Source organism: Drosophila ananassae (genome assembly GCF_017639315.1).
Source record: "Drosophila ananassae strain 14024-0371.13 chromosome 4 unlocalized genomic scaffold, ASM1763931v2 tig00000073, whole genome shotgun sequence".
In the NCBI taxonomy this organism is placed as follows: domain Eukaryota; kingdom Metazoa; phylum Arthropoda; class Insecta; order Diptera; family Drosophilidae; genus Drosophila; species Drosophila ananassae.
In genome coordinates, this window is record NW_025319042.1 from 190,476 (window position 1) to 262,564 (window position 72,089).

The 72,089-nt window shown below is 40.4% G+C and overlaps 1 protein-coding gene and 1 long non-coding RNA gene across 2 annotated transcripts in view; both read left to right on the forward strand.

The window, feature by feature from the left end:
- LOC123257862 overlaps positions 1-259 on the forward strand; it is a 1,010-nt gene extending 751 nt beyond the window's left edge. The window contains exon 2 of the long non-coding RNA XR_006507923.1: positions 1-259. This exon is cut by the window's left edge and continues 258 nt beyond it. This is a non-coding gene — a long non-coding RNA (uncharacterized LOC123257862).
- A 43,234-nt stretch (positions 260-43,493) lies between these two features.
- LOC123257901 lies at positions 43,494-45,026 on the forward strand. Its single transcript, XM_044717867.1, has one exon. The coding sequence runs from the start codon at positions 43,494-43,496 to the stop codon at positions 45,024-45,026; it is 1,533 nt and encodes a 510-aa protein (XP_044573802.1).
- Positions 45,027-72,089: the final 27,063 nt, after the last annotated feature.

A 72,089-nucleotide genomic window follows, 5' to 3' on the forward strand; every position in this document is an offset into this window, starting at 1 on the left:
AGGAAAGGAAAATGTGGTAGCTGATGCTTAAGCAAGATAAAGTCAATTCAATAACTGGGACACAACATAGTGTTCAAAGTTCTTCACATAATCAGTATTCCAAGTACCCAATAAACGCATTTAAAAATCAAATTATTATTCACAAAGAACCCCCACATGTCTATAAATTTACTATTCCATTCCCTACATTTCATGAAACACTATATCACAGTCAGAATTTTTAGACAATGATTTAATGTATATGTTGCAGCACCGTTATTTTCCGACATCGTATTAGCACAACGATTTTCGGTTTTGCACACACGACGACCAAATTGCAAGTGTCCCTGCCTGCGTCTTCCCTTCTTATTTCTTTCATTACCACCGAACCACACTCGGCGACAGCGACACTACACTGTCGCCCTGCTAAAACGACATTTCTTAAAGCGACAACACACACACACAAAACCAATCACAGTGCAATTAATGACTGTTCAATATTCCTATAAGGATGACAGCATACCCATACACTCATACCAACTTCCACACATTTCTTAGTGTGCGCCGAAATATATATTACAAAATTATCTAAACCACTCGGTTATAAATGGCATTTACATAACGGAAGATTTAATGGGTAAAATCCTAAAGATCCTTTAAGAAGCGGACCAAGACGAAATAATTCTGACTGCTCATAATAAAGCGCATAGAAAGGCACAGGAGAATAAAAATCAAATAGCAGAAAAATATTCCGAAAATAGGCATACCACTATTACAAAGTGCGACAAAAAAATGTTAAAGTTGATTTTTTATTATTTTTCACTTCTACTTATCAAAATAAGTATATAAGTTTAAGGATTTCCCAACAACGCGAGATTTTGCATATTTCGCATATTGGGAAAATATTTTTTTACCATTATAAGCGGTTATGCAAGTTCAATATCTATTAAATAGAATGTATTAAAGCAATATTAAAAATGAGTAGTTTAGAGTCAATAGCTGTCCAAAAAACACTGTCTGTGACAATACAAAAAATATTCTTAATTTCCTCTTAACTCCTCTTATAGAAATAACCCCAATAGAGGCAGAACGGATGCAAATACTGTCTTTGAAATCACTAGAAGCAGTTGACATACAAAATATAGGCACTTAAATGAAATTGAAGAATATATGTACATTCATAAATCGCATAGTCATATACTGAGTAATCAGTCGCATTCTTGAGAACGAATAAACAATACTTCTAAAAACCGTTTATTAATTTGCATGCTCGCTCAACTTCTTAGATTATCGACCATCATATTCCGAATTTTCTGCCATTCTACAGATGACGCCACCTCCAATAACAATTCTTTCAATGACAAACAAACAAAATTTTCTTTTGTTATTAGCTATTATTTGAACCCTTGAGAACAGCGTTGGGAGTAGACAATATATTTAATTAATACCTTAAGCCCGTGCTTAACAATAAACAACATTATTATTTTGTGACGAGGAAAGAACAAAATAATAAAAAATATATATTTCTGGCAGATGTTGTAGATGATTTAAAAAATAAACTATAATAAGTGTAATTATTTGTTCTTAAAATAGTTTAAATTCTTTACTAGTTAGACCGGCAATCAAGATATCTAAAAAACTACCGTCTTTAAATTTATAACCGGAAATAACGAATTTAAAAAGCTCCTAGAGTAGTTTTGTACAGAAAAACAAGAAAGGAAAGCTAACTTCGGGCGGAGCCAAAGTTGATATACCCTTGCAGTTGTGCCATTTCCGATCGTTCTGTTATATTGAAGCTATAGGATATAGTCGGCCGATCCTTATGAAATTTGGCAAATCAGATTATTTTGTCCAAAATAGAATCTGTACCAAGTCCCATCCCATCTTACTTAAAAAACACCAAAGTTATGCCAATTTCGATCGTTGTATGACAGCTATAGGATATAGTCGGCCGATCCTTATGAAATTTTGTACATAATATATTTTGGTCAAATATAACATAATAAGTGTTTTTATACCCTTGCAGAGGGTATTATAATTTTGGTCAAAAGTTTGCATCGCAGTGAAGGAGACATCTCCGACCCTATAAAGTATATGTATTCTTGATCAGGATCACCTCCTGAGTTGATATAAGCATGTCCGTCTGTCTGCCTGTCCGTCTGTCTGTCGGTTTCTACGCAAACTACTCTCTGAGTTTTAGAGCTATCGAGTTGAAACTTGGCACACAACCTTTTTTTCTTGCAGGTAGTACATAAGACGGAACGGCCGGGATCGGTCGACTGTATCCTATAGCTGCCATATAACTGATTGATCGGAAATGCCATAACTTTGGTGTTTATTAAGTTAGAAAGATGGGACTTGGTACAGATTCTATTTTGGGAAAAATAATTCCAAATTTCATAGGGATTGGCCAACTATATCCAATAGCTGAACTATATTACTGAACGATCGGAAATGGCACAACCTTAACTGCAAGGGTATATTAACTTCGGCTCCGCCCGAAGTTAGCTTTCCTTTCTTGTTCCATATGTCTTCGTTCATCCGCACAAGAAACGAATATTGTAAGTAAATCAATTCAATTTGTTATTTCCGATAACACTGTAAGGTCAGCTTTTACGCACCGCAAGATAATAATTTTTTGAAGCGACTCCGGGCGACTGCCCGTCACAGGATAAATAATAATTATTTCTTAACAAAAAAATTCCTAGATACTCTCCAAATATAGCCATGTAGAGTGTAAAAAAATTGAATAATTATATTAAATCAAAAATGAGAACAAAAATCGCAAAAATCTGTTTTTTTTTCTGCCTCGGAAACCATCCTGCCACCTTAAAAGTAAATTTTTTTTTATTTTTTTGGTTTTTTACAGGTATCCTCGCGTAAAAAGTTCCATAAGTAGTCGCTATTTTTGTACAGAGCTGGGAGAAAAATAAAAGCCTGATATTCAAGAATGACAGATATATGGTCAACCATGGCAAATATATGGTCGGTAAATTTAAGTCTCAAATCTAATAGGACACCTAGATCGTTAAACTGAGTTAATCGTTCTAAGGCGTTTCCATAGAGAAAATACATAGCCTGGTGAGGACTAGATCGGTAAAAAGACATTAGTTTACATTTCGATCCATTAAGCTTTAGGGTTTTTGCTAAACACCAATTTTGAAGTTTATCCAAATCGGATTGAAGTCTAGATTGGGCACTTGTGAATTTATAATAAAGGCGTAGCTTAACGTCATCAGCGTACATAAGTACAAAAGAATTAGTTAAGTCAAGAAGGAAGTCGTTAATAAACAGTGTAAAAAGTAGGGGTCCAAGATGGCTTCCTTGAGGCACCCCAAGCAACAGATGTTGCGCGGACTAAACGCGACGTAACATCTTAAAGAAGATGAAGGGTTCTTCCAGATAAGTAGCTTGAAATCCAGATAAGAAGATCAGTTGGGAATCCCAAAGACTGAGTTTACCTATAAGAAGCGAATGGTTAACAGAATCAAATGCTTTACTGAAATCAGTGTATATGACGTCTGTTTGTAAGCCATTCCGGAACCCATCCGTGATATAAGATGTTAGCTCCAATAAGTTGGTAGCGGGGGAGCGGCGCTTCATGAAGCCATGCTGGCACGGAGTTATTATTGAACTACATAGGTGTGGCAAATGTGAAGTGATAAGTTTTTCAAAAAGGTTAGGAATTGCTGACAATTTAGAGATGCCTCTATAATTTGCAGCGTCGGATTTTTTCCCTTTTTTATGCAGCGGATAAATGAAAGATTCCTTCCACATAAGGGGAAAGATCGAAGTTTCCAGCGATAGATTAAAAAGTTTAACGAGCGGATTCTGCGTTATGCACGGTGTAATTGGACCCAGCTAGTAAGTATCTTACAGCCAGATACTCTATGTTTATTTAAAAGTCTACTCATACTGTTCCTTAAATTTATAAGGTGCCTTGTATACCAAGGCGGATTCGTTGAAGCGGACGGATATTTCCACGCCACGCAAACGTCGAAAAATATGTTCAAAGTGTAATAAAATTTTTGTAATGCGTTGTTTATATCTTCTCATGCCAGTAAATCAGACCAATCAAATTCCGAAATTAACTAATTTAATTTTATAAAGTCAGCCTTACGAATGAAACGAACTTTCTGAGATTTAATTGTAGACTTAAGGTCAATTAAGCAATTTTTTTCGATTGAAACCTCAACAGTGATATGGATCCTCAGGGATAGAAAGGGGCAAAGTTCTGGAAAGAGTAATTCCACCAGGATCAGAAACAAAACATAAGTCCAACAGCGACCTAAAGAATTTCTAACGTGGTTAATTTGCACGAGTGACATGTCGAACATGCCCGCAGGGAACTCGTGGTGGGAGTTAAGCTGTAAAGATGGTGAATTTTCAACATTTGACCACATAAGTTTTGGGATATAAAAGTTACCCAGAGCTATCAGCTGGTCACCATCAGACAGACGATCGAAAACTAAACGAATAGCTGACAAATGTTGCCAGTATGTTGGCGGTTCGGACGAAGGTGGTATGTACGAACAGGTAACATACAAAGATTGATCGGACAAAGTGATTTTGATGCAAAGAAATTCAATGTCAACAAACTCTTGTGAATTTACCTCTTCAGAAGCGAATTTGGAGTCTACAGAGATTAACACTCCTCCTCCACTTCGCAGAGTTCTATCACATCTAAAAGTGGTGTACCTACTAGGAAAAACTTCGGAGCTTAAGATCTCTGGCTTTAACCAAGTTTCTGTAAATACAATAATGTGAGATGCAAAGAAAGAACTATCGGAATACAGTTTGGGAGGTTTACTGCGTAACCCTCTAGTATTCTGATAGGTAAGAGTTAGTGAAGACATTAGTTTTTTGAAACTGAGGAAGATGAGGTGGATGGTTGGTCAGTGGCCGTAACATGTGGGAGTTTTACACCTACTGGTACGCAGGCTTAAGATTATTCGCCACAAGCACATCACTAAAAGAGGATTTCTTACGCTTTGGAGACTCATTTAGTAGTTGAAGACTACTAAACTGTGTATAGAGCGCACAGAGTTGGTCATTGATTTTACGAACACCGCTAATCAACTCCTTGAATCCACTTTTAGTCTACCTCATGAACGATCTCATTTCGTCCTGTACAGCACGACAACCCTTCACAGCAAAAGTGGAGACCAGACCTACGTGAAATAACATCCGAAACTGAGGCCGTGAACCCGGCACACTTAGCGTGTATATCGTTTTCACAGTTAGTGAATAGAGATAATAATCTCTATTGAGCGAGAGTATAAGCAACACCGTAAGAGATGAAAAAGCAGAGCAGGGCTATGTTTGGAAGGAAAATTAATCTAATTATTATTTTACCTCCAAATATATCACTGCACACGCGAAGCGATACGGATCTAAAAACTGCAATTTGTTTTTTTTTTATTTTATTTGTGTAAAGGAATAAAAACCAATTATTTATGTAAAGCTTATAACAAATTTTATAAAAACGCAGTGTGCACAAAGAGAGGAAGTTTGACTAAATATCTTTAGTAACTTATCAATTTTGGAGGTCTCACCCACACGATTGAAATATTTTTTGTCATTAAACATTAGATTTTAGTTATTAGTTTAAAGAGTCACAATATTTTCTAATGCTAAGGTTCCCCAAGACGGTCCAATGACAATGCACAATCGCTTTGAATTGAGTCCCTCAATGGGAGGGAAAAAGTTAATAACCCAGCGGGTGGAACGACTGACCGGAGCGAGCTCAGCAGGAACCCAATACCAAGCGATCTAACTCAACAACCCAGAACTAGTACTTTATTTATCATTGGCTTACTGTACGTACTTTCGTTAACATTGACCAGCTAACCATAGTTAAGCCACAATGTAATTATCTGCTCATATAAAAGATCAGTGCGTAATCGCCTCAGAGTGTTGCTCCCGTCAGTAGGACCGTCAGTAACGTAATGGACTCAGTGTGCAGCCCCCACCAGAAGGTCCACCAGAGGAATATCTAACCGAGGCCAGCCATCCATAGCAGGACCTTCACTCTAATCCCGCACACCTCCCCTCATCTTGGGCTGAGCGAGCCGCGTCTTACTCATAGCGACCCATAGGACAATCCAGGATAGTTAAAATCCAAACTGAGCTGTATAAGATTCTTCTACCACACGGTCTACCACATAAATTACAAAAATGGTGCTCAAATAATGTTGAACTACTGCAAGGAATACCCTATCCTCTTTGGGTGATAGGGTCCGTGAACGACGTAAAACTGGGTGAGACCTTGGACCAATACAGTGTCAAAACCCTCGGCTTATATGGATGCCCAAAGACCAAATTTGCGGGCGAACGCAACAAAGCGAAGCTCTGGATAATCCTCTGAAAGCAAGTGGTCTCCTCTGAGTTTTCACAAATCTTTGACCCAATAGGTATATTTGCGTCAGTTGTCGTAAAGGCAAAGATATTTATGCAACACATCTGGGAATCGAAAATGGCTTGAGATGATGAACTGCCCTTAAAACTGCAGGCATATTGGGAAAACTATCTTTCTGATCTGTAAACTCTAAATAAGTTGCAAATTCCAAGACATATATCTAACGGAAAGGTTCCAGTCACGCATAGAGTCAGACAAGATATACGCTGGGTTCTTTTGGACTGATTCACCGGTCGTGTTAGGGTGGTTCAATGCAACGGCTTCACTTACCATACTTGTTGGCAAATCGGATAGCCAAGATTCAAGAAGTAACGGAACAGTCTTAATGGCGTCACGTATCATCCGTAAATAATACAGCTGATATATTATCCAGAGAAACAACAGCTAGAAAACTTTCAAACAACAAAATGTGATTTTATGGCCCCGATGTTCTTACATACGTATATGCCAGATAATTTCCCGACAAATTTATAGCAAAAAACAAAATTCGTTAGCACGGCGGCCGTTAAGGACCCATTTGGAGAAATAGCCGCAAATGGCCTTTTTGGCCGCTATCCGCAGGTTCCTTGTATGCCGAGGACAGCTTAGTATAACATTGCAACAAAAGGGAGATTGACCTTAAGTTCATTCCCCCCATGCGAATGAGCGCCATCTTTTGGTAGTCTTTCGGAACTAAAATAAAAATTTAGATATAATGCTGCTCAATTTGATCAATTTAAATTTTAAAAAATATGCGGATGTATCTCCATTGATTTGAGCTCATTTCGCTTCACACATCACCCGAGAACTCTACCAGCCAGCTATCTCTGACTCGTTGTCACGAGAAAAATGTCTCTAACTTAAGTAGTCGCTACGAGGAATGCGCATGTTTCAGAGGGTTCCAGCGGATTCCAGGGGATTCCAGCGCTATAACCTGCCATAGTAACACTTTGGTTTATAAGATGCCCCATCTACATGGAATGTATGCACTGCATAATCTTATATACATAATTTAAAAAGATTTGTTAATGTTCTTTTTAAAAAAAAGAAATTCTTTTTTTACATTTCGTTTATTTGAGTATCGGATTGGAACTGACAATTATGATTCTTATTATTATATTAACAATTAGACCTATGCGTCGCTTCATCGCTGCCGCGATCTCGGTCGGGGTTGCTGCTGCTGCTGGCGTCCCTCGATGTCATTAGTAGCTGATGTTGTTGCTGTAACTTAAGTCCATGTCTTAGTTGCTAATTCGTCAATGCGAGTGAATTGTGTTGTTGGTGAATGCACTTGTCATTAAGTTCAGTGAGCTTGCCAAATATTTGGGTGTTTTCTTTCTTTTGTCTTTCCCACGATCGCAAGCATAATCAATGCTAACTCAGCGCACGTGTCTTTCAATCCATGTGACCCTTATTGGTGCCACGGCAGTGTTATTTATGTTTAATTCTTTGATTAATTGAAGGGAGAAAACTTCGTTAATTTTAGGGTTTACCGCTGACAGTTGGAAAAGTAGAGGTTCACCCACAGTGACCTCTTCTATTCTATACGTGTTTTCGCCGATCTGTACTGTGGAGTTCCTGTGCTGGATGATGAAGGATCCTTGAAGATCAAGGTTCTTTCCTTCCAAAGACACCATTCCAGACACCATAAAGATGTTGATACAATTTATTTAATTGTTTTGGCGTTTCTACAAATGATATATTTACATATGTGACTGAGTAGGGTTGATGACCGAATTAGAATGATGACGCGGAAGCGCGGCTCAACGCTTGATGCTGCGGAGCGACCGAGAGATCCCGCGAGAGAGCGAGACAAACGCTAGCGCATGACGGCAGATGCAGGTGGCCGATCGAATGCACGAGAGCGGGCGACGAGAAGACGGGCGGGAGACGTGAACATAAATAAAAGAAAGTGACGTCACGAGTTCAATAAAATATTGCCGGCCAAACTTCTTTCCGACGGCTACTTCTTTGACTTCTTCTTTGGCTCGGAAACAAAACTGCGATGAGACTCCACCTTCACCGGCTGCGTCTTAGCCTGGACGAGCAACTCTGACTGCTCAGCTGCCATGAGGACCTTACCAATCGTTAGGGCCTCCGCCCTAGCGATTTTCCAAGAGCGTCCAATGCACAATTCGGCTGAAGGTCAGTGATGTTGAAGGATACGATCGCAGTTAATTGCGCAGAGTAGTCAGAGCATTGGGATTGCAAGCTGACTTGCACAGAAAACCCATCTGTAGAGAACCCTGCCGGACCCCTACCGGATACAGTGACCGGAGTACTTATCGTCCACAGCTGCAGCTGATCCGTCAGCCTTGAAGTGACTAGGTGCACCTGCGAGCCAGAATCGAGCAGCGCTCGGCAGGACAGTAGATCTCCGTAGCGGTTCCTAACCAGAATATTGGCAGTGGCTAGCAACACCACATCACCAAAACGATCCTTAGCGACGAGAGATTTGACGGCGGCGGATGTGGAAACCTCGGGAGAGGAGGCTTTGAGCTGGCGAATTGCCACCAAAATGCAGCAGAGTATGATGTCTGCGTCCACACGTTTGGCAGCTTGACGTATTGCAATGCCGAGATAGGTGCCCAGATCCGAGGCACTTACGGCATAAATCCAATCGCCTAACTTCGCCTAATCGATCCTTAGGCGACAAGCTTAAAAACCTTGGACAGGAGATTATTACGTGAGACTGGCCATCACAGATCATGCATGTGGAAGAGTTTTTAATCACAAATGCAGAGTTACCTGGATGAAAAGGTCTACGTCGTCCTACCGCAAAGTTTGAAGCATGTGATGTCGTCGGCAAATCCATGCTCTCTAAACTCCGGCATCTCTGCTCAAGGAAATTGGTGATAGTCTCCCACTTTGGAATAGAAACCAAGGAATCCGAGTCAGCTGGCATTTCCTTCCACTTAGACTGCGTGGCATCATCAACCTCGGCATCCAGCTCGGACAGCTCCTTGTGTGCGCTCTTGAAATCCGCGACGATGCCTTCCAATTCGCTAAGCCGCACATTTATCATCGCCTCCGTAAAAGTCTTCACTGCTTTCAAGGAGAACAGGAATCCCTGAAGGTCCTCAAAAAGGACAACTGCACATTGGCTCAGAAATTCTTTCCTTCTAGGAGAGGTACACTCGAAAAACGGATTCCTTTTCGCAACACAATAGTTATTTTAATTCGTTTATTTATTGTCAGCTCACGACGCCCAGTGAAACTCCTTTATAACGGGGTACTATATATGTAAGAGCGATTGTAGCACTCTTCAAACAGCGTATGTATGTATGTCAAAAGATGTTTATATTGCGCGCACAAATCACAAACCGAATAATGTTTTTTAATGTTTTAATTTGTTTATGTTTGTATATTTTAAGCCGCGCAGCTCAAATTTTCAATGGAAAATAATTCAAGCATAATCACGTCGGGGTTCACTAATGTTCAGTTACCGAGCGTTTTCGGGAGCTTTATTTAATGTTCCAGATCTAGGCTTTAGAACGTATGACATATGAATGTGACTGCATAGGGTTGACGACTGAGAGATACCGCGAGAGAGCGAGACAACGATAGCGCATGACGGCAGATGCAGGTGGCCGATCGAATGCACGAAAGATGGCGACGTGAATAGAGACGAAGATAAAGAAAAGATAAAAAAATTCAATAAACTATTGCCGGCCAAACTTTCCGGCGGCTGCTTGACCCGACAGAGTGTATCACAGAGTGTTCCATGGTAAATAGGACTTCTGCTTCAATAAAGCTTGTACGATCCAAAAGTATGTCCAACGAGGGTTCCAATATTTCGATGCGATCCTTTTGAATGGCCATTTACGCTTTCAAAGCGTTTGGTCAAACGATTTTTTTAATTCTGATTCGTCCGGTGCATCTTGGAAACTTCGGGATCATCTTGGAAACACCACGTTTCGTCACGAATGGCGAATGGTCTTGCACAAATTCAACACTAATTTGATGAGACGCGTTTTGCGGACTCCAAACGCATGACAGTATGCAAGGATCGGTCGAACTAAAGAAACATACAGTGGTGAAGGGATCATCAATCTCTTTTGACCAGCGCTTTATTGAAGCAATTAATCCTCTGGCTTAATCGACGGCTTGTGGTCGAAAAGGACTCCAAGATCGTTCATTAGCAAAATGCGATCTAAAGCGTAATACCCAAGTGAGTACGAAATGACAAGAGGCACACTGCAATTCATAACCTTAAACTTGAATTAATATTGCAGATGTAGGAAGAGATCTGAGAAAGAAAAACAGAGCTTCATCAGCATATATCAGTTTAGTAGCATAGCTTACGTACGACATTCGATAAGTCGTTAACAAAAACGACAAATAGAAGAGGTCCTAAGTGACTGCCTTGCGGGACACCAGATGTTTCGTTTATAATTTGTGATGATCTTAAACAAAACACACTAAGTTCGATTTGATAGTTATGAAGTCATCCACAGTGTGATTTTTGGAAAAAAACACATAAGATAAGTTTGTTTATTTTCACCAGCTTGAGGCTATTAAGTATGTCTTATCGTTAGTCAATGACTCTGATATTATCCTAATTATGGGTGTAACATGAAAAAGTATCCGCGTGTATCGCTTGGGAAGTAGGGGTACCCAATAAATAAGTGCAGAAAATTGTTTCTGGCATGTAGAAAACCATTTCTCGGCTGCTTCGTAACGGAGACGCATCTCTGTCTCAATCTCTCTTCAAGCGACACAAGACCATGTTAGGCCAATGTTATTTGTGATAAGACTTTGACACCTGTTTCCTCAATGCGTCTTTGCCATCTTTTAATTTTGGTATGCGGACTAGAGTACGATGCTGGGTATGTTAGTGACTGGTAGTCTGTAAAAATGATCTGATCACTAACCGCGAACAGGTAGTGTCGTAGATTAGCCAGAGCCCAAACAATATCTAGTAATTCAATTGACATCAGTGCATGTGTGAAGGTCTGTTATTTTTGCTTCGGTTCCCCATAGTATTCCCCATGGGAATAGAGAAAGAGGATACCAGCTTGGAGAACTCAAGTGTAATAGATCTCCTCTTTACCCGCCCTACCCTGTTGCGTTAGCTTGTCTCTGGAAACCCCACTAAAATATTTAGACGCGATTCATTATATCTTCATTACTTCAATATATTTAACATAGGCATTTCAGCGTTTGGTTCATTTTTCCTAATTCCTAATTATTCCTAATCAATATTATTAGATCATAGTAAAAGCCTTACAGCAATCTATTAAGCAATTTACGTTGATTTGAATTTACAAATTAAGAAATATAATCTACTTTACTTAAATGATGTGTCTTATATATCTTGTCTTATATATCTTGATACATATATCTGGTTTATATTTCATTCTAAAACATATTCTTTAAAGTCTTGCGGCTATGCCGTGCTTACAGCTCGTCCCTTGAGGTCAGCAGGCCTGACGACTTCCCATGCAGCTATTTATATATTCTAAATCAAAGACTTACTACATAATAAGTTATATATAAATGTAAATAATAAAAGATGTTGTACATGATTAATTCACGAAGGCAACATTTGGAAAACTTATAAGTAAAAGAAATTAACAATAATGATTCAAAATTCTATACAATTTTACTTTTTCTACAGTGGCAGACCTAAATTTGCGAACCAAACTGTGTGCGTTACAAGTTATAGATTTTTTGTTAGAGATTCTTATCTTGGGGATATATGGCCGCAGCATGGTAGAGAGCAGAACTTCAATCCTCAAGAGCGTTTAGGCGAGAGTTTAGGCGAGAGTAAAGGGAGGGTTGATTGCAAGCCTCAGGGAAACCTTGTGTTACTTATGTAATATCAGGGACGTGCAGGGGGTGAGTTTTATATGAAACTTTGTTACATTTCCTCCAAAACGATCCTCTGCAGCGTTATTTTCTCCTATCGGCGTCTTTTTTTCTTTCTTATGTATATGTTTATATAAGCTCGGCCAAATACCAGGCCACCATCTATGCTGTACGGTATTTGCTGTACGGTATATGCTGTACGGTATATGCTGTACGGTATATGCTGTACGGTATATGCTGTACGGTATATGCTATACGATCTATGCTGTGTGGTAAATGCTGTGCGGTAAATGCTGTGCGGTAAATGCTGTACGATCTATGCTGTACGATCTATGCTATACGATCTATGCTGTGTGGTATATGCTGTACGGTATATGCTGTACGGTATATGCTGTACAGTATATGCTGTACGGTATATGCTGTACGATCTATGCTGTAAGATCTATGCTGTACGATATCTGTATCTGTGAAATACACCTGATTTGGCCGAGCCAACTTAAAGAATTTAAACGGCAACTCTTAATTGCACTTGAAACTCGCATATGGTTTATTCTAACTGGATTCACAATAAATTCACTTGTGATTTAAATATGTTGATTGAGGTGATAATCAAACAGTAAAGTACAAATCTTTGGTCTTAATTAACCATCCGCGAGAGTCCAAGTATGGTTCAAAAGTGAAGCTGGGCTTATCTTTGATGCCTAAACCAAACCTACTTGAATATGCATATTCTAGGGAGCTTTAACGGGTTTAAATAATTGCATGGGAAAGAAAGGGGTGGCAAGCATGCATTTTTGGAGATCACTGCAATTTGGACAATAGGACGGAACTGCGATTTGTTTTGTCTTAAATCCTGCTCGTGAAAATCACCCTCACAGGTTGTAACATTTAAAAAAAAGAACGGATCCACGTCTATGTTCTTCTTGCTATTCTAACTATTTGGTGGTCCAGCTCTGCGTGGCCAAGTGAATTTTAACGCTATGCTGCTATCTATGCCATCTATCTTTGGGGACGGATATCTTTGCAATATTGAACGTGTTAAAAAACACCATAAAGAAAAAGATAAAGAACGAAACTCATATTGGCCTTGAAAATGTGCAGTGTTTATCTGCACGAGCATTCGGCCTATAGCTGTGTTATTGGTGGCTATTGTCTCCAGTCCGGACAGCACTAGTTAACCCCTACACGGCAAGCGCCCCCTGAGGTCAAGCATTCAATGTAAGATATTATGTTAACTACTTAACTAGAGCTATATAACTTCAATATAATTTGGTTAATTCTAAAAAAAGATAGAAATATAGAGTTTGTATATATTTCCGTTGAAAAACTAAAGTGATACAATAATTATATGCAAAAAGTGCGTCATCAGGATAGAGCCTCTTAAATATAAATTAATTTAACCTTCATAATTTTTTAACAATACAAGTTACATTTTATAGTTTGGCTTGTTTAGTGCTTAGTTTAAAAGCATACTACCTATACGTGTCATTCCAAAGATCCAGAAAAAACGCTCACGCATTTTTCATCAAAACAAGGGTAAATAGGTGTTAAAGGAAAAATATGTATGTATGTACATGTGTATGTATGTATAGTATGCAAGTAGTGTATCTGCAAATACACTCGATGTATCTGCAAATACCCTAGATAACGAAACCTCCATAAAACTAGTATACCCTGCTACCTATCAAATCATATATAAACAACATTCCAAAGCCTACTGTAGGACTTATATATATAAAATATATAAACAACATTCCAGAGCCTACTGTAGGACAAATTAAAATAGGCTAGATACAAACTCTTTCCAATTCCAATATCATTGGCATCCAGACATAAACATGGACATAAGCCATTCACACGCCTTTATCGACGACAGTAGACTTAAACATTAAACCCATTTTGCTCCAAATTCATAAATAAGTGCCCATCCTTGGAACCTACATGTCAGAATAAAACTCATTTTTTTTCCTTTGTTTTTATTTCTCGAATCTTCTCTTTGAGAGACTAACGGGAGATGTATCAAATCTTATATTTTTAACTTATCTAACAGTCATGCTGACTGATACAGAGTTAGACGGCCCTAAAAATCGAATGCTGGGTTGGAAGGTCATTGCGTCGCAGGCGGGATCTGCTAGAAACCCGAGTCAATCCCAGAGCGAGGGGATTTGGGTGCGAAGATAGTTTCTCTTTGTAGGACTCTTTTTGCTTCTGAATTTTGTCTTTCACTGCGAGGATGCCCAGATCCCGATGGATGTTTTCGTTGCGAACATACCAAGGTTCACTTGCTCGATGGTTCCGTGGTTTCTGCGGAAGCCAAATTGGTGGGGTGGGATAATTTGGCATGCTTCCAGATGTGGTGTTATTCTAATTAGCAAGCATTTTTCAAACAATTTAGACAAACAAGATCGAAGGCTTATTGGTCTGTACGATGACGGTGTAGTGTGGTCTTTTCCAGGCTTCGGTATCATTATAATGATGGATTTCTTCCACTTTCTTGGGAAATAGCCAAGATTAATGATACCATTAAATAGTTTGCAGACGTCCTCTATAGCGCATTTTGGAAGTTCGATCAGCATCTTTGACGTCAGTAAATCACCACCGGGAGCCTTTTTTGGTTTTAGCCCTCTTATGACTTTTTCGATTTCGTTCGGGCGAAATTAAGGTGCCGTTGACTGAGGGGTAGCCACTGGCAGAAGGAATGAATTTGAGGCAGGGTTTGGCTGGAAGACACTTTCGAGATGTGTAGCGAATGTTTCAGCTCGGTCTTCGTCGCTGCGAGCCCAGCATCCGGAAGAGTTTCTTATCGGGGTGGTCGTTTCGATTGGGGCGCTGAGATTTGGGTGGGCCCTCCACAGAGGATACTTTGTGCTTGTTGGTGAAAGATTCTGGATGTCCCTCAGCTGTGCATTTTCTTCTTGTTGGTGAAGAGCCTGGTCGAGTGATCGTGTTGCTTCCTTAAGGCGTTGCTTTGAAGCTGGTGATCTGCTGTTTTCCCAATCACGACGCGTGCGCCTCTTTTCTCGCACGAGCTGTTCAATTTGTTGATTAGATTTGTGGTATTTGTTTCGGTCTACTTCCTTCCCTTGAGGAGTAGAGATTTTGGCTGCCACAACGAGTACTTCTTCCAGGGCGGTCGTAGTGTAATCGATGTCCGATTCCATGTTAAACTTCCCGGGGCGAGTTCTATGTGGGCATGCACGTACTTTTTGTATTTAAGCCAGTTTGTTTTTGGCGACATCAGGCTGAGGGGGTGTTCAGTTATTTCTGGGCTTTGAAGAAGCCTTAAAAGCACAGGCGAGTGGTCTAATGATAAGTCCGGGACTGCTTTGGCACTTATTAGATTGCAAGGTATGTTTTTTGTCACCGCAAATTCAATAAGGTCTGGGAGCTTGCGTAGGTCGGTTGGCCAGTATGTGGGACTTCCTGGAGACACATAGTCCAGTTTATTTCTTACATTTATAATTGCATTGTACAATTGCCTTCCTCTGGGAGTCACTAGGCGTGATCCCCAGTGCGTGTGTTTGGCGTTGTAGTCTCCTGCGGCTATAAAACGATCCCCAAGTGAATTGTAGAAGTCCATAAATTGTCCTTCCGAGATTGAGAAAAGAGGAGAGCAGCAAACGGCAGCGATTGAAAGGCTTCCGTTTCTTGACTGAATTTGTATCGATGTGGCCTGCAAGAAGTTTGTTTCAAACCTTTTGTGAAAATGGTGTTTTAAACGTTCTCTGATTAGAACTCCAGTTCCGCCGTGAGCTTTCCCCTCTGAATGATCTGTGCGGTAGATTGTATAGCCTTTGATTTGCAAGTTGTATTTGCTTGTAAGATGCGTTTCCACCAGTAACATAACGTCAATATGGATATCGATCAAGAATCGTGACAATTCTAGTTTATGCCGTGAGACACCATTGGCGTTCCACATTGATATTCGTAGAGTCTGCATAGATTATTTAGACTGCACAATGCTGCTTGAGTTCACCCAAATGAGGAAAATTTATTGTTTCAACAATGATTTTGCATAAAAAAAAACTGAACTTAGAAGAATTTCGTCTCGCATAAAACTTTAAAATTATTTTTGAGTGGGTCTTAGAAAAAAAATTAATTATGACAAATTCAAGGTATAAATTATTTAAATTTTACAAGTGGCTGACTATAATAACACAGGCCAACAGCCTGTGTCACCTGCTCCATAACCTTTAAGCTCCCCTCAACCAAAGTCCAGAACAAACATAGGTTCTATCGCCCACAGTTTCCGCGGTACACCTAAGAGAAGAAATTGATCAAATTTTACCTTATATTGAATTATGTAGGCCGTGAAATGGCGATGACCATCATTGTTTCTAGTATGTACATATCATTTTTGAAATGTATGTGTACCGACGAAAATGAATAAATGGTATCTAGCAGTTACCATATCTTTGGAATACTCATCCAAAGATGAAATCTCAGATTTTCTACATTAATTTTTGGTGTTCTATGATTTTTTTCCAAACATTTTCCCATGGAAAATTTTTATTTTCTTATTAAAATCAGATCATAACATGTTTTAATTTTGGATTTAAGGAAAAACACGAAATAATTTTATTGAATTAATTATAGGTGGTTAAACAATATTAAGGTCAATTAAATTGGAGTTTTTAATCTCATATTTTCAAAAAGTCATGGTTATCTACAATTTCTGTAAAGCTGAACCTGGAATAGATACGTTTTGAACATAGAAATAGTTCGTCGGGGGTGTCCCCGATTGGTTTCTCTATTGGGGTTGAGTTCCCTCGCTATGCAGGATCCCGCCTGTCCGTTTACCCTGGGCTTCAGTTAAGCCAAGAATCCTCGGTTTTCCCATATTTAATGACCAGCTCTGTGCGATTGATTCACAGTATAGTAAGGTTCAGCTACTAAATGAGTCTCCAAAGCGTAAGAAATCCTTTGTTAGTAATGTGCTTGTGGCGAAAAACTGTTCTATGTTCAAAACGTATCTATTGCAGGTTCAGCTTGTTTAGTAAAGCTTTACAGAAATTGTAGATAGCCATGACTTTTTGAAAATATGAGATTAAAAACTCCAATTTAATTGACGAAAATATTGTTTAACCACCTATATTAAATTCAATAAAATTAAAGAAAACAAAAAACTTCCATAGAAAAATGTTTGGAGAAAAATCATAAAAGACCAAAAATTAATGTAGAAAATCTGAGATTTCAACTTTCGATGAGTATTCCAAAGATATGGAACTGCTAGATACCATTTTTTAATTTTAGTTGATACACATATATTTCAAAAATCATATTTACTAGAAACAATGATGGTCATCACCATTACACGGCCTACATAATTCAATATATGGTAAAATTTGATCAATTTCTTCCTTAGGTGTACCGCGGAAACTGTGGGTGATAGAACCTATGTTTGTTTTGAACTTTGGTTCAGGGGGGCCTAAAGGTTATGGAGCAGGTAAAATTATGCGTGGAGGAAAAAAAAAGTTGGAAATTGTCGGCCTGTGTAATTTGATTGAAGTACTACCTTTAAAACATTGTTAAATTTTTAATGAACAATATTATTTTAATAACCAATTTGTGTTTTTACAATTTTGTTTTTTGTAATTTTATTTGCATAACTTTTTCATTTCATTTGTTTAGTTTTTTTCAGTTTTATTTATAGCTTTTTAAGTTAACTTAAAGATAAATAAATAATATAAATAAATTATAAAAAGAGAGAATACAAATAACGAATTGTTGTTCACACTAATCAAAGAGCATGGACAGGAAAAACAAAAATCAAAAACAAAGTCAAAAGCAAGGGAAAAAATATGGTTCTGACTTTTGCGAATGATATGTTAATGGGTTCTAGTTGCGTTAAGGACCTAAAGACAATTAAGCCTGAACCCGGCTTGAAACTCATATTAAAAGCGCTTGGTTTTAAAATTCGCCTGAAGTTACTGCATCCGAGAGCACCGTTAAGCCATTAACACTTTCGGGCTCAGAGATGACTAAATCATTAGGAATCGCTTGGGTTTCCAAAGATAATGAAGTTTGATTTGAAATTAATACTTCAGTCATGGATCGAAGGGCGACTAAGCGGAATATTCTTTCGGTGACATCAAAGCTATTTGACCCCCTTGGCTTATTGAGCCTAATACTTATTAAAGGAAAGATCCTGTCGCAGAGACGGCTCAATATGGCTCTATAGGCTAGATTGGGATGCGTCGATTCCACTGCACTTTGAAACAACGTGGAACAAAATACAGCTTACCTTCTCGCAGTTAGAAGATTTCTCAGTACCGAGATTTGTGATGAGTAAGCCGATGGCACCAATTTAAAGTCATTATTTTACTGACGCATAGATGAGAGCCCCTGGAACCTGTTTCTACATTCGTTGCAAATCTGCAGAAAGTAGTGAAGTCTCATTGTTGACTGCAAAGTCGAAAGTAGCGCCGCTCAAGACAAAGATGCTCCCCCGTCTTGAGTTATGTGCCACGTCTTATTAAAGTACCGATTGGATTCGATCTCATACATCGTCGTTGTCAACGTTTGTATCAAATAGAGTTGCTGAGACTTAAGAGTGGTCAGTCCAACCAATTAAACAGAACCCGATAGATATTCTGTTCTGTGTATAACGTTTTCACAGTTAGTGAATAGAGATAATAATCTCTATTGAGCGAGAGTATAAGCAACACCGTAAGAGATGAAAAAGCAGAGCAGGGCTATGTTTGGAAGGAAAATTAATCTAATTATTATTTTACCTCCAAATATATCACTGCACACGCGAAGCGATACGGATCTAAAAACTGCAATTTGTTTTTTTTTTATTTTATTTGTGTAAAGGAATAAAAACCAATTATTTATGTAAAGCTTATAACAAATTTTATAAAAACGCAGTGTGCACAAAGAGAGGAAGTTTGACTAAATATCTTTAGTAACTTATCAATTTTGGAGGTCTCACCCACACGATTGAAATATTTTTTGTCATTAAACATTAGATTTTAGTTATTAGTTTAAAGAGTCACAATATTTTCTAATGCTAAGGTTCCCCAAGACGGTCCAATGACAATGCACAATCGCTTTGAATTGAGTCCCTCAATGGGAGGGAAAAAGTTAATAACCCAGCGGGTGGAACGACTGACCGGAGCGAGCTCAGCAGGAACCCAATACCAAGCGATCTAACTCAACAACCCAGAACTAGTACTTTATTTATCATTGGCTTACTGTACGTACTTTCGTTAACATTGACCAGCTAACCATAGTTAAGCCACAATGTAATTATCTGCTCATATAAAAGATCAGTGCGTAATCGCCTCAGAGTGTTGCTCCCGTCAGTAGGACCGTCAGTAACGTAATGGACTCAGTGTGCAGCCCCCACCAGAAGGTCCACCAGAGGAATATCTAACCGAGGCCAGCCATCCATAGCAGGACCTTCACTCTAATCCCGCACACCTCCCCTCATCTTGGGCTGAGCGAGCCGCGTCTTACTCATAGCGACCCATAGGACAATCCAGGATAGTTAAAATCCAAACTGAGCTGTATAAGATTCTTCTACCACACGGTCTACCACATAAATTACAAAAATGGTGCTCAAATAATGTTGAACTACTGCAAGGAATACCCTATCCTCTTTGGGTGATAGGGTCCGTGAACGACGTAAAACTGGGTGAGACCTTGGACCAATACAGTGTCAAAACCCTCGGCTTATATGGATGCCCAAAGACCAAATTTGCGGGCGAACGCAACAAAGCGAAGCTCTGGATAATCCTCTGAAAGCAAGTGGTCTCCTCTGAGTTTTCACAAATCTTTGACCCAATAGGTATATTTGCGTCAGTTGTCGTAAAGGCAAAGATATTTATGCAACACATCTGGGAATCGAAAATGGCTTGAGATGATGAACTGCCCTTAAAACTGCAGGCATATTGGGAAAACTATCTTTCTGATCTGTAAACTCTAAATAAGTTGCAAATTCCAAGACATATATCTAACGGAAAGGTTCCAGTCACGCATAGAGTCAGACAAGATATACGCTGGGTTCTTTTGGACTGATTCACCGGTCGTGTTAGGGTGGTTCAATGCAACGGCTTCACTTACCATACTTGTTGGCAAATCGGATAGCCAAGATTCAAGAAGTAACGGAACAGTCTTAATGGCGTCACGTATCATCCGTAAATAATACAGCTGATATATTATCCAGAGAAACAACAGCTAGAAAACTTTCAAACAACAAAATGTGATTTTATGGCCCCGATGTTCTTACATACGTATATGCCAGATAATTTCCCGACAAATTTATAGCAAAAAACAAAATTCGTTAGCACGGCGGCCGTTAAGGACCCATTTGGAGAAATAGCCGCAAATGGCCTTTTTGGCCGCTATCCGCAGGTTCCTTGTATGCCGAGGACAGCTTAGTATAACATTGCAACAAAAGGGAGATTGACCTTAAGTTCATTCCCCCCATGCGAATGAGCGCCATCTTTTGGTAGTCTTTCGGAACTAAAATAAAAATTTAGATATAATGCTGCTCAATTTGATCAATTTAAATTTTAAAAAATATGCGGATGTATCTCCATTGATTTGAGCTCATTTCGCTTCACACATCACCCGAGAACTCTACCAGCCAGCTATCTCTGACTCGTTGTCACGAGAAAAATGTCTCTAACTTAAGTAGTCGCTACGAGGAATGCGCATGTTTCAGAGGGTTCCAGCGGATTCCAGGGGATTCCAGCGCTATAACCTGCCATAGTAACACTTTGGTTTATAAGATGCCCCATCTACATGGAATGTATGCACTGCATAATCTTATATACATAATTTAAAAAGATTTGTTAATGTTCTTTTTAAAAAAAAGAAATTCTTTTTTTACATTTCGTTTATTTGAGTATCGGATTGGAACTGACAATTATGATTCTTATTATTATATTAACAATTAGACCTATGCGTCGCTTCATCGCTGCCGCGATCTCGGTCGGGGTTGCTGCTGCTGCTGGCGTCCCTCGATGTCATTAGTAGCTGATGTTGTTGCTGTAACTTAAGTCCATGTCTTAGTTGCTAATTCGTCAATGCGAGTGAATTGTGTTGTTGGTGAATGCACTTGTCATTAAGTTCAGTGAGCTTGCCAAATATTTGGGTGTTTTCTTTCTTTTGTCTTTCCCACGATCGCAAGCATAATCAATGCTAACTCAGCGCACGTGTCTTTCAATCCATGTGACCCTTATTGGTGCCACGGCAGTGTTATTTATGTTTAATTCTTTGATTAATTGAAGGGAGAAAACTTCGTTAATTTTAGGGTTTACCGCTGACAGTTGGAAAAGTAGAGGTTCACCCACAGTGACCTCTTCTATTCTATACGTGTTTTCGCCGATCTGTACTGTGGAGTTCCTGTGCTGGATGATGAAGGATCCTTGAAGATCAAGGTTCTTTCCTTCCAAAGACACCATTCCAGACACCATAAAGATGTTGATACAATTTATTTAATTGTTTTGGCGTTTCTACAAATGATATATTTACATATGTGACTGAGTAGGGTTGATGACCGAATTAGAATGATGACGCGGAAGCGCGGCTCAACGCTTGATGCTGCGGAGCGACCGAGAGATCCCGCGAGAGAGCGAGACAAACGCTAGCGCATGACGGCAGATGCAGGTGGCCGATCGAATGCACGAGAGCGGGCGACGAGAAGACGGGCGGGAGACGTGAACATAAATAAAAGAAAGTGACGTCACGAGTTCAATAAAATATTGCCGGCCAAACTTCTTTCCGACGGCTACTTCTTTGACTTCTTCTTTGGCTCGGAAACAAAACTGCGATGAGACTCCACCTTCACCGGCTGCGTCTTAGCCTGGACGAGCAACTCTGACTGCTCAGCTGCCATGAGGACCTTACCAATCGTTAGGGCCTCCGCCCTAGCGATTTTCCAAGAGCGTCCAATGCACAATTCGGCTGAAGGTCAGTGATGTTGAAGGATACGATCGCAGTTAATTGCGCAGAGTAGTCAGAGCATTGGGATTGCAAGCTGACTTGCACAGAAAACCCATCTGTAGAGAACCCTGCCGGACCCCTACCGGATACAGTGACCGGAGTACTTATCGTCCACAGCTGCAGCTGATCCGTCAGCCTTGAAGTGACTAGGTGCACCTGCGAGCCAGAATCGAGCAGCGCTCGGCAGGACAGTAGATCTCCGTAGCGGTTCCTAACCAGAATATTGGCAGTGGCTAGCAACACCACATCACCAAAACGATCCTTAGCGACGAGAGATTTGACGGCGGCGGATGTGGAAACCTCGGGAGAGGAGGCTTTGAGCTGGCGAATTGCCACCAAAATGCAGCAGAGTATGATGTCTGCGTCCACACGTTTGGCAGCTTGACGTATTGCAATGCCGAGATAGGTGCCCAGATCCGAGGCACTTACGGCATAAATCCAATCGCCTAACTTCGCCTAATCGATCCTTAGGCGACAAGCTTAAAAACCTTGGACAGGAGATTATTACGTGAGACTGGCCATCACAGATCATGCATGTGGAAGAGTTTTTAATCACAAATGCAGAGTTACCTGGATGAAAAGGTCTACGTCGTCCTACCGCAAAGTTTGAAGCATGTGATGTCGTCGGCAAATCCATGCTCTTTAAACTCCGGCATCTCTGCTCAAGGAAATTGGTGATAGTCTCCCACTTTGGAATAGAAACCAAGGAATCCGAGTCAGCTGGCATTTCCTTCCACTTAGACTGCGTGGCATCATCAACCTTCTGCAGCAGCACTTGGATTATGATGCAGCTTGCAATCTGCTTCGTTGTGCCCATGCTTGACAGGGCTCGCATATGCGAATTAAATTTATCCGAAAGCTCGCGAAGCCTCGTCGCCGATGCGGATTTTACGGCCCTCAGATGCATTATGTCATTAACATGAGCTTGAAAAATAAGGGTGCCTTACTAAACCTTACTAAACGTTTTGTTTAGCAGCTCCAATGCGACGTCATAATTTTTGTCCGTGAGCTCCAACAATCGAAATTCTCCAAGGCAGATTCATGAAGGCAGGAGCGCAACCGCTGAAACTTCTCGACCCGACTTATGAATGGGATGTGTGGTCGAGAATAGTGACCGAAATTCAAGCCACTCCGCATAACCTCCACTAAAAGTGGGAAGTGGCAGTGGCGGCAAAGCCTGGAAAGATCTGCCGAATGACGCATCAAAATTGGTGGCAGAAGTACCGTTGATCAGAGTCGAACTCGCCGGCAGAGATTATAACTGGAGAGCCGCATAATCTCCTGGTCCAGGTTGAATCGTGCCTCCCTCGCCGCACCGTTGAAGTTGACGCGCAGATCGCTCCTGGGTTTTGAAACATCCAGCTCGGACAGCTCCTTGTGTGCGCTCTTGAAATCCGCGACGATGCCTTCCAATTCGCTAAGCCGCACATTTATCATCGCCTCCGTAAAAGTCTTCACTGCTTTCAAGGAGAACAGGAATCCCTGAAGGTCCTCAAAAAGGACAACTGCACATTGGCTCAGAAATACTTTCCTTCTAGGAGAGGTACACTCGAAAAACGGATTCCTTTTCGCAACACAATAGTTATTTTAATTCGTTTATTTATTGTCAGCTCACGACGCCCAGTGAAACTCCTTTATAACGGGGTACTATATATGTAAGAGCGATTGTAGCACTCTTCAAACAGCGTATGTATGTATGTCAAAAGATGTTTATATTGCGCGCACAAATCACAAACCGAATAATGTTTTTTAATGTTTTAATTTGTATATGTTTATATATTTTAAGCCGCGCAGCTCAAATTTTCAATGGAAAATAATTCAAGCATAATCACGTCGGGGTTCACTAATGTTCAGTTACCGAGCGTTTTGGGGAGCTTTATTTAATGTTCCAGATCTAGGCTTTAGAACGTAAGACATATGAATGTGACTGCATAGGGTTGACGACTGAGAAATACCGCGAGAGAGCGAGACAACGATAGCGCATGACGGCAGATGCAGGTGGCCGATCGAATGCACAAAAGATGGCGACGTGAATAGAGACGAAGATAAAGAAAAGATAAAAAAATTCAATAAACTGTTGCCGGCCAAACTTTCCGGCGGCTGCTTGACCCGACAGAGTGTATCACAGAGTGTTCCATGGTAAATAGGACTTCTGCTTCAATAAAGCTTGTACGATCCAAAAGTATGTCCAACGAGGGTTCCAATATTTCGATGCGATCCTTTTGAATGGCCATTTACGCTTTCAAAGCGTTTGGTCAAACGATTTTTTTAGTTCTGATTCGTCCGGTGCATCTTGGAAACTTCGGGATCATCTTGGAAACACCACGTTTCGTCACGAATGGCGAATGGTCTTGCACAAATTCAACACTAATTTGATGAGACGCGTTTTGCGGACTCCAAACGCATGACAGTATGCAAGGATCGGTCGAACTAAAGAAACATACAGTGGTGAAGGGATCATCAATCTCTTTTGACCAGCGCTTTATTGAAGCAATTAATCCTCTGGCTTAATCGACGGCTTGTGGTCGAAAAGGACTCCAAGATCGTTCATTAGCAAAATGCGATCTAAAGCGTAATACCCAAGTGAGTACGAAATGACAAGAGGCACACTGCAATTCATAACCTTAAACTTGAATTAATATTGCAGATGTAGGAAGAGATCTGAGAAAGAAAAACAGAGCTTCATCAGCATATATCAGTTTAGTAGCATAGCTTACGTACGACATTCGGTAAGTCGTTAACAAAAACGACAAATAAAAGAGGTCCTAAGTGACTGCCTTGCGGGACACCAGATGTTTCGCTTATAATTTGTGATGATCTTAAACAAAACACACTAAGTTCGATTTGATAGTTATGAAGTCATCCACAGTGTGATTTTTGGAAAACACATAAGATTTTTTTTTTTTTTTTTATTAAACTTTGCTTTTGTTTATTGGATCTTCTCTTAATTTTGAGACTAACAATAAGTTTTCAAATTTTAACATTAACATTTAACTAACAGTAGACTAAGACTGCATTCTGGTTGCGCATTCCTCAAGACGATCGCTGGGTGGGTAGGTCATTGCGACGAAGTCGTGATTGGTTGCTCAACCTTGTTAGACCTCTCGCCAGGTGGTTAGGGTGCGACAATAGCTTGCTAAAGTACTTTTCCTTCTGTTCTGCGATTACATCTTTGACTGGAAGAATGTTTAAGTCGCGATGTATGTTTTCGTTGCGAACGTACCACGGTGCCCCGGTGATTGTTCTCAAGATCTTCGACTGAGCTCGCTGGACTATGTCAATATTGCTATTGCTGGCATTCCCCCATAACTGGGAGCCGTACATCCATATAGGTTTAAGTACCCAGTTATACAGCAGGACTTTATTTTTAAGGCAAAGGGGAGACCGAGCGTTGATAAGCCAATGAAGGCTGCTGGCTTTTAGCTTTAGGTGGGTTCTTTTAGCTTCTATGTGCCGACGCCATGTGAGTCTTCTATCGAGGTGTACTCCTAGATATGTTACCTCGTTTGCTTGCGGGAGTAGGGTGTTGTTTAGCGTAAGGGGGGGCAGTTTTGCCTATTCAAGGTGAACGTAACGTGCTTGCATTTTTGTTCGTTTACTTTAATTCGCCAGTCTGATAGCTATTTTTCAACATCCACCAGATGAAGAGCTAGCTGCGCAGTTGCTTGCATCGGGCATTTTGAGCGGCTAAGAATAGCTGTATCATCAGCAAACGTAGATGTGGTTAGTCGTGTGCTTGTCGGGATGTCTGCTGTGTAGAGAACATATAATGTTGGTCCGAGTACACTTCCTTGAGGAACTCCGGCTCCAACAGTGAATTCGTCAGATATATCTGTGTTGCACCTCACAGCAAATTTTCTGTCGTAAAGGTAAGACTCTAAAAGCTTGTGGGTATTACAAGGGAGCATTGTCTTGATCTTGTACATTAGACCTTCTAGCCAGACTCTATCAAATGCTTGAGAGACATCTAGAAATATTGCGGTACAGTACTCGCGTTTTTCGAATGCATTCCGAATTTCTGCTGTTATCCGGTTGACCTGCTCAATTGTTCCGTGCTTTTCACGAAACCCAAACTGATGTGACGGGATTCCTTCCTGGATCCTTAGGTATGTGTTTATTCGAGTCAGAATGCATTTCTCAAAGAGTTTAGATAAGCATGAAAGTAGGCTTATAGGTCTATACGACGTGGGAATTGTGTGGTCTTTTCCCGGCTTTGCTATAATTATTATAATTGACTTTTTCCATCTCGCTGGAAAGTGGCCAAGTTTTGCGATGGCATTGAAGAGCTGGGTGATAGTGCAGACGGCGCAATATGGAAGCTCAATGATCATTTTGGGAGTTATGAGGTCGCAGCCTGGTGATTTTTTCGGATTTAGTTGGTTTTTGATGATATTAGCGATTTCGTTTGGGCGAAACTCGATTGGTTCATGTTGAAGCTGAGGCTCATATGGTAAAGTCGGCAAAGTAAAGGCACTAGTGGCCGGATTTGGTTGGAAGATATTTTTAAGGTGATTGGCAAACGTGCTGGCTCTGTCTGCATCGCTGCGCGCCCAGCCTCCTGTGGGATTTCTAATAGGCATCACGGTTTCTTTCGGTGAGCTTAGAGTTGGGTGAGCTCTCCATAGTGAGTGTTTTGTACTAGAAGTTGACAATTGCTCTATATAGCGGCGGTGGACATAATCTTCTTCTTGCTGTAGGGCTTTAGTAAGTTGACGTGAGGCATGTCTAAAGCTTTGTTTAGCAGATGGCGATCTGTGGAATTGCCACTCGCGACGTAAACGCCGCTTTTCGAGGACGAGCTGTTCGATTTGTAGATTTGTCTTTTTATTGCTTTGTGTATTTATAGTTTGCGATGTTGAGGCTCGAGCTGCAGAGACGAGTACAGACTCAAGTGAATTAACAAAGCTGTCTACGTTGGCTTCATCGTGGAGATGAGGACTTAGCTCAATGTGTGAGCTGATATATTTTCTGTACTTAACCCAATTGGTTTTCTGTGAGGTCAATTTTAATGGTTGTTCCAATGTTCCTGGATGTCGCAGTAGAATAAACAGGACAGACGAGTGATCAGATGAGAGATCCGATAGGCAATTGGCGCTTATCAGATTTTTAGGGATGTTTTTGGTAATCGCAAAGTCTATTAAATCTGGTAGTTTCCTTGGGTCTGCCGGCCAGTATGTTGGTGTGCCAGAAGAAACATAGTCGAGCTTGTTCTTGGCTTTGATAATTGCATTATAGAGCTGCTTCCCTTTTGGAGTCACGAGACGGGATCCCCAGTGTGTGTGCTTGGCATTGTAGTCTCCTGCTGCTATGAAGTGGTCTCCAAGTGTGTTGAAAAACTGCATAAACTCATCTTCAGCTATATTGAAGCGAGGGGGGCAGTATACGGCGGCTAGTGTAAGTTGGTTGCCAGTATTTAGTTGTATATTTATAGATGTGGCCTGTAGGTAGTTTTTAGCAAATTTGTTTTGATAATGGTGCTTTATGCGGCTTCTGATTAGAATTCCAGTCCCACCATGTGCTTTACCATCTGGATGATTTGTTCCGTAGAATGAATATCCTCATAGTTGAAAATTGTATTTGTTTGTAAGGTGTGTTTCCGAAAGCAGCATTACATCGATATGATTGTCGAGTAGGAATTGAGCTAACTCTAGTTTATGTTGCGAAACGCCGTTAGCGTTCCACGTAGATATCCGTAGGAAAGCCATTATTTGGATTGTTGTGAAACCAGCATTTTAATCAATAGATTTTGGTTTCGCATTAAATCTTTCATAGTTGTGCGCATAAACGACATAAATTCCATCAGGCTTTGTTGTAGGCTGCATATCATAGCTTCAAAGTTGCTTTTTGGCTGCTCTGTTGGTTGATGTTGCTGAGCCGTGTTCGGTTCTTGATATGCTGATTGCAGAAATGAGATTCTTGAGGCAGGTGTCGCCTGTCCTGATTTTAAGGCACTTGCGTATGTCACGTTTTTGTCAGAGTTAATGGGTCCTAGTGAGGATCTAGCTGCAGTCGAGAAGAAGACTTCAGGGTTTGATCTGGACGCCGTGAACTGTCCATTTTGGGTGCGGGCAGGTATTCCTTTCTGGGGGATGCGACTTTTCAGCTCCTTATAGGCTGGGCATCCTCTATAATTAGCAGTGTGGTTGCCACCGCAGTTGCCGCACTTTTTCGAGTTGCTGTCATCTTTGCTCGCTGGGCAGTGTGCGGAGTCATGAAGCTCTCCGCAAACTACACACACCGGGCGCAGTTTACAGTATGACCTTGTGGGGCCATATTCCTGGCAGTTCGCACATTGTACCGGGCCATTGCGTTTGTGCGGTTCCTCAATTGTAATTCTGCGGTGCAGCAGGTACTGAAGATTGTATATTGGGTGCACTTCGTATTTCTTCAGGAGCTTGGTTTCTGGTTCGAGCTCAACCTTAAAGAGTGGCTGCGGCTTTCTATCCCTGTTAAGGATATTAAAGACTGTCTTGGCGCTAAAACCCTTCTCCTGTAGCGCCTTTTTTATCTCTGCAGGCGTTACTTCGGGCTCTATGCCCTTAAGTACGACTTGCAGGCCCTTGCAGCTTTTTAGCTGATATGTGTAAAAGTTCTTTTTATTCTCGGTTAGATATTTTGATAATACTCTGTAGTTATCTTCAGACTTCATTTGAACTTTTGTTTCTTGAATGTTGCCCTTTACAAGGGGTATTATGTGGAAGTTATCCTTACCAATAAGCGCAATAATTTTGTTGACAAGAACATTGGAACTTTTTTCGCGTATATAGATAGGCGGAGGTTTTGGCTTCCTTTTCTCAACTTCAGTGGATTCGCCCGCCTCCACCTCATCGGCGTCTGCCAAGATTTTAAATCGGTTTGAGTTAATGGGCGTTTCTTTTGCTGCTAGGCTAGCATTGCCACGGGTTATTTTGCGTTTGGAATTGAGGGGGCTCAGCTTCCTTTTGATTTGGATGTAGCGATCCATGCCAGTCTGCACAGCCGGCTTAATATAGTCGTTGTTTTTGTTTTGGTTTTCGGGCAGCGCGGACGTATTACTATTTGCGCTGCTAGCTGATGACGTCGTTAAACGCGCTGTTGATACAGTTGCGGTTGTTGTTGTTGTTACTGTTGACGTTGTCAAAGAAATTGAGGTGCTAGTTACTGCACTCTTTGGCTGCAAAGACATCGATGGTATCGAGGGGGAGCAGGAATGCGCTCTCTCGCTCTCTACGTTTAAGAATTCGGTCAAGTTGGGGGTAATTGACCGCGCTTGATCAGAGCTTGCATGGTTTTCGGTTGCTTTAAAAGAGAAGTACGCGTTGTTTCTTTGTACTGAGAGCCGTCTCTCGTCTTGCTCACGTTGACGTTGTGTGCGAACGTCGTTTAAGCTCATTGCAGTCGAGATTGATTTAGTTTGAGTTTTAAGAGTTGTGTTTTATATTAATTAATTAATTAATTAATCAATATAAACATTAGCGATTTCATCGCAAAAAGCGTCTTTTCGCGTTATTGTAGATTTCTTAGACCAGTCACTACACTTTTATGATTTTATTGAATATTTTTTCCCGGAGCACAATAAAAAACACGTCTGCATGCGACGACAGTCACGTCTACTGAGTTCGATTTGATAGTTATGAAGTCATCCACAGTGTGATTTTTGGAAAAAAACACATAAGATAAGTTTGTTTATTTTCACCAGCTTGAGGCTATTAAGTATGTCTTATCGTTAGTCAATGACTCTGATATTATCCTAATTATGGGTGTAACATAAAAAAGTATCCGCGTGTATCGCTTGGGAAGTAGGGGTACCCAATAAATAAGTGCAGAAAATTGTTTCTGGCATGTAGAAAACCATTTCTCGGCTGCTTCGTAACGGAGACGCATCTCTGTCTCAATCTCTCTTCAAGCGACACAAGACCATGTTAGGCCAATGTTATTTGTGATAAGACTTTGACACCTGTTTCCTCAATGCGTCTTTGCCATCTTTTAATTTTGGTATGCGGACTAGAGTACGATGCTGGGTATGTTAGTGACTGGTAGTCTGTAAAAATGATCTGATCACTAACCGCGAACAGGTAGTGTCGTAGATTAGCCAGAGCCCAAACAATATCTAGTAATTCAATTGACATCAGTGCATGTGTGAAGGTCTGTTATTTTTGCTTCGGTTCCCCATAGTATTCCCCATGGGAATAGAGAAAGAGGACACCAGCTTGGAGAACTCAAGTGTAATAGATCTCCTCTTTACCCGCCCTACCCTGTTGCGTTAGCTTGTCTCTGGAAACCCCACTAAAATATTTAGACGCGATTCATTATATCTTCATTACTTCAATATATTTAACATAGGCATTTCAGCGTTTGGTTCATTTTTCCTAATTCCTAATTATTCCTAATCAATATTATTAGATCATAGTAAAAGCCTTACAGCAATCTATTAAGCAATTTACGTTGATTTGAATTTACAAATTAAGAAATATAATCTACTTTACTTAAATGATGTGTCTTATATATCTTGATACATATATCTGGTTTATATTTCATTCTAAAACATATTCTTTAAAGTCTTGCGGCTATGCCGTGCTTACAGCTCGTCCCTTGAGGTCAGCAGGCCTGTCGACTTCCGATGCAGCTATTTATATATTCTAAATCAAAGACTTACTACATAATAAGTTATATATAAATGTAAATAATAAAAGATGTTGTACATGATTAATTCACGAAGGCAACATTTGGAAAACTTATAAGTAAAAGAAATTAACAATAATGATTCAAAATTCTATACAATTTTACTTTTTCTACAGTGGCAGACCTAAATTTGCGAACCAAACTGTGTGCGTTACAAGTTATAGATTTTTTGTTAGAGATTCTTATCTTGGGGATATATGGCCGCAGCATGGTAGAGAGCAGAACTTCAATCCTCAAGAGCGTTTAGGCGAGAGTAAAGGGAGGGTTGATTGCAAGCCTCAGGGAAACCTTGTGTTACTTATGTAATATCAGGGACGTGCAGGGGGTGAGTTTTATATGAAACTTTGTTACATTTCCTCCAAAACGATCCTCTGCAGCGTTATTTTCTCCTATCGGCGTCTTTTTTTCTTTCTTATGTATATGTTTATATAAGCTCGGCCAAATACCAGGCCACCATCTATGCTGTACGGTATTTGCTGTACGGTATATGCTGTACGGTATATGCTGTACGGTATATGCTGTACGGTATATGCTGTACGGTATATGCTATACGATCTATGCTGTGTGGTAAATGCTGTGCGGTAAATGCTGTACGATCTATGCTGTACGATCTATGCTGTACGATCTATGCTATACGATCTATGCTGTGTGGTATATGCTGTACGGTATATGCTGTACGGTATATGCTGTACAGTATATGCTGTACGGTATATGCTGTACGATCTATGCTGTAAGATCTATGCTGTACGATATCTGTATCTGTGAAATACACCTGATTTGGCCGAGCCAACTTAAAGAATTTAAACGGCAACTCTTAATTGCACTTGAAACTCGCATATGGTTTATTCTAACTGGATTCACAATAAATTCACTTGTGATTTAAATATGTTGATTGAGGTGATAATCAAACAGTAAAGTACAAATCTTTGGTCTTAATTAACCATCCGCGAGAGTCCAAGTATGGTTCAAAAGTGAAGCTGGGCTTATCTTTGATGCCTAAACCAAACCTACTTGAATATGCATATTCTAGGGAGCTTTAACGGGTTTAAATAATTGCATGGGAAAGAAAGGGGTGGCAAGCATGCATTTTTGGAGATCACTGCAATTTGGACAATAGGACGGAACTGCGATTTGTTTTGTCTTAAATCCTGCTCGTGAAAATCACCCTCACAGGTTGTAACATTTAAAAAAAAGAACGGATCCACGTCTATGTTCTTCTTGCTATTCTAACTATTTGGTGGTCCAGCTCTGCGTGGCCAAGTGAATTTTAACGCTATGCTGCTATCTATGCCATCTATCTTTGGGGACGGATATCTTTGCAATATTGAACGTGTTAAAAAACACCATAAAGAAAAAGATAAAGAACGAAACTCATATTGGCCTTGAAAATGTGCAGTGTTTATCTGCACGAGCATTCGGCCTATAGCTGTGTTATTGGTGGCTATTGTCTCCAGTCCGGACAGTACTAGTTAACCCCTACACGGCAAGCGCCCCCTGAGGTCAAGCATTCAATGTAAGATATTATGTTAACTACTTAACTAGAGCTATATAACTTCAATATAATTTGGTTAATTCTAAAAAAAGATAGAAATATAGAGTTTGTATATATTTCCGTTGAAAAACTAAAGTGATACAATAATTATATGCAAAAAGTGCGTCATCAGGATAGAGCCTCTTAAATATAAATTAATTTAACCTTCATAATTTTTTAACAACACAAGTTACATTTTATAGTTTGGCTTGTTTAGTGCTTAGTTTAAAAGCATACTACCTATACGTGTCATTCCAAAGATCCAGAAAAAACGCTCACGCATTTTTCATCAAAACAATGGTAAATAGGTGTTAAAGGAAAAATATGTATGTATGTACATGTGTATGTATGTATAGTATGCAAGTAGTGTATCTGCAAATACACTCGATGTATCTGCAAATACCCTAGATAACGAAACCTCCATAAAACTAGTATACCCTGCTACCTATCAAATCATATATAAACAACATTCCAAAGCCTACTGTAGGACAAATTCAAATAGGCAAGATACAAACTCTTTCCAATTCCAATATCATTGGCATCCAGACATAAACATGGACATAAGCCATTCACACGCCTTTATCGACGACAGTAGACTTAAACATTAAACCCATTTTGCTCCAAATTCATAAATAAGTGCCCATCCTTGGAACCTACATGTCAGAATAAAACTCATTTTTTTTCCTTTGTTTTTATTTCTCGAATCTTCTCTTTGAGAGACTAACGGGAGATGTATCAAATCTTATATTTTTAACTTATCTAACAGTCATGCTGACTGATACAGAGTTAGACGGCCCTAAAAATCGAATGCTGGGTTGGAAGGTCATTGCGTCGCAGGCGGGATCTGCTAGAAACCCGAGTCAATCCCAGAGCGAGGGGATTTGGGTGCGAAGATAGTTTCTCTTTGTAGGACTCTTTTTGCTTCTGAATTTTGTCTTTCACTGCGAGGATGCCCAGATCCCGATGGATGTTTTCGTTGCGAACATACCAAGGTTCACTTGCTCGATGGTTCCGTGGTTTCTGCGGAAGCCAAATTGGTGGGGTGGGATAATTTGGCATGCTTCCAGATGTGGTGTTATTCTAATTAGCAAGCATTTTTCAAACAATTTAGACAAACAAGATCGAAGGCTTATTGGTCTGTACGATGACGGTGTTGTGTGGTCTTTTCCAGGCTTCGGTATCATTATAATGATGGATTTCTTCCACTTTCTTGGGAAATAGCCAAGATTAATGATACCATTAAATAGTTTGCAGACGTCCTCTATAGCGCATTTTGGAAGTTCGATCAGCATCTTTGGCGTCAGTAAATCACCACCAGGAGCCTTTTTTGGTTTTAGCCCTCTTATGACTTTTTCGATTTCGTTCGGGCGAAATTAAGGTGCCGTTGACTGAGGGGTAGCCACTGGCAGAAGGAATGAATTTGAGGCAGGGTTTGGCTGGAAGACACTTTCGAGATGTGTAGCGAATGTTTCAGCTCGGTCTTCGTCGCTGCGAGCCCAGCATCCGGAAGAGTTTCTTATCGGGGTGGTCGTTTCGATTGGGGCGCTGAGATTTGGGTGGGCCCTCCACAGAGGATACTTTGTGCTTGTTGGTGAAAGATTCTGGATGTCCCTCAGCTGTGCATTTTCTTCTTGTTGGTGAAGAGCCTGGTCGAGTGATCGTGTTGCTTCCTTAAGGCGTTGCTTTGAAGCTGGTGATCTGCTGTTTTCCCAATCACGACGCGTGCGCCTCTTTTCTCGCACGAGCTGTTCAATTTGTTGATTAGATTTGTGGTATTTGTTTCGGTCTACTTCCTTCCCTTGAGGAGTAGAGATTTTGGCTGCCACAACGAGTACTTCTTCCAGGGCGGTCGTAGTGTAATCGATGTCCAATTCCATGTTAAACTTCCCGGGGCGAGTTCTATGTGGGCATGCACGTACTTTTTGTATTTAAGCCAGTTTGTTTTTGGCGACATCAGGCTGAGGGGGTGTTCAGTTATTTCTGGGCTTTGAAGAAGCCTTAAAAGCACAGGCGAGTGGTCTGATGATAAGTCCGGGACTGCTTTGGCACTTATTAGATTGCAAGGTATGTTTTTTGTCACCGCAAATTCAATAAGGTCTGGGAGCTTGCGTAGGTCGGTTGGCCAGTATGTGGGACTTCCTGGAGACACATAGTCCAGTTTATTTCTTACATTTATAATTGCATTGTACAATTGCCTTCCTCTGGGAGTCACTAGGCGTGATCCCCAGTGCGTGTGTTTGGCGTTGTAGTCTCCTGCGGCTATAAAACGATCCCCAAGTGAATTGTAGAAGTCCATAAATTGTCCTTCCGAGATTGAGAAAAGAGGAGAGCAGCAAACGGCAGCGATTGAAAGGCTTCCGTTTCTTGACTGAATTTGTATCGATGTGGCCCGCAAGAAGTTTGATTCAAACCTTTTGTGAAAATGGTGTTTTAAACGTTCTCTGATTAGAACTCCAGTTCCGCCGTGAGCTTTCCCCTCTGAATGATCTGTGCGGTAGATTGTATAGCCTTTGATTTGAAAGTTGTATTTGCTTGTAAGATGCGTTTCCACCAGTAACATAACGTCAATATGGATATCGATCAAGAATCGTGACAATTCTAGTTTATGCCGTGAGACACCATTGGCGTTCCACCTTGATATTCGTAGAGTCTGCATAGATTATTTAGACTGCACAATGCTGCTTGAGTTCACCCAAATGAGGAAAATTTATTGTTTCAACAATGATTTTGCATAAAAAAAAACTGAACTTAGAAGAATTTCGTCTCGCATAAAACTTTAAAATTATTTTTGAGTGGGTCTTAGAAAAAAAATTAATTATGACAAATTCAAGGTATAAATTATTTAAATTTTACAAGTGGCTGACTATAATAACACAGGCCAACAGCCTGTGTCACCTGCTCCATAACCTTTAAGCTCCCCTCAACCAAAGTCCAGAACAAACATAGGTTCTATCGCCCACAGTTTCCGCGGTACACCTAAGAGAAGAAATTGATCAAATTTTACCTTATATTGAATTATGTAGGCCGTGAAATGGCGATGACCATCATTGTTTCTAGTATGTACATATCATTTTTGAAATGTATGTGTACCGACGAAAATGAATAAATGGTATCTAGCAGTTACCATATCTTTGGAATACTCATCCAAAGATGAAATCTCAGATTTTCTACATTAATTTTTGGTGTTCTATGATTTTTTTCCAAACATTTTCCCATGGAAAATTTTTATTTTCTTATTAAAATCAGATCATAACATGTTTTAATTTTGGATTTAAGGAAAAACACGAAATAATTTTATTGAATTAATTATAGGTGGTTAAACAATATTAAGGTCAATTAAATTGGAGTTTTTAATCTCATATTTTCAAAAAGTCATGGTTATCTACAATTTCTGTAAAGCTGAACCTGGAATAGATACGTTTTGAACATAGAAATAGTTCGTCGGGGGTGTCCCCGATTGGTTTCTCTATTGGGGTTGAGTTCCCTCGCTATGCAGGATCCCGCCTGTCCGTTTACCCTGGGCTTCAGTTAAGCCAAGAATCCTCGGTTTTCCCATATTTAATGACCAGCTCTGTGCGATTGATTCACAGTATAGTAAGGTTCAGCTACTAAATGAGTCTCCAAAGCGTAAGAAATCCTTTGTTAGTAATGTGCTTGTGGCGAAAAACTGTTCTATGTTCAAAACGTATCTATTGCAGGTTCAGCTTGTTTAGTAAAGCTTTACAGAAATTGTAGATAGCCATGACTTTTTGAAAATATGAGATTAAAAACTCCAATTTAATTGACGAAAATATTGTTTAACCACCTATATTAAATTCAATAAAATTATTTCGAGTTTTTCCTTAAATCCAAAATTAAAACATGGTATAATCTACTGATTTCAATAAGAAAACAAAAAACTTCCATAGAAAAATGTTTGGGGAAAAATCATAAAAGACCAAAAATTAATGTAGAAAATCTGAGATTTCAACTTTCGATGAGTATTCCAAAGATATGGAACTGCTAGATACCATTTTTTAATTTTAGTTGATACACATATATTTCAAAAATCATATTTACTAGAAACAATGATGGTCATCACCATTACACGGCCTACATAATTCAATATATGGTAAAATTTGATCAATTTCTTCCTTAGGTGTACCGCGGAAACTGTGGGTGATAGAACCTATGTTTGTTCTGAACTTTGGTTCAGGGGGGCCTAAAGGTTATGGAGCAGGTAAAATTATGCGTGGAGGAAAAAAAAAGTTGGAAATTGTCGGCCTGTGTAATTTGATTGAAGTACTACCTTTAAAACATTGTTAAATTTTTAATGAACAATATTATTTTAATAACCAATTTGTGTTTTTACAATTTTGTTTTTTGTAATTTTATTTGCATAACTTTTTCATTTCATTTGTTTAGTTTTTTTTCAGTTTTATTTATAGCTTTTTAAGTTAACTTAAAGATAAATAAATAATATAAATAAATAATATAAATAAATAATAAAAAGAGAGAATACAAATAACGAATTGTTGTTCACACTAATCAAAGAGCATGGACAGGAAAAACAAAAATCAAAAACAAAGTCAAAAGCAAGGGAAAAAATATGGTTCTGACTTTTGCGAATGATATGTTAATGGGTTCTAGCTGCGTTAAGGACCTAAAGATAATTAAGCCTGAACCCGGCTTGAAACTCATATTAAAAGCGCTTGGTTTTAAAATTCGCCTGAAGTTACTACATCCGAGAGCACCGTTAAGCCATTAACACTTTCGGGCTCAGAGATGACTAAATCATTAGGAATCGCTTGGGTTTCCAAAGATAATGAAGTTTGATTTGAAATTAATACTTCAGTCATGGATCGAAGGGCGACTAAGCGGAATATTCTTTCGGTGACATCAAAGCTATTTGACCCCCTTGGCTTATTGAGCCTAATACTTATTAAAGGAAAGATCCTGTCGCAGAGACGGCTCAATATGGCTCTATAGGCTAGATTGGGATGCGTCGATTCCACTGCACTTTGAAACAACGTGGAACAAAATACAGCTTACCTTCTCGCAGTTAGAAGATTTCTCAGTACCGAGATTTGTGATGAGTAAACCGATGGCACCAATTTAAAGTCATTATTTTTCTGACGCATAGATGAGAGCCTCTGGAACCTGTTTCTACATTCGTTGCAAATCTGCAGAAGGTAGTGAAGTCTCATTGTTGACTGCAAAGTCGAAAGTAGCGCCGCTCAAGACAAAGATGCTCACCCTTGAGTTATGTGCCGCGTCTTATTAAAGTACCGATTGGATTCGATCTCATACATCGTCGTTGTCAACGTTTGTATCAAATAGAGTTGCTGAGACTTAAGAGTGGTCAGTCCAACCAATTAAACAGAACCCGATAGATATTCTGTCAAGACTTGGAGCCGAAAAACATCGTTTTTAACGGAGCCAAAAGATAAGTACGAGTCCCCGGCCAACGAGTCCCCGGTTTGCTTTGTCACCAGAGCTTTTGCCTTGCCAAGCTTCCAGTATTGTTGACGAAGCACTCTCAATATTCTCAGAGTTACGTTCAATACTTGCAGGAGTCGAATTTTCATGTCCACGTCGAACAGACTGTCCACGAGCACTTGTGAGTTTCTTGCGACAGCGTGTTTGGATAGTAAATGTGCAAGAAGTCTGCAGTCAGATAGTATGGTCATGCATGCTTTAAATGCAAGCCTTATCTGATGACTCAAATTATGGGAGATTTCTTTTAGATCGAGTCCGTGCTCTCTGCCCATTCTCCATATGTGGCGTTGATTTCTGTCGCCACAGAAGTAAGGAGTAAAAGTAGTTTTGCATTATTTAGAAGTTGTTTCCGATTTGTCAACGGATTCCTTTTTATTTTCATTTTAAAGGTTCGTTGGGAGCTGAGGATGTCCGCAGACCGTTGCGGCAGCGAATCGAGGAAGAGGCGGACGAACTGCGACAATACGTATCAAGAAGAGGATGCGTAATTACGGACATACCGCCGCCATGGGCGAACTATGGGAGGCAGGTGTTAAGGTATCTGTCTGCCACGAACACACAGTCAGGACCCAAGTGACGGTGTGGCGTTGACTCCCGGGCCCCTGTTGACAGACGGCAACTGTTGACAAGGCTTTTCCCGTCAATCAAGCAAACGTTCTGGCAGCCATGGTCCCTGGAGTACGTCTTTGGCCTACAGGTGCGGTCGAAGTGGCAGCACGTCATTGTGAAGGGCGAGCTGGTCCTGGTCGCAGAGTATCACTAGCCGCCCTAACAGTGCATCACTGGAAGGGCCGTCGAAACTCACGCCGTCGTGAATGGAAGGGTCAGAATCGCCGTCTTGAGGACTAGCTCTGAAGCATTTTTTAAAGAGCATTCTGGCGAGACAGCTAGTTCGTTAAAGCCAGATGGAGGCTTTCAACGGGGCCGGTGTAGGGAGATTTAATATAGATTTTGTAAATAGATTGATTAGATGTATTTATGTAAATAGATATGGAGACTTGTTGAATTTAATAGAAGAGTTGTCGTTAAAGTCTAGTATAAGTTAGCATAGGGCAGAGCGGGAGCTCAAGAAAATTACAGTTTGCTCTTGTGCGAATTCGCCCCACTTCGCCGCAATATATAATTAATTGTCAATACGAGAATATGAAACTTATATAATAAATACAAATGCGTAAATAGGACCTATTAAAAAAGGCTCTAATTGATGCGTCAATCAAATTCTTCGGTTTTGTATTCTATTTTACTCAAAACTTTTATTGTTGTAGATTTTTTTTTGCATTTGTAATTATGTAATTTTGGGTGGAGGGCTCACTTCCATTTTGTAACAAACAAATTTTGTGTTGTGGGTGTGGGTTTCTTGGTAGGTTTTGCTATTTTCTAATCGCAACAATTGCCGCGGTTAATTCACTGAGGTGAGGTTATGGGATCGTTCCCAGAAATAACACCGATAGCATATTTTTCAATTATTCCTTCTTTATTCTATGTCTTGGTTGATTACAAATTGAAAGGTTACTATAGTGAGCTCGCAGCTCCTTCGGTCGCTTCTGCTTCCGCCATCAAACGGTTGTTTTCCCGTTGTTCACCGGTCTCCGTTTCGGGTTGGTGCCAATGGACACACACCCCCAAGCTCTTGCCCGGCAGGTTATGTGGTTTTGGTGTCTGGCGCAGGTTCGGCTAATGGTGTTGATGAACGGTCACTGTAAAACTAAAAACTGCATTAATTAACAATTCGATTTGGAAACTGGGCACACAATAAGTTTATGTAGAGAAGAAGAAGGACTAGAAGCGTCGATTGCAAGTTCGGCGTGTGAGTTTATGCTTTGCTTTGTTAGACAGATGGCGAAATCAAGCGATTGAGCCAGCTCTTATATTTCAATAAATAAAGTTAATCATCATAAGGAAATTGGTCCTTCAGAGCCAGATTCGTTATTGTTAGTAAAGTAAAGCACCATTGCGATGGAACAACTCAAACGGCTAAAGGGAGTGAGGGGCCGTCTCAAATCCAGCCTCACCAAACTGCTACACACAGCAGAAAACTCTTCCGCATCAATCGGCGTTGACGCCATGGAGGTACTGCTAGTCAGGCTCGACAAGGTTTGGAATGATTTCGAACTTGCCGGAGATGATCTGAGCGTGCTTGACGACGTCGAGGGCTGGGTTTATCCTGCGGATGACTACGACGAGTATGAGGCGAAGTACATAAAAGCACGTGCGCTTCTGTTTTCCCTCAAGCGCTCACAGGAGCCGACAACACCAACAAGACATGCAGAAGGAGATTCAATAGCTAACAACGACGCTATTTCTCGCTTAGTGCAGCAACAACAAGAGTTTTTCGAACGCCTAGGAGCAACTTCAACACCAACCCAGGCTGACGCCGCGGCGCCAGTAAGGGAGACAGAATTACCGAAAATACACATAAAACCGTTTGGTGGCATTTACAAGGAGTGGCCAGCCTTCAAAGCACTGTACATAAGCACTGTACATAGCAAGCAACATCTGGGTAAGATACAAAAGTACCACTATCTAAAATCGTTCCTCGTGGACGAGGCTGCAAGTTTGGTACGCCATTTGCCGATTTCTGAGACGGCATATGACAACGCTTGGGAGCGCCTCAACGAGAGATACGATCGACCACGGCAAATTATTCACAACCTGTTGGACACCTTTATGGAGCTACCATCGACTAACAATGGAGAGGTATCCATATTGCGTAGCATATCAGATGGTGCAAATGAGGTCATCCGTGCATTGGACTCAATTGGCCATATGGACCGAGACTGCTGGGTTATCCATTTATTGCTGAACAAAATCGATCCAGAGTCACGCCGCAAATGGGTAGATGCAAGCCGTGCTTCAAATTCACCAAAAGTCGAAGAGTTCTTCAAGTTCCTGGACGCACGATGTGAAGAATTTGAGCTGTGTCAAAGCGATCCTGTACCGAGACAGGGTGGTAACAATAAGAAGACAAGCAGAGCCATGGTAACTGCTGCGCTGACAAAATGCGTGAATTGTAATGCGGATGGGCATCAACTGTCTAAGTGTCCTCAATTCATTAGTTTGTCTATCGACCAACGCCGTTCTTTTGTAAAGCACAAATCTCTCTGCTTTAACTGTCTCAAACCAGGTCACAGGTCATCAAACTGTAGCTCAAAGTACAACTGTCAGCAGTGTGGCAGCAGACACCACACACTCATACACACGCATGCTATGCAGACCAACGAGGGTCAAATCACATCCACGTCTTCAAGCGATCACAAGGATCCAGACACGACATCGGTGACTGCGAGTCACATGTCACAGGCACTACTCACGCCAACCCTATTGTCACATGGGCAAGTAGGACGAACATGTACTTTGCCAACTGCATTGGTACACATCCGCAACTCTCAAGGCACATACACAAACTGCCGGGTGCTACTCGACACGGGCTCGGAGTTATCATATGTATCGGAACGCTGTATTAAGGCACTGGGTCTTAGTCGGGTTCCTCGCCGGATTCTCATTTCCGGCATTTCTTCAATCAAGGCCGATACCACGAGGGGATTCAGCACACTCACGATCAAGTCTCGAGTTTCTGATCACTCGCTACAAGTAAAAGCTCATATTCTAGGAAAAATCACATCTACGCTGGCAAGAGAAAACATCGATGCATCTGCGCTTGAGATCTTCAATGGGATTCCGCTTGCAGACACTGAATTCAACTCGGCATCGCCTATAGACGTCCTACTAGGCACCGATTCTGTATGGGCTATTTTAACCGGCAACAGGAAGCTGGGTGCGCAAGGCAACATAATAGCTATTTCAACAATCTTTGGATTGGTTATCACATCGATTGCGTATCAAAATCCATCAATCACCACGTCATTTTTGTCTACAGTCGATATCCATGCTACTCTACAAAGGTTTTGGGAAATCGAGGACTCCCAAATCACCACTCACCATGATCCTGAAAATGTTAAGGTTGAAGAGCATTTTCAAACCACGCACTCACGCGACTCCAAGGGAAGATACACCGTAGAGCTTCCATTCAAGGATGCAGATCCACAATTCACTGACACTCTGCAGGGAGCAACCCAACGCTTTGCGTCTGTGGAGCGCCGTCTACATAGAGACGCAGATTTGCACTCACGGTATGTAAAATTCATGCAAGAGTATATTTCTCTAGGCCACATGCGCCAAATGAACCCTGACGAAATTCTCACCAACGATGGAAGGGTATTCTACATGCCACATCACCCTGTACTTGGAAAGAAACTACGAGTAGTTTTTGACGGTTCATTCCAAGATCCTTCTGGTCAATCTTTAAACGACACCCTGAACGTTGGGCCGAGCATTCAACGAAACCTGTTCGATGTATGCGTACGCTTTCGCTTACATAAATACGTTTTTTCTGCGGACATTATTAAGATGTTCAGGCAAATTTGGATCAACAAGCATCACCGCAACTAACAACGTATCGTTTGGAGAGAACATCCTTCAGCTCCACTTCTACATTACCAACTCTGCACTGTAACCTATGGCACTGCGTGTGCACCATTTCTGGCTGTACGGGTTCTTGAGCAACTGGCCAGAGACTACCAACATTTGTATCCAACTGCTGCGCGCATTCTTCTTGAAGATTTCTACGTTGACGACGTTTTAACAGGAGCTGACACCGAGGAAAAGCTTCTACAATACAAACAAGAACTAATTCAACTAATGTCATGTGCTCAACTCGAACTTGGAAAATGGATTTCCAACAGCAACCGCGTTGTCGATCCTGAGACAACAATCACAAACAACACATCATACAGTCCACTCGAAACTACGAACAAGGTTTTGGGAATTCATTGGCAACCGCACACGGACACATTGGCATACAAGGTATCTTTGCCCAGCGAGGGAAAGATTACAAAACGGCAAGTTTTATCAGACGTGTCTCGCATTTTCGACCCACTTGGATTGCTGGCTCCAGTGGTTATTCAATTCAAAATCCTGTTCCAAGAACTTTGGGTTCTCAACTTAGACTGGGACAGCCCGCTACCGCTCAGCCTGGAAGATTGGTATCTCAAATGCAAGAACGATATCAACACGCTCAATGAACTTGAGGTTCCACGCTACATTGGCAACTCTACTGACACAATTGAATTGCACGCCTTCTCTGACGCATCTATAAAAGCCTACGCTGCTGCCGTTTATAGTAGAGTCACTCTCCCTGATGGTAACATAAAGGTTACTCTTATTGCTGCAAAGACTCGTGTTGCACCGCTCAAAACACAATCACTTCCACGCCTGGAATTGTGCGGCGCACTGCTACTAAGTCGACTCATCAACTCAGTCAAAGCTGCACTGAAAAACTACAACGTCACTGTTTACGCCTGGTGCGACTCTACCATTGTTTTGGCTTGGCTCTCGCACATACCTGCCAAACTAAAGACTTTCGTCGCAAACCGCACTGCCGAAATCCTCAGCATCATTCCACGAGATCACTGGCAACATGTCAAATCAGATGACAACCCTGCTGACTGCGCTTCAAGGGGCATGCTAGCTGCTGACTTAGTAAACCACAACTTATGGTGGAAGGGCCCACACTGGCTATACTCAACCGAAGCTGAATGGGTAAAAACACCTAGCACTCCTCATTCTAGTTTCATTTCAGATGAACAAGTCCAGGCTGAAGTAAAAGGTTCCGCTTTCACGACAATGAGAACATACAACACTGAAACCTCACTATTGGGCCAACTGATCGACCGTGTCTCCTCGTGGCCAAAGCAACTTCGTATTCTCGCCTATGTTCTCAAGTTCATCCGACGCAATCGCAGAAAATCCAACACCGCTACGCTGACATTTGAGGAGATCCATGACGCACGGATCCTGTACCTGCGCCATGCCCAAGACGAATTCCAAGCTGACTTCAAGCGACTCCTGAACCAGCAAGATTTGGGAAACAAATCAAAATTGCGCACCCTCTCACCGCAAATCGACAAACATGGACTCCTGCGGATGGGTGGCCGTTTAGGTAACTCAGAACTGCCAGCGGATGTGCAGCATCCAATAATTATGCCCAAATCTCATCGCATAACGAAGCTCATTCTGGAACATGAGCACCGGATTCACTTACATCCTGGAGTATCGGCGTTATTCGTGATCGCACGCCAACGCTACTGGGTGTTTGGCGCACGCAACCTCATTCGAAAGATCACGCATGACTGTCTAAAATGCTTTAGACAACGGCAACACACATCTCACCAATTCATGTCAGATCTGCCGTCTGTCCGGGTTCGGCAGGCATTTCCGTTTGCAAACACTGGCTGCGACTACGCCAAGCCAATCACCCTCAAGGTCCACAAGGGACGAAATCCACGCAAGGAAAAGGGTTACATCTGCCTATTTGTATGCCTAGCCACTTCTGCCTTGCATTTGGAATTGGCTACAGATCTTACAACCGACAGATTCTTGGCGGCACTCAGACGATTCATCTCTCGCCGCGGAAAATGCTCGCAAATGTATAGCGACAACGGGAGAAACTTCATCGGGGCAAAAAGGGTATTAAACGAAATGCAAACTCTTCTGAAGTCAGACGAACACAACAACACTGTACTGAAGGCCCTGGCAGACGAAGGAATCAAATGGAATTTCATTCCCCCCCATGCACCACACTGGGGTGGCAAATGGGAATCAGCTGTGCGCTCTGTCAAACTGCATCTTCATAGAGTCATTGGCAAGAATGTCCTCACCTTTGAGAAAATGCACACACTTCTCGCCCAAATAGAAGCTGTGGTCAACTCACGTCCACTATTCTCAACTTCGGACACTGAGGTCAACTATCTGTCGCCAGCACACTTCCTCATTGGTCGTCCCAACACGACAGTACCAGAAGGCGATCTATCAAATGTACCAATCAACCGTTTGGATTATTGGCAACAGACTCAAGCTATGCTGCAAGGCTTCTGGAAACAATGGCGCATGGAATATCTTACATCACTCCAGCATCGGCCAAAGTGGATGAACAAATCGGTCAACATGGCCAAAGATGACATCGTGCTCCTTAAGGATTCTCACACCCCGCCAGCAGCATGGCCTCTCGGAAGAGTCATCGAAACGTATCCAGGGAAGGATGGAATGGTCCGCGCTGTACGACTTAGGACACCAACTGGAGAAACCACCCGTCCAATTGTCAAGATCGCCCTATTACCAAATTCTGAAACAGTGTTTCAGGGGAGGCCGGGATGTTGATGAACGGTCACTGTAAAACTAAAAACTGCATTAATTAACAATTCGATTTGGAAACTGGGCACACAATAAGTTTATGTAGAGAAGAAGAAGGACTAGAAGCGTCGATTGCAAGTTCGGCGTGTGAGTTTATGCTTTGCTTTGTTAGACAGATGGCGAAATCAAGCGATTGAGCCAGCTCTTATATTTCAATAAATAAAGTTAATCATCAAATGGCTTTCTTTGTTTAAACTCACGTGCTCAGGCTGCGGGTCCTACTCTGATCTTCTTCTGCTACTGTTGTTGTTGCCGCCGTCGCTTTGTTTTGGCCTCGTCTCCGCTCCTGGTTCACTGAGTCTTGCCCTTATGGTTGTGTTCGCCACTCTTCGCCAAACACCGGCATGCATACGCCCTGCAGGATTTCTGGCCGACCAGAGGTTGAGCGGCGCGCCTCCTTTACCTGCATTTGAGCTAGCAAGGAAGGAGAGGGTTGGTAGTCTCTGCCCTTGCTAATTCGTCTGCGGGTCATATTCCCTCGGGGTACCCATATGAGGCGGATGTTATGATGCACCCCTCATTAAGATACTGCGACAGTTATTGACTGTCCTAGAGTTGATTGAGAAGCCGTCAAGTGCCTTAAGTGCCGCCTGACTGTCCGAGAAAATACATTAAGAATCCTGGTTGCCAGTTAGTGCTGGGAAGTTAGGTGTTTTTTTTACTGATAGCTTTTACTTCAGCCTGAAAGACACTTCATTGATTGGGTAGTCTAAAGGACTCGCTGAGACACAGACGCTAACAATAGAAACTCCCACCTGCCGCCCATTAATCTTTGATCCATTTGTTTTAATAGGAGAGCCCACTGGACCCGGGGTTTGTGCTTTCCATTCCTCTCTAGAGAGAATGGCGATTTTTTAGTTTACGGTTTGACGGAAATACAGTACGGTCGATGTGAATACAAAAGTCCGTACCGCCCTCAGGCATGATGTGGTGCAGTCATGCTCCATAAATTCGCTTCTCGCAGTCGTATTGTCGCCACTGTGGCTAACTTAAACCCCATCGGTTTTACTAGTATTAGGTCTAGGATGAAGTCTAGGGCGTCGCTAGGCGTAGTACGCTATAATCTGACTATTTAAGGGCACATCCTCCATTTTAGAGAGAGCAAATGCCGCTTTATTTGCCTACGGTATTGAGCATCCAGTCCAGTTTCTTATCCAACGTGATGCCTAGGTACTTTTCACTACTACTAAGAGTTAGAGTTTCCCCTAGTAGCTTCGGAAGCTTAAGATTTGGTATATTATACTTCCTAGTAAACAGAACGAACTCTGTCTTGGACGGATTAAATAACTTAAGCCCGTTATTATGCGCCCAAGCTGAGAGCATTCCCAGTTTCCCCGCCATCAGATCGCACTAGTTAACTTTTCAGATCAGAACTAGTTAACTTGTATACGAAGTGACGACGCAGATTCGCCGTGGCAGAGACCAGGTATTATGTTCACATGGTTGCAGAGTGGTCACGCATGTCGACTCAGCATTGTACTGGCATTGGACTCATCTGTGGTTATATTACCGGGCACTTGAGGAGCTGCTAAGATGTTTGTATTTAAATATTGTGAACAAGTGCTGCAATGTGTTTTTAATATAGTAAATGGACATTGTAGAATTAATGTAGAAGATTAAGTTTTGAATAGTATTGGAGTCTAGTATAAGTTAGCATAGGGCGGAGCGGGAGCGCAAGAAAAGCTCACTTGCGCTCTCCCGTGAATTCGCCCCGCTTCGCCGCAATCGATAATCTAGGCTTAAGTGATTTGTTGAATATAATCGAATTTATAAAGTGGAACCGAGTGCACGTAATTTTCGTAGTTGCATTATTTAAATTTTTACAGGAACCTTTTTTTTCTTTCGGTCTTTCGTGAAGCTGGTCTTTTTACCCTGGTCTTTTTACCCTGGGCTCTGGTTCACTTTGCTTCTCCCTGATGACTTCCCTACTTGGGTCTCGCTATTCTGGCTCACCTGTTTTCGGTCGGACGGACAGAACGTCACCTTCCTTGGGCTAGAATCTCCTCCTGATTTCTCCAGATAGGCACGGCTACTTTTTCACGTAATCGCTTAATTCTCACACTTGACTTTAAGCTTTCTTTGGGCTATCGTTCTCTCCAAATGCGGCCCTCCAACTCAACCCCCCTCTTTATATAGCATAATACCGTATCTGTTATAACATTATTCAATATTTATAAAACCTATATTTTTAAATCCTTTCACTGGGGATAATAATATTCGTCAAAAGTGTGCACCGTAGTGAAGGAGACATCTCCGACACTATGAAGTATATAAAGTATTAATATGAGACATACTCCGAGTGGATTTAAAGAGTGGTTGTTGTCGCTAAAGTTGTTTTCAGCTGCTAAATAAGTATCCAAAGCGTGTAAAATTCGGTTTTAGTAATGTGCTTGTGCACAAATATGCAGTCGCTCATATCTCTGGCCACCGCAAGGGCTGGACCTGGGAAAAATTCGGCTTCCGAATATTTCAATATTTTATTTTGAATTTATTATTAACAATTACAATTATCTGTTATTTTAAAAAATTATAGATTACATTAAGGCTAAATTTTACTAATAGTTATTAAATCAACTTAAATTTAATTTTATTTAGGGATAATTGAGGGTATAATAAATGCGAAAATATATCATAATTTTGAATAAATTAATTTAGGGTAATTTTTTTAACAACACAAAAAGGATGATGTTCCGCAAAGTGAACTCTACAAATTGGTAACAAAAGGGGTCGGAGGGACCTGGTTATCCTTTTTATACCCTTGCAGAGTGTATTATAATTTTGGTCAAAAGTGTGCAACGCAGTGAAGGAGACATCTCCGACCCTATAAAGTATATATATTCTTGATCAGGATCACCTCCTGAGTCGATATGAGCATGTCCGTCTGTCCGTCTGACCGTCGGTCCGTCTGTCCGTCTGTCTGTTTCTACGCAAACTAGTCTCTCAGTTTTAAAGCTATCGAGTTAAAACTTTGCACACACCCTTCTTTCCTTTGCAGGCAGTATATAAGTCGGAACGGCCGTGATCGGTCGACTATATCCTATAGCTGCCATATAACTGATTGATCGGAAATGCCATAACTTTGGTGTTTTTTAAGTTGGAGGGTTGAGACTTTCCACACATGTTACATTTGACCAAAATATCTTGTGTACAATTTCATAAGGATCGGCCGACTATATCCTATAGCTGTCATAGAACGATCGAAATTGTCATAACTTTGTTGTTTTTTGAGTTAGAAAGATGGGATTTGGTACAGATTCTATTTTGGGAAACAATCTGATTTGTCGAATTTCATAAGGATCGGCCAACTATATCCTATAGCTGTCATATAACTGATTGATCGGAAATGCTATAACTTCGTTGTTTTTCAAGTTAGAAGCATGGGAGTTTCAATGGATTCCTCTTTTGGCAAAATAATTCGATATGCCAAATTTCATAAGGATCGGCCGACTATATACGATCCGCTATATATCTAATAATATAAGATGCGTGGCGCCACCTAGCGGACTGCGACTCAACTGCAAGGGTATATCAACTTCGGCTCTGCCCGAAGTTAGCTTTCCTTTCTTGTTGAAACTGAAAATAATATTTTTTCCAGTAATATTTTCGAATCCATTTGACCAAGAACGATCCTATGGACCCCAGCACAAGTACAACGCACCTGCAATGGAGGTAGACTTAATCATTATAGCCGGCAACGATATGCTGAAAGGCGCAGTTTAAATTTTTTAATGTAAATAAAAAAAAACTGCACAGATTCTCTTACTCTTTTAATTAACCGAGTGTTGCGGACTCCAACGCATGAACAGTATTTAATTATAGGTCGAACCATAGAGAAATACTGAGTCATAGTGTTGAAAGGATCAATAAACTTTTTTTGAAAACTCTTTTAAAAGCGAGGCTTTATTACTGAAATATGTTAATGAAATATGTTGATTGAACGACAGCTTTTGGTCAAAAAGACCATAAGAGCTTATGCATTAATCATTATATACATAATTTCGATAATTTCGATTAGTATATATTGTAACAAACCGTTTTTGCTGGTTGGTGCTCGCAACAAATGCCGCGGCTAGCTCACAGAGTTTGTGGATCGTTCCACCGAATTTATAGATAAGACGTGATTGAGCGAACCCAGAAATAACAGAGTGCATTGTTTCACAAATATCCCCTTTCATTTTTTATTGTTTACAAAGGGTGAATATCACCGGCTATTCGGCTCGGTTCCGGGTTGGTACCAATAGACACGCCCCCCCAAAACTTGCGCCCAACAGGACGTGTGGTCTTGGTGCCTGGTGCCGGTTCGGCTCACGGTTCCCTCCGTTTGGGCTCACGTGTTCCAGTTGCGGGGCTTGTGTTAACCCTCTCCTACTGTCGCTGTTTCCGTTCCCTGTCGTCGCAGCTGCTCCTGTCGTCGTCGCTGTTCCTGGATCTTCGATATCCTTGGCTCACTGGGAATGCCCTTTCGCCGTGGCCGGCACCTAATCCGTGTTAGCAGACCAATAGGCTCACCTCCCAGGCATACGCCGGGCAGGATACGCTTCTTGGTGCCTGGTGCCTTTTTCCCTCTTTCCTTTTTTATACACTTGTCCGTCTGCCTGTCTGTCCGTCTGTCGGTTTCTACGCAACCTAGTCTCTCAGTTTTAGAGCTATCGAGTTAAAACTTTGCACACACCCTTCTTTCCTTTGCAGGCAGTATTATGTTATTTTATTATTTTTTGAATTTTTATTTTTTTTTATATATTTTTCTTCTTCCTAATAATTATATTTCCCTAGTAAACATACATCTATCTTTTCTTCTTCTTTCTCCTAACACCTATATATTCCAACTACATGTATGTAGTTGTTATACCCTTGCAGAGGGTATTATAATTTTGGTCAAAAGTGTGCAACGCAGTGAAGGAGACATCTCCGACCCTATAAAGTGTATATATTCTTGATCGGGATCACCTCCTGAGTCGATATGAGCATGTCCGTTTGTCCGTCTGTCCGTCTGTCTGTCTGTCTGTTTGTCTGTCGGCTTCTACGCAAACTAGTCTCTCAGTTTTGGAGCTATCGAGTTGAAAATTTGCACACATCCTTCTTTTTCTTCCAGGTAGTACATAAGTCGGAACGGCCGGGATCGGTCGGCTATATCCTATAGCTGCCACATAACTGATTGATCGGAAATGGCATAACTTAGGTGTTTTTTAAAATAGAAAGCTGGGACTTGGTACAGATTCTATTTTGGATAAAATAATTTCATTCTCCAAATTTCATAAGGATCTGTCGACTATATCTTATAGCTGCCATATAACTGAACGATCGGAATTGGCATAACTTTGCTGTTTTTTAAGTTTGAAAGATGGGACTTGGTACAGATTCCATTTTGGGCAAAATAATCTTATTTGCCAAATTTCATATCGGCCAACTATATCCAATAGCCGCCATATAACTGAACGATCGGAAATGGTACAGCTGCAAGGGTATATCAACTTCGTCTCCGCCCGAAGTTAGCTTTCCTTTCTTGTTTTTTTTAAATTTTCTTTTGTTTTTTTTTTTTTATATATATTTTTTCATTTTTATATGTCTTTTTTTTCCTTTTTTTGTTTTGGATTTTTTTTGGTTCACACGAAATCCTCACATACCGTCGCCCATGGCTCCTCTGGGATCTGTCAGCATTTTCCGTGCGGCCTGCATCTAACTTGGTTTATACCGCATGCATGTTTCGCACTTTCTGACATACTTCCTTATGTCCCTTTGCATCCCTGGCCAGAATTACCTTGCTATTATTTTTGCAATTGTTGTTCTTCCGCCTAGATGTCCCGCTGTCGGTGCGTGTTGGTTCTCCTTCAACACATGCTGCCTCATATCCAGCGGCACGCACAGCTTCCATGACGCTACTTCTTTTCTTCCGGCTCTATTTGGATCATGTCGGTAAACCAGGCCTGCCTCTTATTATCGAATTCTGCCTTATGGCTGGGCACTCTTTCTCAGTCGCCGAGTCATTTTTCTCTGCGCCTATCAGCGTTCTACTGGCGTAAGCGACCGTGTTTATCCTTAAGTTTGCCGCCTTCAGTCTACGGAATACTTCCTTCAAATTTGCCATATGCTCCTCCCGTGTGCGTCCGATCGCTATGATGTCATCCTAATATGCACAAGTGTGCGGAGCCATATCCGAGCCTATGACCTAATCTAATGCCCTTTGGAACGTTGCCGAGGCTGAGTGCAACCCGAACGGCATCCCCTTCCACTGGTTTAGACCTTTCCCTGGTACCGTAAAGGCTTTCTGCTCCCCTTCTCCAGTGGGATCCTTCTCCAGTGGGATTTGCTAATAGCCGTCTTTAAGGTCGAGGCCAAAATTATGCCTCCCTCAATTGTTCCAGTATGAAGTTTATCCGTGGCATCGGGTACGCATCCTTTACCGATTTTGCGTTTATTTGTCGGAAGTCCACGCACATTCTCCATGGACCCGTCTTTTTCTTTACTATAACGATGAGTGAGCTATAGGCGCTTTTCGAAGGCTCCCTTTTCCAGCAGTTCTTCTACGTTTTCATTGATCTCCCCCTGTATTTTGGGGTTCTTGGGGTAATACCTTTGCTTTATTGGGATGTCGTCCTTCAGCGTGATCCTATGCTGCGTTATGTTCGAACACCCCTTCTGGTTTGTGAACGTTGCCAGTAATTCCCCGTGGAACGACTGCAGATGAATTGAATGCTAGCCTGAACTCATCATCTTTATGGAATAAAGTAAAAACATTATCGCTAACCACTAATATGAGAGTTCAACTTCAAATTGATCAAAGTGCTGCAGAATTTTCCAAACAATTGTTAGCTGTTGGAAATGGAAAAGTCCCAGTTGATGCAACATCTGGATTAATTACTCTTACCAACGACTTTTGTCGATTTGTAGACTCTCAATTAGCACTTATTGAAAATGTTTCCCCAAACATTAGTGAGAATTATCAGAATTATGCTTGGTTGAGTCAACGAGCAATTCTTGCCGCAAAGAATATTAATGTACACGCACTGAATTCCACCATTCAAGCAAAAATTTCTGGCGATTTGATGACTTACAAATCCGTTGATTCCATAACAAATCCCGATGATGTAGTAAATTATACAACAGAGTTTTTTAACTCTCTGGACTTACCAGGATTTTCACCACATAACTTGCAACTCAAAGTAGGTTTCTATTTTTCTAGTGTTTATTAAAAAGTCTATTCATGACGTTCTTTAAATTTAATAGGTGCTTTGTATACCAAGGCGGATTAGTCGAAGCGGACGGATAGTTACACGGCACGCAAGCGTCGAAAAATATATTCAAAGTGTAATAAAATTTGTGTAAGGCAATGTTTATATCTTCACAAGCCAGTAAATCGGACCAATCAAATTCTAAAATTATCTTATTTACTTCCATAAACTCAGCCTTACGGAAGAACGAACTTTCTGATAATTAAGTGGAGAATTATCAAGGTAAATTAAGCAATTGTTTTCGATTCAAACCTCTAGAGTGGGATGATATAGATCCTCAGGGTTAGAAAGGGGCAAAGTTCTGGAAAGAGTAATACCACCAGGATCAAAAACGAAACAGAAGTCCAGCAGCCGACCTAAAGAATTTCTAACGTGGTTAATTTACACGAGTGACATGTCCAACATGCCTGCAGGGAACTCGTGGTGCGAGTTAACAATATTAAATTATTATTATTAAAATAATACAGCTGATGTATTATCCAGAAAAACAACAGCTAAAAAACTTTCAAACAACAAAATGTGATTTTATGGCCCCGATGTTCTTACATACGTATATGCCAGATAATTTCCCGACAAATTTATAGCAAAAAACAAAATTCGTTAGCACGGCGGCCGTTAAGGACCCATTTGGAGAAATAGCCGCAAATGGCCTTTTTGGCCGCTATCCGCAGGTTCCTTGTATGCCGAGGACAGCATAGTATAACATTGCAACAAACGGGAGATTGACCTTAAGTTCATTCTCCCCGAATGAGCGCCATCTTTTGGTAGTCTTTCGGAACTAAAATAAAAATTTAGTCAAGCAATAAAGATGGTGAACTATTAACATTAGCCCAAATTAGTTCTAGAATATTAAAGTTACCCAGAGTCACCATCAGACAGACGATCAGAAACGAAACGAATATAAGAAAAATTTTACCAGTATGTGGGTGGTTTGGATGGAGGTGGTATATAAGAACAGGTAACGTATAAAGATTGGCCGAACAAAATGATTTTAATACAAATAAATTCAATATCACCAAACTCTTGTAATATTACCACTTCAGAAGAATTTGGAGTCTACAGAAATTAACACTCCTCCTTCCCCTTGTTCTATCACATCTAAAAGTGGTGTACCAACTTGGAAAAACTTCGGTGTTAGTGAAGTAAGTGAAGTAGTGAAGTAAGTGTTAGTGAAGACATTAGTTTTTTGAAACTAAGGAAGATGAGGTGGAAGGTTTGGTTATTTTTTTGTTCACCGTACTTGGCTGATGTTCTTGAACGAAAATGTTCTCTGGCCAAAAGCTGGCGAAAAAATCGTCTTAAACATCTGGAAGGATACACGTATTTTAAAAGATGACATGTGCCTGGGTTTGAATTATTGGGTTTGGGATCACTTGAAGCGATGCCACAGAGAGATATTCGGAAGCCGAATCGGCCTTTGGGGTGGCCAGAGATATAAGCGGCTGCATAGTTGTCGGCTGAGCAGGCTGAAGATTATTCGCCACAAGCTCATCACTAAAAGAGGATTTATTACGCTTTGGAGACTCATTTAGTAGTTGAAGACTACTAAACTGTTTATCGAGCGCACAGAGTTGATCATTTATTTTACGAAAACCGCTAATCAACTCCTTGAATCCACTTTTAGTCTGCCTCATGAACGATCTCATTTCATCCTGAACAGCACGACAACCCTTCACAGCAAAAGTGGAGACCAGACCTACTTGAAATAGCATCCGAAACTGAGGCCGTGAACCCAGCACACTTAGCGTGTAAAAATTTTTTACAGAGCCAGCAGTGGATAGTAGGCTGGGATGAGGAGATTGTCTTGTAACAAGACTTCAACGTACAGACAAGTTCAAATTACATAATTATTATTTTATTTAATTATTTTAGTTATTATTTATTAATATTATTATTATTATTGACGCACCTTGAACCACTGTACCAGGGAAACGAAAAAGGAGATTAGTTTTTATTGGTTTTTATAAATATAAATAAATAAAGACAAACACCGGATTGTTTAAAGTTAATAAATAAAATATTTGATAATAACGTAGTGCGCACAAAAAGAACACGTCCGTTCGCTTTAAGATAAAGATAGGAAGATGAGGAAGGATTCTGACTCGATTCCAATTATTTCTGGCACTGTCTATGGGAGCTGGGTTTAGGTGCTGGCAGTAGGTACCAACATCGATAATAAACTACTTTTATCAAAGGATGTGAAAATATTCAGATTGGCTGATTTAATATTATAAGTGTAAGGCTGAGCTGGAATGGTTCTAGGCGAATATGTTGTTGCTGTGCAAAGAAATCGGCCATTGTTTGTTCAGTGTTTGCATATGAATTTTTAAACATAAGCAAAGGTGGTAAACACATATGTTTACTATAGTTTTTACAAAGTTAAAAAGCTGCTTCGAATCCTGAGTAAACTAAATTCAGTTATTTTATGTTTATTAAGGAGACTTTTGCTGATGTTTTTTTAATTTAATAGGTGCCTATTAAATTAAAAAAACGGATTTGTTGAAGCGGACAGATATTTCCACAGGAGTAGAAAAATAAAATTAAAGGTTTAAATTTATGTAAGGCAATGTTTATATCTTTAAATGCCAGTAGATTGGGCTAATAAAATTCTAAAATTATCTTATGTAGTTTCATAAAGTTTGTATGAGAAGTGTAGACTTAAGGTCCATAAAAGAATTGATTTTGATTAAAACTTTAATGTTGGGATGATATGGATCCTTTGGATTAGAAAGGGGACAAGTTCTGGAAAGAGTAATTTCATCTGGATCTAAAACAATACACAAGTCGGCTGCTGGACCTAAAGAATTTCTGACGTGGTTTATTTGATAAGTTTGACCAACTTACATGACAAACATGCCCACGAGGAAGTCCTGATGCATGTTAAAAAATAAAGACAGTAAATCATCAACCACATCATTCTGGGATATTAAAGTCACCCAGATTTACCAGCTGGTCACAATCAGGCAAAAGATTGGAAACGAGTTTAATAGCGGACACGATTTGCCAGAATCTCGGCGATTCAGACAAAGGTAGTATATAGCAACCGGTTACGTATAAAGATTGACCGGACAAGATGATTTTAATCGTAGCTAAAGATCTCCGGTTTGATGCAAGTTTCTGTATGGACTTTAATGTGGGGTTCAAAGAACGAACTATAAGAATACCGTTTCGGAAGTTTTATTACATAGCTCCCAAGTACTCTGAAAGATAAGTGTTATTGAAGAAATAAATTGTTTACAGCTAAAGGTGATGGAGTGGACGTTAGGTCAGTAAATATGTTTATTTCTTTACCGTGGCCGATGTTCTTGGGCGAAAATGTTCTTTGGCCAAAACTGGACGAATAAATCGTATTGAACATTTCCATATTCACATGTAAAGATGACGTGTCCCTAGTGCAGGTGTATTTAAATTTAGTAATGCCGCCACAACTAGGTGTAAGTCGAGGCATCATTCTTAGAAATGTTATGGGGAAGCCGAGAAATAAATATATGTCACAATGGTCAACTTCTTCTCTTTATCTCAAAGCGGACGGACGTGTTTTTTTTTGTGCGCACTGCGTTGTCATAAAATTTGCTTATTCGATTTGCATAAACAATCGGTTTTTATTTCTATTCACTTAAAAAAAATAAAAATATTAAAATATTGCAATTCATAGATCCGTATCGCTTCGCGTGTGCAGTGATATATTTGGAGGTAAAATAATAACTTTATAAATTTTTCTTCCAAACTTAGCCCTGCTCTTCTTCTTCATCTCTTACGGTGTTGCTTCTATTCTATTGCTCAAGGCTTTCTGCTCCCCTTCTCCAGTGGGATCCTTCTCCAGTGGGATTTGCTAATAGCCGTCTTTAAGGTCGAGGCCAAAATTATGCCTCCCTCAATTGTTCCAGTATGAAGTTTATCCGTGGCATCGGGTACGCATCCTTTACCGATTTTGCGTTTATTTGTCGGAAGTCCACGCACATTCTCCATGGACCCGTCTTTTTCTTTACCATAACGATGGGTGAGCTATAGGCGCTATTTGAAGGCTCCCTTTTCCAGCAGTTCTTCTACGTTTTCATTGATCTCCCCATGTATTTTGGGGTTCTTGGGGTAATACCTTTGCTTTATTGGGATGTCGTCCTTCAGCGTGATCCTATGCTGCGTTATGTTCGAACACCCCTTCTGGTTTGTGAACGTTGCCAGTAATTCCCCGTGGAACGACTGCAGATGAAATGAATGCTAGCCTGAACTCATCATCTTTATAGAATAAAGTAAAAACATTATCGCTAACCACTAATATGAGAGTTCAACTTCAAATTGATCAAAGTGCTGCAGAATTTTCCAAACAATTGTTAGCTGTTGGAAATGGAAAAGTCCCAGTTGATGCAACATCTGGATTAATTACTCTTACCAACGACTTTTGTCGATTTGTAGACTCTCAATTAGCACTTATTGAAAATGTTTCCCCAAACATTAGTGAGAATTATCAGAATTATGCTTGGTTGAGTCAACGAGCAATTCTTGCCGCAAAGAATATTAATGTACACGCACTGAATTCCACCATTCAAGCAAAAATTTCTGGCGATTTGATGACTTACAAATCCGTTGATTCCATAACAAATCCCGATGATGTAGTAAATTATACAACAGAGTTTTTTAACTCTCTGAACTTACCAGGATTTCCACCACATAACTTGCAACTCAAAGTTGGTTTCTATTTTTCTAGTGTTTATTAAAAAGTCTATTCATGACGTTCTTTAAATTTAATAGGTGCTTTGTATACCAAGGCGGATTAGTCGAAGCGGACGGATAGTTACACGGCACGCAAGCGTCGAAAAATATATTCAAAGTGTAATAAAATTTGTGTAAGGCAATGTTTATATCTTCACAAGCCAGTAAATCGGACCAATCAAATTCTAAAATTATCTTATTTACTTCCATAAACTCAGCCTTACGGAAGAACGAACTTTCTGATAATTAAGTGGAGAATTATCAAGGTAAATTAAGCAATTGTTTTCGATTCAAACCTCTAGAGTGGGATGATATAGATCCTCAGGGTTAGAAAGGGGCAAAGTTCTGAAAAGAGTAATACCACCAGGATCAAAAACGAAACACAAGTCCAGCAGCCGACCTAAAGAATTTCTAACGTGGTTAATTTACACGAGTGACATGTCCAACATGCCTGCAGGGAACTCGTGGTGCGAGTTAACAATATTAAATTATTATTATTAAAATAATACAGCTGATGTATTATCCAGAAAAACAACAGCTAAAAAACTTTCAAACAACAAAATGTGATTTTATGGCCCCGATGTTCTTACATACGTATATGCCAGATAATTTCCCGACAAATTTATAGCAAAAAACAAAATTCGTTAGCACGGCGGCCGTTAAGGACCCATTTGGAGAAATAGCCGCAAATGGCCTTTTTGGCCGCTATCCGCAGGTTCCTTGTATGCCGAGGACAGCATAGTATAACATTGCAACAAACGGGAGATTGACCTTAAGTTCATTCTCCCCGAATGAGCGCCATCTTTTGGTAGTCTTTCGGAACTAAAATAAAAATTTAGTCAAGCAATAAAGATGGTGAACTATTAACATTAGCCCAAATTAGTTCTAGAATATTAAAGTTACTCAGAGTCACCATCAGACAGACGATCAGAAACGAAACGAATATAAGAAAAATTTTACCAGTATGTGGGTGGTTTGGATGGAGGTGGTATATAAGAACAGGTAACGTATAAAGATTGGCCGAACAAAATGATTTTAATACAAATAAATTCAATATCACCAAACTCTTGTAATATTACCACTTCAGAAGAATTTGGAGTCTACAGAAATTAACACTCCTCCTTCCCCTTGTTCTATCACATCTAAAAGTGGTGTACCAACTTGGAAAAACTTCGGTGTTAGTGAAGTAAGTGAAGTAGTGAAGTAAGTGTTAGTGAAGACATTAGTTTTTTGAAACTAAGGAAGATGAGGTGGAAGGTTTGGTTATTTTTTTGTTCACCGTACTTGGCTGATGTTCTTGAACGAAAATGTTCTCTGGCCAAAAGCTGGCGAAAAAATCGTCTTAAACATCTGCAAGGACACACGTATTTTGAAAGATGACATGTGCCTGGGTTTGAATTATTGGGTTTGGGATCACTTGAAGCGATGCCACAGAGAGATATTCGGAAGCCGAATCGGCCATTGGGGTGGCCAGAGATATAAGCGGCTGCATAGTTGTCGGCTGAGCAGGCTGAAGATTATTCGCCACAAGCTCATCACTAAAAGAGGATTTATTACGCTTTGGAGACTCATTTAGTAGTTGAAGACTACTAAACTGTGTATCGAGCGCACAGAGTTGATCATTTATTTTACGAAAACCGCTAATCAACTCCTTGAATCCACTTTTAGTCTGCCTCATGAACGATCTCATTTCATCCTGAACAGCACGACAACCCTTCACAGCAAAAGTGGAGACCAGACCTACTTGAAATAGCATCCGAAACTGAGGCCGTGAACCCAGCACACTTAGCGTGTAAAAATTTTTTACAGAGCCAGCAGTGGATAGTAGGCTGGGATGAGGAGATTGTCTTGTAACAAGACTTCAACGTACAGACAAGTTCAAATTACATAATTATTATTTTATTTAATTATTTTAGTTATTATTTATTAATATTATTATTATTATTGACGCACCTTGAACCACTGTACCAGGGAAACGAAAAAGGAGATTAGTTTTTTATTGGTTTTTATAAATATAAATAAATAAAGACAAACACCGGATTGTTTAAAGTTAATAAATAAAATATTTGATAATAACATAGTGCGCACAAAAAGAACACGTCCGTTCGCTTTAAGATAAAGATAGGAAGATGAGGAAGGATTCTGACTCGATTCCAATTATTTCTGGCACTGTCTATGGGAGCTGGGTTTAGGTGCTGGCAGTAGGTACCAACATCGATAATAAACTACTTTTATCAAAGGATGTGAAAATATTCAGATTGGCTGATTTAATATTATAAGTGTAAGGCTGAGCTGGAATGGTTCTAGGCGAATATGTTGTTGCTGTGCAAAGAAATCGGCCATTGTTTGTTCAGTGTTTGCATATGAATTTTTAAACATAAGCAAAGGTGGTAAACACATATGTTTACTATAGTTTTTACAAAGTTAAAAAGCTGCTTCGAATCCTGAGTAAACTGAATTCAGTTATTTTATGTTTATTAAGGAGACTTTTGCTGATGTTTTTTTAATTTAATAGGTGCCTATTAAATTAAAAAAACGGATTTGTTGAAGCGGACAGATATTTCCACAGGAGTAGAAAAATAAAATTAAAGGTTTAAATTTATGTAAGGCAATGTTTATATCTTTAAATGCCAGTAGATTGGGCTAATAAAATTCTAAAATTATCTTATGTAGTTTCATAAAGTTTGTATGAGAAGTGTAGACTTAAGGTCCATAAAAGAATTGATTTTGATTAAAACTTTAATGTTGGGATGATATGGATCCTTTGGATTAGAAAGGGGACAAGTTCTGGAAAGAGTAATTTCATCTGGATCTAAAACAATACACAAGTCGGCTGCTGGACCTAAAGAATTTCTGACGTGGTTTATTTGATAAGTTTGACCAACTTACATGACAAACATGCCCACGAGGAAGTCCTGATGCATGTTAAAAAATAAAGACAGTAAATCATCAACCACATCATTCTGGGATATTAAAGTCACCCAGATTTACCAGCTGGTCACAATCAGGCAAAAGATTGGAAACGAGTTTAATAGCGGACACGATTTGCCAGAATCTCGGCGATTCAGAAAAAGGTAGTATATAGCAACCGGTTACGTATAAAGATTGACCGGACAAGATGATTTTAATCGTAGCTAAAGATCTCCGGTTTGATGCAAGTTTCTGTATGGACTTTAATGTGGGGTTCAAAGAACGAACTATAAGAATACCGTTTCGGAAGTTTTGCTACATAGCTCCCAAGTACTCTGAAAGATAAGTGTTATTGAAGAAATAAATTGTTTACAGCTAAAGGTGATGGAGTGGACGTTAGGTCAGTAAATATGTTTATTTCTTTACCGTGGCCGATGTTCTTGGGCGAAAATGTTCTTTGGCCAAAACTGGACGAATAAATCGTATTGAACATTTCCATATTCACATGTAAAGATGACGTGTCCCTAGTGCAGGTGTATTTAAATTTAGTAATGCCGCCACAACTATTATTTATTGAAGTAGTAACAATTATCTGTTATTTATATATACAATTTTTAAAATTAATTAATTATAATTAAGAATTAGGAAAATTATTCAAAAGAAAAACAAACAATTTAGATTTTATTACATCAAGGGATAATTCAGGGGAAAATAAATGGGACAATAGATTATAATTTTTACAAATAACACGAAAAGGATCATGGTCCGCAAAATTTGATCTACAAATTGGTAACCAAAGGGGTCGGAAGGACCTGGTTGACCTATTTGGAACAGAAAATTTGATTTTTTCAAGTAAAAGATGAGAGTCAACTTGACCAAGAATGAGTTTATGAAGGAGCATGGCCCCAGCACAAGTACGACGTACCTGCAATGATGGCAGGTCTAATAACTTTAGCCGACAACTATATGGTGGAAGAAGACCATCTGAGTCCCAGTTTAAATATTTTAAGGCAAATAAAAGAAACTGCTTTTGCACTGATTCAATACTTCTTTGATGAACCATATACTGCGGACTCCAAACGCATGAACAGTATTCAAGGATCGGACGAACCAAAGAGATATACAACGTTTTAGTGGTAAAGGGATCATCAAACTCTTTTGACCAGCGCTTGATAAATGCAAGTACTCCTCTGGCTTTATTAACTGTTAGAGAAATATGTTCATTAAACGACAGCTTGTGATCGAAAAGAACTCCAAGATCATTCATTAAGGAAACACGATCTAAAAAGTGATTCCCAAGTGAGTACGAGATGACATGAGGCGAGCTACGGTTAAACGTCATAACCTTGCATTTTGAGCAGTTTAGTGAGAGGAGATTATTAGAGCACCACAAGAATACTTCGTCAAGGTCAAACTGTAGATGTCTATGAAGAAAGTGGTCAGAGTAAGAAAAACAGAGCTTTACATCATCAGCATACATAAGTGTAGTAGCATAGCTCACGACACTAGGCAAGTCGTTAACAAAGAGGATAAATAGAAGAGGTCCTAAGTGACTGCCTTGCGGAACACCAGATGTTACTTTTATAACATGAGATGTGATGTTCTTGAACAAAACCCGCTGCGTACGATTAGATAGATATGAAGTCATCCACTTTATGATATTAGAAGGGAAACCCATAAGATAAAGTTTCTGGAGAAGGAGACGGTGATTAACAGAATCAAAAGCTTTGCTAAAATCGGTGTAAATAACATCGGTTTGCATTCGTTTAAGAAAACCCTTATGGACGATCGAAGTGAATTCTAGCAAATTGGTTGTTGTAGAACGATTTTTGACAAAACCATGCTGGGTGGAGGAAATTATGCTTTTACAATGATGTTGCAGTTGCAATGTAACCATTTTCTCCAGCAGCTTGGGAATAGCAGAAAGTTTAGCAATACCACGGTAGTTATCAATAAGTATTTTAGAACCTTTCTTATGAAGTGGAATAATAAAAGATTCATTCCATCTCTTGGGAAGGCATGAAAGGTCCAAAGATAAATTGAATAGGGTAGTAAGAGGATAGCATAGAATATCGGAGCAGTACCTAAGAATACAGCTCGGGACGTTATCAGGACCAGCAGAAAAAGAGATATCCAAGGTTGAAAGAGCATTAGAAACATCAAGATGATTAAATTTAGACAAGTAGATATTGTTTATATACGGAATATTATACGGGTATGTAGAATTTAAATTATAAGAATCGGACGAATAAGTTGATTGAAAGAATGATGCAAAGAGATTTGCAATACCATGATCAGAAGAATCAGAAATATTTTTATAAGATAGGGAAGGAGGAAAAAGACTGGATTTACGTTTCATATTGACAAACGAATAAAAGGAGCTCGGATCATTTCGGAAGTTAGCCTTACAATTTAAAATATAGCGCTTATAAAGTTGATTATTAAGAAGAATAAACTGGTTACGAATGTAAAGAAAGTTTGTCTGATGAAACAAAGATCCAGACTTAAGAAACATTTTGTAAGCTCTAGATTTCCTGTCCTTAAGACGAGAAAGGTGTTTGTTAAACCATGGCGGTTTCGTTGATGAAGACGATGAAAGTACTGGAACAAATTTGTCCAACGCGTTGTGGATTACCGCATAAAAAGAATCAGTAGCAGCATCAATACAGTTAAAAGATGAAAGATATTCCCAGTCAATTCCAGCTAAATGATTGCGAAGAGCGTTGTAATCCGTTTTTCGGAAACATTTAGAACGATACTGAGCCTCATAGTTATGCATATTAGGGACATCAATTAACACCGAAACCAATAGTGTGGGATGGTGTACATCTTCAGGAAGCGATAGTGGTGAAGACCGATTTACAGTGACAGAGGATATTCTATTACAGAAAATAAGGTCTAGGGACCTGCTAAGTGTGTTAAGGATGGGGTTAATTTGGGAAAGAGCAATTTCAATTAGTTCATCAATGAAGTCGTTATGGCAACTAGAATGCAAGGAATTGTCATCTTCACACGGGATCCAGGAGATTTGGGGAAGGTTGAAATCACCCATGATTAGGACAAAATCAGAGTCATTGACTAATGATAAAACGTACTTGATAGCATTAAGGTGATGAAAATAAACCGTATCATCAACCGATGGAGGTATATAAGAACAGGTCATGAAAATATGAGACGGACCAACAGTTATTTTTACTGCGATAAACTCGATTCCAAACAGATTCGGGAAAGTTATTAGTTCAGCCGAGTATTTAATACTAACAGCAATGAGGACACCACCACCAAAAGAAGGCCTATCCAATCGAAACACAGTGTAGTTTGGAACAAAAATTTCATAATCAGAGACAGAGGAATTAAGCCAGGTTTCAGTAAGTGCAATAGCATCAAATTCAAAAGAAGCACTCTTAGTAAAAAATTGGCTCAGTTTACCCAGAATACTTCGAACGTTTTGGTAGCAGCAAGAAAAAACATTATTACTCAGTTTTTTGGAGCTGAATCGGCAAAGTTGTGATTCAGAGGGTCTTTAGCTAAAAATTCATGAATAATACTGTGCTCGGGCCAGGCTGACGGATCAAGTGCTTTTTCAAAGTAGGATTCAGGAATTACAATTTTGAAAGAGGATATGTTACGCTTATGTTTAAAATTAAACTTAAAGACCGCTAAATCATTAGGAGCTACCTTAAGATGTTTTAAGAGGTGACTCCTGACATCATCCACAGTGGCATCCGGCATGAGGCGGGATACGAATATGGCTTTACGAGGTGCAACAGCTCTCAGCGAAAGCCCAGAGGATTTTAACTCAGGCGCCACACCAGTGAGAGGCCTATGTGACGGAGCCACAGGAACCTGGAGGTTTTCCAACGATGGAGGATCCAGGACAATAGGTGGAACAAGACTCATTGACGATTCCATTGGCAGACTTGGTGAATGGATCACTTCCACAGGAACAATAGGAGGCGATGAAGTATTAGGAGTTAAGAATTTATCCGAATGAATCACATGAGAAGCAGGAGTGCCCAATAGATTGACCGCCATCGGGTTATTATTCGGAATTTTTCTCCTTGGAGATTCACTTAGTAACTTGAGACCAAGAAATTGGGTCTCAAGTGTAAGGAATTGCTCATTAAGTGCAGCAAACTGCTTACGGACATCAAGAAAACCGTTTCTCGTCTGCTTCATGAAGGTCCGCATCTCAGACTCGATCTCTCTGCAGGCAATACAAGACCATGTCAGACCAATATTCTTAGTTATAAGATCGCTTATCCGTCCATTATGCCCACCACCAGCACATTTAATATGTGAGCAGTTGTTGCAAAGCCAGCAGGAAAGATACGAATCTCCAGTGATGGATCCTCCAAACTCGCATTTCTTAGCAGTGCAAATTAGACTCATTATTTACAGAGATTTGTCCACTGTAGTGAGAGCGAGAAGAGTTCAATGGTAGAGTTCAAAGAGTTCAGTGGTAGAGAGGCACGTTCAGATCAGGCACGTCGAAGAGAATACGTAACAAAAGAGATACGAATGCTACGAATAACCGCTTCAGAGTAACAATGATATAACGGGATTACTCGATCGGAGAATAGACTCAGGAATATATATATTATATATGAATATTCGCAGGGCACGGCAGAAATAATATTGAAGAATAATATTATTTTTAAGAAGTGTGTGGATAATGAACTATGTAAGTCAATTATCTCAGACAATGATACGCGAAAAGAGGAGTCTCGTATCAAAGATATATGTAGATATATGTAGGTAATGAGATGAGAGCAATCGCAAAAAACACGTCGGGATACGGCAAAGTCAGAGGAAAGACTGGACTACTAGGTGTAAGTCGAGGCATCATTCTTAGAAATGTTATGGGGAAGCCGAGAAATAAATATATGTCACAATGGTCAACTTCTTCTCTTTATCTCAAAGCGGACGGACGTGTTTTTTTTTGTGCGCACTGCGTTGTCATAAAATTTGCTTATTCGATTTGCATAAACAATCGGTTTTTATTTCTATTCACTTAAAAAAAATAAAAATATTAAAATATTGCAATTCATAGATCCGTATCGCTTCGCGTGTGCAGTGATATATTTGGAGGTAAAATAATAACTTTATTAATTTTTCTTCCAAACTTGCAGCCGCTTATATCTCTGGCCACCCCAAGGGTCGGACCTGAGAAAAATTCGGCTTCCGAATATCTCAGGATTAATGAGCCATTGTCCGATATGCCCTCTGTGGCATCGCTTCAAGTGACCCAGACCCAATAATTCAAGCCCCTGTAACAGTCACCAAACAGGGCAATCAATCGTCCGGACCCCCGGAAAGCCAAAACAAAAGTCGACATAAAGGTGGTGGACATTACAAAATTTAAATATTCATACACCAGGCACACGTCATCTTTCAAAATACGTGTGCCCTTGCAGATGTTCACGACGATTTGTTCCGCCAGCTTTTGGCCAGAGAATATTTTCGTCCAAGAACATCAGCCAAGTACGGTGAAAAAAAAATAACCAAACCTGTGGGTGTGGGGTAAAACTCCCACATGTTACGGCCACTGACCAACCTTCCACTTCATCTTCCTCTGTTTTAAAAAACTAATGTCTTCTCTAACACTTACCTATCAGAATACAAGAGGAGTACTTAGTAAACTTCCCAAACTGTATTCTGATAGTTCTTTCTTTGCATCTCACATTATTGTATTTACAGAAACTTGGTTAAAGCCGAAGATCTTAAGCTCCGAAGTTTTTCCTAGTAGTTACACCACTTTTAGATGTGATAGAACTCTGCGAAGAGGAGGAGGAGTGTTAATCTCTGTAGACTCCATACTCGCTTCTGAAGAGGTAAAATCACAAGAGTTTGGTGACATTGAATTCCTTTGCATCCAAATCACTTTGTCCGATCAATCTTTGTATGTTACCTGTTCTTACATACCACCTTCGTCCGAACCGCCAACATACTGGCAACATTTGTCCGCTATTCGTTTGGTTTTCGATCGTCTGTCTGATGGTGACCAGCTGATAGCTCTGGGTGACTTTAATATCCCAGAACTTATAAGGTCAAATGTTGAAAATTCACCGTCTTTACAGCTTAACTCCCACCACGACTTCCCTGTGGGCATGTTTGACATGTCACTCGGGCAAATTAACCACGTTAGAAATTCTTTAGGTCGGCTGCTGGACTTATGTTTCGTTTCTGAACCTGATGGAATTACTCTTTCCAGAACTTTCCCCCTTTCTGACCCTGAGGATCCATATCATCCCACTCTTAAGCTTTCAATTGAAAACAACTCCTTAATTGACCTTAAGTCTACACTTAAATCTCATAAAGTTCGTTTCTTTCGTAAGGCTGACTTTATGAAATTAGATAAGTTAATTTCGGAATTTGATTGGTCTGATTTACTGGCATGCGATGATATAAACTTAGCATTACAGAAATTTTATTTCACTGTAAACTCATTTTTTGACGTTTGTGTGCCGTGGAAATATCCGTCTTGGTATATGAGACATCTTAAAAACTTAAAGAATAGTATGAGTAGACTTTTGAATAAACATAGATTATCTGGCTGTACAGTTAGTTATTCAAGATATTTAGTAGCTCGGTCCAATTTCACCGTGCATAACGCAGAATGTTATAGGAGTTATATTCGCCGCTACAGGATTCAGTTTACTCAGGATTCGAAGCAGTTTTATAACTTTGTAAACACTAAGCGTAAACATGTATCTTTGCCACTACTGCTTATGTTAGAGAACTCTTATGCGAACACTGATCAGGCAATGGCCGATCTCTTTGCACAGTTTTTTCAAACTACCTATTCACCTACCAACAGTTTAGCTCAGCCTTACACTTATAATATCCAATCAGCCAACCTTATATTTTGCCCATCTTTCGATCAAAGTGGTGTGTTATCGGATCTTCTTAAGGTTAAGCCCGTGTATTCGCCAGGCCCTGATGGTCGGAGTACCAGGCTGTGTTCTGAAGTACTGCGCCGAGGCACTGTGCAAACCGCTTGTTAAACTCTTTAATCTATCGCTGGAAACTTCGATCTTTCCCCTTATGTGGAAGGAATCCTTCATTATTCCGCTGCATAAAAAAGGGAAAATATCCGACGCTGCTAATTATAGAGGCATCTCTAAATTGTCAGCAATTCCAAAGATTTTTGAAAAACTTATCACTCCACATTTGCAACACCTATGTAGTTCATTAATAACTCCGTGCCAGCATGGCTTCATGAAGCGCCGCTCCACCACTACTAACTTATTGGAGCTAACACCTTTTATCACGGATGGCTTCCGGAATGGCTTACAAACAGACGTCATATACACTGATTTCAGTAAAGCATTTGACTCTGTTAACCATTCGCTTCTAATAAGTAAACTCAGTCTTTTGGGATTCCCAACTGATCTTCTTATGTAGATTTCGAGCTACTTATCAGGGACAACCCAACGTGTTTTCTTTAATAATGTTACCTCGCGTTTAGTTCGCGCCACATCGGGGGGTGCCCCATGGAAGCCATCTTGGACCCCTACTTTTTACACTGTTTATTAACGACTTGCCCCTTGCCTTAACTAATTCACTTGTTTATGTACGCTGATGATGTTAAGCTATGCCTTCACTATAAATTCACTAGCGCCCAGTCTAGACTTCAATCCGATTGGGATAAACTTAAAAATTGGTGTTTAGCAAATAACCTAAAGCTTAATGGATCGAAATGTAAACTCATATCTTTTTACCGATCTCGTCCTCACCAGGCTACTTTTTTTATGGGAACGCTTTAGAACGATTAACTCAGGTTAACGATCTAGGTGTCCTATTAGATTTGAGACTTAAATTTACCGACCATATATCTACCATGGTTAATAAAGCTATGGGTGTGCTTGGTTTTATTAAAAGATGGTCAAAAGAATTTAATGACCCGTACATAACTAAAACGTTATATACATCACTGGTCCGTCCGATTCTTGAGTATGGATCGTGTGTCTGGAGTCCTCAATATGGAGTACACCAAGATCACATTGAATCTTTAAAAAAAAACTTCCTTACTTTTGCGCTTAGAGGACTTAATTGGGATGCAAATCTTACCTCCCTTCTTATCGTAGTAGACTTTTACTAATCAACTTACCATCATTAACAAACCGTAGAACGATGCTGGGTGTCATGTTTCTATACAATCTTATTTATGGAAATATAGACAGCCAGCATTTACTAACACGTTTAAATTTTAACGTTCCTAGTAGAAGGACTAAAAACTTTCGTCCTCTACTCCTCAGCCATTGTAGTTCGACATATGCCATATGGACTACAATGGTCTCTACCACATCTTGTCACCTTGCTCTACTAACAATCTTAAATCGCTTATATTAACCGCCTTATCTGTGCAACACTCTTCCTCGTGATATCTTTCTCCGACTTTTCGCTTAACTATCTCGGATCTATTCCCGCGATTCGAGCCGTACGTCACGCGGCAGCGTCCCTCGGTCGGTTGGACGGGAGGTGGGCTGTACGTATGCAGTGAGAACCGCGCATGGTGTGATCACCTTTAAGGGTTATAGGGCTTTAGTAACTAATTACTGAAGTTGCAGTTTCAATTGCTTTGGCGCATGTAGCCGGAATAGAAAAGCGATTATTATTGGCTTTCACCACAGAAGTAAATTCTGGGAACTAGCTGTTCTGGAGAAGGTACTGGAGACGACTGTCGTCCCTGGCTTATAATAAAACAAAACGTTTCCCCAAAATCAGATGTTACAAATGCGGTTCGTAAGAAGGCATTCCGCCTTCGGTCATCTAGAGTATTACGTGACATAACCAGCTAGCTGAAAATAATCTTTTCTCTTTTGCGCCACTCTGATCTGCAAGCCACCCCAATCCACCTCAGGCTCTTTTAAAACCTGAAGTTATGGACTTGGTAAGGCGGAAAAGATCCTTACGTCGCAGATATATGAGATCCCAAGGCTTAGTCGACAAAAGGGCTTACCGTCGTGCCGAGGACGAGCTTAAAAAACTTCTGCATCGAACCAAGCGCGAATATTTTGATGAGATGCTCCTCAAGGCGGACCCCACCAAATCGTACGGCTTCAACCTCTGGAAATCGACACGAAACATCAAACGACAGCCTCTCCGAAAGATCCCCATAAAGAAAACTGACAATACATGGTGCAGGTCTGACTCAGAGATTTCTTTAGCTTTCGCGGACGAACTAGAGAAACGCTTTCAGCCATTCGACCTTGCGAGCCCAGAGGATCTTGAAGAAACATTGGCCTTCATAAATGCTCCTTCACCGAATGCTCTACCGATCCGACATGTCAGCCCAGAAGAAGTTTGTCTCCATATTCGGAAGCTACATGTCAATAAAGCGCCGGGATTCGATGGCATAGACAATAGAATTTCCAAGGCTCTGCCTAAGAAGGGTATCCTGTTCCTCGTTCTCCTCTTTAATGCAATGCTACGTATCCACCACTTTCCCTCCCAATGGAAGTGTGCTGTGATAACGATGATAATAAACGATGATAAAGCCAGGAAAACCGGAGAACCTTGTAGAGTCATACCGACCTATAAGCTTGCTTCCTACATTCCCTAAAATATTCGAGAGAATATTTTTAAGTAGAATTATGGGAGTAAGAAGCGTGCAGGTCGCCATTCCCGACCATCAGTTTGGTTTTAGGCATCGTCATGGGACCCCAGAGCAAGCACATCGAGTAGTGAATCACATTTTAAAGGCCTTTGAAAACAAGCAATACTGCTCTGCAATTTTCCTCGACGTCAAGGAAGCTTTTGACCGCGTATGGCATCTCGGACTACTTCATAAGTTGAAGTCATTACTCCCGACTGGCCAATTTCTGCTGCTAAAATCATACCTGCTTGATCGAAGTTTTATGGTCGAGGTGAGAGGGGAAAGGTCAAGCATTAGACTCGCTCGTGCTGGCGTTCCGCAGGGAAGCGTTCTGGGTCCCGTTCTCTACACGCTGTTCACATCGGACCTCCCAAGTTTAGTGGAACCGGGCACACTTTTGGCCACATACGCTGACGATACTGCCGTCCTTGTGAACTCTTCCTGCCGAGTCGAGGCATCAAGGATCACCCAGGAATTTCTGGACTCATATGGCAAGTGGGCTAACAGGTGGAATATTGTCATTAATAGCAGGAAGTCGCAACATTGCAGTTTCACTTTGAGAGCAAAGACATTACCCAGAGTCAAACTCCACGACGTCACCATCCCACAGTCACCCCAGGCCCAGTACCTGGGTCTGATCTTAGACAAGCGGCTCACCTGGAAGGAACAAACCAAGAAAATAACAGCTACATGTCGGAGTAAACTCAGGAAGCTAAACTGGTTACTTAACCCAACAAGCAAGCTCAGCCTTGGCAACAAAGTGTTGCTGTACAAATCTATCGTGCTGCCCTTGATCATATACTGCATTCAGATATGGGGCATGGCTTCTGACACAAATGTCATGAAAGTGCAGTGAACTCAAAACCGAGCGCTTCGCATGATGGCAAACGCGCCTTGGTATGTTCGAAACGACGCCCTAGCAAATGATCTCCACATTCCCTCCATTAGAGAGCAGATCAACCGTCATTCGAGTCGCTACAGCGATCGCCTCTTAGCGCACCCCAACCACCTAGCAGCGTCTCTAGCTAATCAAAATAACCGAAGAAGACTGAAACGAAGACACCCCAGCGATCTCTGGACAAGAGGACGTAATGTTTCCCGAGTCCTGAAGCAGTAATTTTACTGTAATCTCCTGTTATTGTATTCATGTTATCTGTTCATTGTTATACTCTACGTATTATAGCCATTAAGTTGGCTGATCGACGTAAATAAAACTTATATGTTAAATCAAAAAAAAAAAAAAAAAAAAACTCTGATCTGCTTCTAGTGTGAAAAGAAAGAGAATGTTACAACAATCTTTCTGGAGCCTTTTGAGGAGCGGTCAATGCCGGTCAATAAATATGACGTTATGAATTTTAACCTGTGTACTGTACCTTATAGCAATTCGGTGAGGTTTTCCAATTTCCATGCCAATCCTAGGTAGGTCGAGAACACCGAAATAACTTTATGGTCTATTGGTACTATTGGTTTGTAGTGATGGCTATGCATTGGTTAATGTTTGATTATTCCCTCGAAGTATTTTTTCCATGACAATGTTGAATGAAGAAACTGTATTGCATTTCTTGGCTTCAGATTGTGTTTTTAAATTGGCCCATTTTGATACTGATCCAAAAATTTCGTTAAGGATATTTTAATAGTAATGTTATTTATTTATTTTGATTCGTTTATAAACGGTATTCGAAAACGCCGCGTAATTACCCGACATTTAAAGATTTAATTGTTTGATTTCAATAAGACTGTTCAGAGACAATCCTACAGATTAAGCGTGGAGAGAAAACAATTAGTTGAATTTCTATTGAGCAGCGGTTGGATGCGAGCTCTGTAAGACATAGGTCTTCCCCCTTCGCTAGGCCGATTCTTCTTGTTAGGAAGAAAATTGGAATTCATCATCTTGCTTTTTTACACGTGTATGGATATGGCAAGCGGATTTCATTTAATCCCAATTCGCTCGAATTCGATCGAACAAATAGCCTTCGTTTCCCCTGACGGTCAGTATTAGTTTTTAACCATGCCATTTGGGCTAACCATGCAACTTGGGCGCCCGTTCCATGCATTAAGTGGTCTTGATTATTCTTTTATCGATTATTGCTTAGATAATATCATGTACCAAAGATGAAGCTTATAAAAGACTTGAGGTAGTCTTGCAAACCCTAAAGCCAAACTTTAATTTTATATCACAAAATGCGCTTTTCTTAAATCTTGTGTTGAATATTTGGTGTATGAACCTAACCCAAGGAAAACAAATGCTTTGAAAGCCATGAGCTAGCTGAGCCAGTTTATTGGTTTCGTTTCCTAATTTAGGCAATTTCCTGAAGGAAGATAGCTTAACTATTAAACTGATAGTTGTATTCGACTGCTTCTATGATTATTCCCCAAACAATTTCCTATGGAAGATATTTTTTTCTATTGAAATCAGTAGATCATACCATGTTTTCATTTTGGATTTAAAGGAAAATTTTATTGAATTTATTACAGTTCGCTCGAGCACATCGGGATCACCAAATGTTCGTCCGTAGAGCGTTAAGGAGCCACTACATCGAACTTGAACTAGCGGGCGTAACGGTCGGTCCCGGAGTCGTA

Coding starts and splice junctions, on each gene's coding strand:
- LOC123257901 (XM_044717867.1), top strand. CDS start 43,494: ATGAGAACATACAACACTGAAACCTCACTATTGGGCCAACTGATCGAC.